This window comes from Saccopteryx bilineata, chromosome 4 (genome assembly GCF_036850765.1).
Source record: "Saccopteryx bilineata isolate mSacBil1 chromosome 4, mSacBil1_pri_phased_curated, whole genome shotgun sequence".
In the NCBI taxonomy this organism is placed as follows: Eukaryota; Metazoa; Chordata; class Mammalia; order Chiroptera; family Emballonuridae; genus Saccopteryx; species Saccopteryx bilineata.
The window spans coordinates 2,018,351-2,086,427 of NC_089493.1; the positions used below are offsets into that span (position 1 = coordinate 2,018,351).

At 58.2% G+C, this 68,077-nt stretch overlaps 3 protein-coding genes and 1 long non-coding RNA gene across 7 annotated transcripts; 3 read left to right on the plus strand and 1 right to left on the minus strand.

The window, feature by feature from the left end:
• Positions 1-6,369: 6,369 nt before the first annotated feature.
• GPR132 (G protein-coupled receptor 132) lies at positions 6,370-13,471 on the plus strand. Of its 2 annotated transcripts, none has more exons than XM_066274266.1 (3): positions 6,370-6,953; positions 9,757-9,862; positions 11,050-13,471. In XM_066274266.1, exons 2-3 carry the CDS (start codon positions 9,856-9,858, stop codon positions 12,216-12,218), a joined length of 1,176 nt encoding a protein of 391 aa, XP_066130363.1. In that variant the 5' UTR covers positions 6,370-6,953; positions 9,757-9,855; the 3' UTR covers positions 12,219-13,471. The 2 variants fall into 2 exon arrangements, with proteins under 2 accessions (XP_066130363.1, XP_066130364.1); XM_066274267.1 differs by lacking the exon at positions 6,370-6,953 and adding an exon at positions 8,810-8,857.
• A 10,649-nt stretch (positions 13,472-24,120) lies between these two features.
• Positions 24,121-34,874, plus strand: CDCA4 (cell division cycle associated 4). The gene is made up of 2 exons (XM_066276897.1): positions 24,121-24,201; positions 33,005-34,874. The coding sequence occupies exons 1-2, from the start codon at positions 24,172-24,174 to the stop codon at positions 33,719-33,721; spliced, it is 747 nt and encodes a 248-aa protein (XP_066132994.1). The 5' UTR covers positions 24,121-24,171; the 3' UTR covers positions 33,722-34,874.
• Positions 34,875-36,933: 2,059 nt separating this feature from the next.
• Positions 36,934-45,671, minus strand: CLBA1 (clathrin binding box of aftiphilin containing 1). 3 transcript variants are annotated; one of them, XM_066277011.1, is made up of 5 exons: positions 44,540-45,671; positions 43,248-43,393; positions 41,055-41,181; positions 39,536-39,649; positions 36,934-38,377 (listed from the first exon to the last, which is right to left on the minus strand). In XM_066277011.1, exons 1-5 carry the CDS (start codon positions 45,011-45,013, stop codon positions 38,375-38,377), a joined length of 864 nt encoding a protein of 287 aa, XP_066133108.1. In that variant the 5' UTR covers positions 45,014-45,671; the 3' UTR covers positions 36,934-38,374. The 3 variants fall into 3 exon arrangements, with proteins under 3 accessions (XP_066133108.1, XP_066133107.1, XP_066133106.1); XM_066277010.1 differs by having other exon boundaries at positions 36,935-38,466; XM_066277009.1 differs by having other exon boundaries at positions 36,935-38,526.
• A 100-nt stretch (positions 45,672-45,771) lies between these two features.
• On the plus strand, positions 45,772-47,248 carry LOC136335067 (uncharacterized). Its single transcript, XR_010731259.1, has 2 exons — positions 45,772-46,187; positions 46,364-47,248. It is a non-coding gene; the product is annotated as an uncharacterized lncRNA (long non-coding RNA).
• Positions 47,249-68,077: the final 20,829 nt, after the last annotated feature.

Below are 68,077 nucleotides of genomic sequence, written 5' to 3' on the forward strand. Positions count from 1 at the left end.
GGGGCAGGAAGTGGGGACAGCTCTTCTGCTGTGACCTGGATTTTCTGTGAGGTGGGAGCCCCTCAGACTGAGTGGGTAGAGAGGGCTTCACAAACATATGTGCAGCCCTGACTGGTTTGCTCAGTGGTAGAGCGTCGGCCCGGTGTGTGGAAGTCCTGGGTTTGATTCCCGGTTACTGCACACAGGAGAAGTACCCATCTGTTTCTTTACCCCTCTGCCTCTCCTCTCTCTCTCTCTCTCTGTCTCCCTTCTGCAGCCATGGCTCAATTGGAGCAAATTGGCCCTGGGTGCTGAGGTGGCTCCATGGCCTCCACCTCAGGTGCTAAGAAGAGCTCAGTTGCTGAGCAACAGAGCAGCCCCAGATGGGCAGAGCATTGCCTCTAGTGAGCTTGCCAGGTGGATCCTGGTCGGGGCACATGTAGGAGTCTGCCTCTGCCTCCCCTCCTCTCACTGAATTAAAATAAAAAAACAAGCACATGCACACCCCCACACCCCCACTGTGCATGCACATATGCCCCTTCCCTGTGTCCCCCCAGCTTCCCTCTCTGCACCCTGAGCAGAACCTCTAAGTTCACCTCCCACCTCACCGGGCAGGTGACTGGGTGATGCCAGCTTTGCTTGGCCTCGAGGCCCTGGCACCACCAGAGTCTCCTGTAGGCACCCTCTCTGTGCCCTCTGCCCCCCACTGGGGCCTGTCCTTCCACTTAGTAGTGTCTAGATCCCCTGCACCTCCTCTCCCCCACATCTCCTTTGGGTCCCAGCCCCTGACCCCCTTTATTTTGCCTGTCTTGGCCCTGGACACTGCCCAGGCTTCCCCACTTTCTCACGTCTGGCCTCTGACTTCACCTGACACCTGCAGAGTAGCAGGCGACCCTGTCAGTCTGGAAGACAAGCTGCAAAGTTCTACCCCCTCCCTGCGGGCCGCTCTGCCCCTCTGCTGACCCTTCTGTCCCAGGAAGCCCCTCTGAGCCTCAGCTCACTCAACTCGGGCCCCGGGTCCCACTGCAATGAATGCTCTGAATGACCACACTCCAGGACTGTGGCCCCACTCCCAGGGTGCCTGCTGACATGAGGGGCCCCCTCCTTGGGCTGTGGGCCTCTGGCAGGGAGACCCCCCCCTCCAGAAGCTGCCCAGGGTGGTGCACAGAGCAGGTGCTCAGTCAATGTGTGGTTGAGGTTGACCCAGGATGCTGGGAGCTGGGGTGCGACAGCCTGCCCCCCCGCTGAGGAAACCAGGTTGTTCCGGTGTGAGCCGTGGGCCAGACGTCAGCAGGCGTGTTTCCACGTGGGGGGCTGTCTGCTGCCCGGGAGGTGACATGGGGAGTGGGTTGGGGGAAGGGAGCATCAGGGTACCACCCTCGATGGCCCCACCCCTGGCGGTTCCCCTTCCCAGGTCACTTCTGCATTTTAAGTAGCAGCAGGATCACAGTTCCGAAAGCCACCGAGAGTGCCACACTCCTGGGAGGAGCTGGGACGATGGCCTAGGAGAGCAGCGGGGCTGAGGAGGGGCAGGGGGCGCCTTCCCGGGGGGCGGGGAGGATATTTATCCCTGCTCTGGGCTGTAGCTCCCAGCAGGCACTTAACAAAACAGCTGTTGACCAAGCAAACGGTGGCCTCCTCCTGTGGCCCTGTGGCCCCATGCCATCCCAAAAAGAGGTTGGTTCTGCCTGGTTGCTTTCTGAGTCCTGAACAGGGTGAATTCCGGGATAGCTCTTAAAGGGGAGGGCCCACCTGGAATGCAGGTGTGAGGGCTGGAGTTCAAGGTGCCATTCCGGACCATGAGAAGGCACTCAGTTTCCCACGGCCTTGGAAGCTGCCAGGCCAGCCCGAGGGGGAGAAGAGCCCCGTGTGTTCAAGCAAGGTTATCTGGGGGTTCTGGGGTGACGGGCGCCCAGCCCATGCCTGAACTGGAACACGCTACGACTCTGTTGAAACCGCTACTCCTGGTTCACACGCAAGGTGTGCCCCAGTCAGAGGAACATGGGCTGACAGGGAGGGTTTCAGAATCGCCCGGCTCTCAGGGTGATGCGTCTCAGAAGTCCCCTTCCGCCCCCCAGGCCCTGCTCTCTAAGGCTGGCTTTTGGGAACTGTCCTGAAAACCCCTTCCCTGCCAATGCTTGGGAAATGCCTGCTGTTGTGAGGACAGCTGAGTCCCAGGGGAACCCCCGGGAGACCCCTGTCTCGCCCTGTCCGGGCCCCTGATCCAGCATCCCTAAGGCCCCAGAATGGGAGGGGCAGGTCCCCAGCCCTGCGCCAGGAAAGGCAGAGGGAGCAAACCGTGACCCCCTGGAGGACAGGCTCAGGCGTCCCGTGGTCAGACCGACACAGGACACAGAACGCAGTCTCATGCATGACACACGCATTGAGTAACAAATCTAAAGAGGCAGGGCGCACAGTCTGTCAACTGTGGGACAGCGTCTGTGGTTGACTGAAACCCGTTGAAGAAGATAAAAAAAATCCCTGAGGTCTGCACGTCTACGCTCACAGCTGCCTTACCCACAGTCAGAGGGAACAGCAGCCCGGGCTCCACCACGGGGGGGTGGATGAACAAGATGTGGTCCGTCCACGACAGGGAACGTTAGCCTTACAAAGGACAAACATGCAGACACCTGCTAGGACACGGATAGACCTGGAGGGTGTCATGCTGAGTGAAACGAGCCAGTCACAGAAGGACCAACACTATGTGATCCCGCCAATTCGAGGTCCCTGGAGGAGTCAGACCCATGGAGACAGAGAGGGAGTTTGTGTGTCAGGGGTCCGAGGTTCAGTTTGGGAAGGTAAGAAAGTTCTCGAGGAAATGGTGGCAGTGATGGCACTGTCATGTGCATCTATCTAACGAAGCTGCACACTTAAAAGTGGTTACAATGAAAATTTTATGTTCTGTAAAATTTACCACAATAAAAAGACCTATGAGTCCTGAATGACACTCAGAGAGAGCCCAAGTCATTGGCTGGGGCCAGAAGACACCGCTGATCCCGGTGATGTTGGGGGGACGCTCTTTCTTGACAGACCGCCAGCCGGTCCCCAAGGAACATCCATACCAGGAGCCACTGCTTGGCCACAAACAGCATGGTGACTTGGTGGGACTGTGCAGCACCCAGGCCGTGGCCAGGTGTGGGAGTGATGTCCACGTGTACCTCGCCCCCACGATCATCTGCATGTTGTCACGCGCACTACAGAGGACCTGTCACTAGAAACGCTTCCCCCAAACCAAAGGGCTTTTGGGCCAACTTCCAGATAGGGGAAACCCCGGTGAGGGTGACACATTGAATGACACCAGGTCAGTCAAGGAAAACCCGAAATGTGTGACCCTTTACGAGACAACCACTGGACCGGGCCACTTCAAAAAGTCAGCGTCGTGGGCTACAGGACAAGGGTGGGGGGTGAGGTCACTGCTTCCCAGGGAAAGGGACCTGCAGCCAAAACAGCAGCAGTCCTTGTGAGGCGGTGAAACCCACAGGGGCCGCGGGAGCAGCTGGGGGGCGGCCCGTGCTTCGGTAAGAGGGGAGGGCGTCTGGGGTCACGCAGGGCACGTTCTCGGTTCCAGAGGTGGTGGTGAAGCATGCGGCCGTGGGGTGCTGAGTCTTGAGGATTGCGTTCACAGACGCACGCCCCGTTTCCTGAGGTCGCCCTTCTAAGAACATGGGCGTGGGTTGACTCCAGGTGGTGGTTCCGCAGGGTTCACACTCTCCTGTTTTTCTTCACAAAACCTTTACCCCCCCCCCCAGGAGGGTGGTCACGTGGGGCTGGGCGGGTGTCAGAAGCAGGATGCCCCGCCCTCCCCCTTGAATCTTCTGAAATGTGGATCTGTATTCAGATGACCTATTTATAGTGGTGAATAATTTTCCCCAGCATGAAATGATGAAAAGGACACTGCCCATTACAGACAGGAGATGTGAGGAAGCCCTTCCAGGTTCACGGGCACCTGCCCAGCGGAAGTCGGGGCGGGGCCTCTTTCTGGGGGGCCTGGGGGTGTGGTCCCGGGAGGTTGCAGACCACCTTCCCCTGTCTGGAAGATACTCAGTCCTCAGGAGAAGCACCCAGAACCCTGCTTCTCCCCACTTCTGTCCCACAAGTGCCCCTTAGCCCTCTCCTCCTCCCAGAATCCTTCTCTAGCACCCCTCCTGCCCGGGTCAGGAATTTGTGCTTGGGGAGGGGCAATACGGATCCTGGGGGTGGCGGTGGATACGGCTGCCACTCTGGCGCACCCCTCAGCTCCTGTCCCCCAGACCTCGCTGGGGAACCAAGGGGAGAGAACTTGGCTGACATTATGCAAACTGACCGATCAGCATGGCGTGGGGGTTGTATCTGTGCTTCCCACCAACTGGGGTGCAGGGAGCCCCTAAGTGGGGGTGCAGAAGGGAGCAGGTCCCCACACGAAATGATAACTGCTTTGCCATCCCTAGGGATGCCTGGCCGCGTTGGCCAGGCGAGGTCTCCGCCCCGGGTGAGGTTTAATTTCCCCTGGATCCGGGGCCTCTCGAGGCTGCTGCCGAGGGACAGGAGGTCTGGGCGCCCAGAGCCGCAGCCCCACCTGCCCGTGTGGGAAGGGCTGCCCCTGGGCCTCCGCCCCTGGGAGGTGGGTGACACTCTTGGGCAGTGGCCCATGACACCACAGCCCCTTGGGCGAGTGTTTCAGAAGGCTGAGGTGAACCCTGTGCTCAGACCCGCACACACTCCAGGCTCAGCTCTCTAGGTACCAGGGCGGTCGTGACCGGCATGTCCCTGCAGGAGAGCGCAGCGTGGGGGTGCCCTCCTGGGGCTCCCGGGCCCCTGGGACACGCAGGGCTGTGGCTGCTGTGCGTGCACCACCAGGTACTTGTCCTGCTGCTGTGCTGGTCACAGAGGCCCAGGAACGGTGGTGGCCTGACCCTACCTGAGTCAGGGAAAGGGATCGCACGGCCCTTCCCACCCCGAAACCTGGAAGCAGCCCAGCAGGCCGGGGCCGAGGGTGGTTGGGGGAGGGCACTGGGCTGCCTGCAGCTTGTGGTATTTCCGAGGGGACTGGGCCATGCGCTTGGAAGTAGGCTGTATAGCCTGGTGTCCTGGGCGCCGGGACGAGCAGTGCCTCAGAGAAGGATGCTGGGTCTGGGAGACCCCACCCGAAGAGGCCACTGGGTCCGGCTGGGATTGTCGCTGGGGGCAGGGGGGGGCATCAGAGCCAAGGGTGGTATGTACGGGCCCTTGGCCTCCAGCAGGAATCTCTCCAGGATAGGATTGGGAGGGAGGGCATGGTGTCAATAGCTGGGCCTATGCTGAGGTGGTGGGGGTGGCCAGGTGCAGGGTGTCAGAAGCTGTCCTGGGGTCACTCGTGACCAGTGACAGATGGCTGCGAGGTCCTCCCAGAGCCCACGGTGTTCCTGGGAGGGTGAGGCTTCCTGGAGGCCGGCCCCACTGGTGCTCAGCCTGCCCTGGAGGCACACCAGGTCAGGAGGGGGAGTCCGCCTCCTGAGGGTCCCACCCCATGTGTCCCGCCGTGTCAGGCGAGCTGGCCCTCGGTCCTCCTGAGCCAGCGGAGAAGGTCTTGCGTGAACTCTGATGTGCTTCCCGCCTTCGTCTCTGGGGTAGTCAGAGGGGAAGTAGCTCTGGGCTCATTTCCTGCTGTCTGTCCCCGGGACAGTGACAGGCCACGGAGCCGCAACCAGAGAGCGGGCTTCCCACTCGGTGGGCCAGCCCCGGCCCTCTGTGGTCGAGAGTTTTAGAGAGAGCTGGTCAGTACCCCTGCTGCTCTTGGAAAGCCCCCCCCCCCCCCACTGGGCCTGCAGAGAGGGCCCAGACACCAGGACAGGCCTGAGTGTCCACATGCTGGGATGGGGGGACAGGTGAGGTGTGTGTGTGTGGGGGGGGCCTGACAGCAAAGGTGATTTGTTGGCATAAAGGTGGGCTTGTTGGTGGGGAAGTCTTAGCCTGGGGTCAGTCCTCTACCAGGGAACCCAGGGCCCCAGTGCCCACAGCTCTGTGTCGGCAGCAGGCTCCTTCAGAGCCTCTCTACCCTGTGACTGTCTCCTGCAAGTTCTCACCTGGCCACTGGTCCCGGTGAGTCAGCGGCTCGGGGCAGGTCCCTGCCTGGAGCGTCTCCTGGTGCCTGCCAGGCCCTCAGGAACCTCCCGGGTGCCCGGTGCTCGTCCTGGGTTCTCTGGGCGCTGGGAGGGTATAAAGCAGCCAGCTCCCTTGTCTGCAGGGGCCGCCTGGGCCAAAAGGCTTGACAAGGGTCACTCCGCCAGGGGCCACCTCAGGGAAGATGGACTAAAAATTAGAAAGACCTTGATCTGGGTGTGTGTGTGTGTGTATGTGTGTGTGTGTGTGTGTGTGTGTGTGTGTGTGTGTGTCGGCAGGGAGGGGGCTCAACCTTATCAGGGATCAAGGAAATGTAAAAAGCATTTTTTTTAAAGCCATGTTTTTAAAAGCTGCGTTCAAAATCTATGAACAGGGGAAGAGCACTTTTTTTAAAACGGTGTTTTTTAATAGCTGCATCCAAAGTCTATGACCGGGTGAAACAGAAAGTGGGTCCCCATGCTGGGGGTGGGTGGTGAGGCAGAGGCCAGCTCGGCCCCGCCCGTGGGCGATGTGCGGCGGGGGCTGGGAGCCCAGACACGCAGACAGAGCGAGGCGAGGTCCGCGTGCGCACGTAGAGAGGGTGGGGCGGGCCTGGGGTGTCCGGGGGAAAGCACAGTGAGTCCGACAGGACGCAGCCGCAGGCGCCGGGGCTCACCACGGTGTGATGTGGGAGAGAAGGTGACAGCATCAGCGTCTGTCTAAGAAGTTCCTAGTTTTAAAAAAACCACACGTGTTTAAAAAGACTACGGGGACACAGACACAGGACGCTGCACCCAGGGGCAGGCGGGCGAGGCCGCTCCTATCCTGCCGCGGGAGTCCTCACTCCACCGACTGGACCATTCTCAGCCAGAAACGGGCTCAGGATCACTGCGCAGGGATCTGGCAGAGTAGCGCAGGTGAGCGCCCTGGGGGTACGGGGCGGGGGGGATGTGGCAGAGGGCTGGGGCTGGGTGGGGGGTGGATTTCATGGGCCCTTGCTGGACACTGAGGCCCTCCGCAGTGCCTAGGGCCAGTGGAGGTGGGGACAGAGAGGTGGCTGAAGCCCCGGGGCAGGTGTGAAGCAGCTTTGAGCTGACCGGCCACTCATCCACAGACAGGTGGCTGTCACAGTTCCCCAGCACGCGAGCCCAGGCTGACGTGTCCCTTCCGCGAGGTCCAGGACTGGGGGCAGCCTCCCACTGAGTCAGGGCCATCCCATGGGGGTCTATCACTCTATAGCCAAGACCCACCTCCATGGGTCCCTAAAGGCAGCTGGGACACAGGGTGACAGGAGGAAAGAGTGGGCTACGTGTGCCGCCAGGGAGGGTAGCTCCTGCGTGAGAGAATGCAGGGGCCACGCCTGCCAGACCTTGTCCTCCCACTCAACACCCAACTGGAGAGGGGCCAGGGCAGGCCCCGGGCCCAGTGGGGAGCCTGGGCCTGAAGTGGGCGGCCCCAGCCACCCACCAGGATGGGCCACGCGCACTCTGGGACTGGCAGGGTAGGGATGCTAGGAGGGAGCCATTCGCTGCCACCCTGGCCGCTGCCTGGTGTCCCAGTGGCTAGCTCAGGAGAACGCCAGGGCCCATTGAGGGCGGGCAGGCATGAGGGGCTGGAGGGAGGGGACCCTCGGGGAGCAGGGGCTTGAGAGGGAGCAGAGAGTGGAGGGGTGACAGGGGGAGCAGGAGGTGCCAGGAACGTGGTCACTCGATCCAGGAAGTCGCCTGAACACGCAGACCTGGAGCCATGTGTCCCGAGGACAGGGACAAGCTCTGAGGAGCATTGGTCAGGGACTGGGCAGGCCACCAGCTATGAGGGGCAGGACCTGGGCGCTGGCGTTGGCATCCTGGGGGCTAGCGTCCACCCTCAGGCTGCCCTGGCACCCTGCTGCTCCGTCCTGGACCTGGTGCCAGTGGGCTGGGGGGGGGGGGTTGCTGGTTCTCTCAATGTGGTCCCTTTCTGCTTCCCTGCGTGTCCAGCCAGACTGCTGGGGCCTGATGGGCAGGGATGTGGCCCCACATCTGGGTATCATTGCCTGGCACGACACAGGCCATGTGAGCAGACCTTCCCAGGACCCCTGCCTCCCCAGCCTGCGCCCTCAGAGAGGCGGCGCTGTGGGCGGCTCGAGGGAGGGGCCTTGTCCGTTGGGTCACCACTTCCTCTGGCGTTTGCAGAAGTAGTTCCTAGAAACGCCCCCCCCCCTCCTGTGTGCCACTGGGAAGGGACAGCAAGGCAGTGAGGCCAGGCCGGGACAGCCCTCCCTGAGCCCCTTTCCTTCCCTTCTGGGAGCCCCCCCCATGTGAGCCCCCCCCCAGCAGCTCACCAGGAGGTGGAGTGAGCTGGTGGTGCCCCCATGCTCCAGAGCCCAGAGCATCTGGCTGGCTCCCACGTGGGCAGCTGCTCCCCTGGGGGCCAAGTCCCCATAGTTACCCTCCCTCCCTCACCCCTGAGCCAGCTGGGTCTCTGTGTTAGAGGCTGCATCTCTCACGGGGCTCTGGGGCCCCCTGGGCCTCGAACCATCGCCTCCTTAGAGGGCAGGGTCTGGCAGGTGGTCCTCAGCTACAGCAAGTCCCCGGGGGGGGGCATGTGCAGCTGGCAGGGGTCTGACCCACACCTGACCCAGGGGTGGGGGCAGAATGGGCAAGGCCCTGCGACCCCCCTGGCCTGTGATGGGGTGGCGGTGGTGGGGGAACGTCAGTCTCAAAAGCTGTCACTTGGAGGTGGCATTTCTGGGTTGTTGTTTTGTCTCAGCATCTACCTCTGCATGCACTTCCGGGTCATACTGAAAACGTCTTAGTCAGGGAACTTGCTGTGGTTTCAGGTAAATACCTGGGCTTCCTGTTGTTTTTGGCTGATAGAAATACCTGTGAAAAGGAGGGCTGGGAGGCTGGTCTGGAGTGTGGCTGGGGGCCCTGCGGTCGAGCTGCCACAGCACCAGGTGCGCGGGCTGGGGATTAGAGCCAGTGGTCACCCCTCCCGGCCCACCCTCTGTGGCTCTGGCTGCATGACCGAGAGACAGGGGGCCTGCCCCACAGACCAGAGAGGAACCCGGTGCTCCTTAGGGCTCGGGGTCACCTGAGGAGTGAGGAGTGCTTCCCATCCCCCAGCCCCTGTCTGACGCCTCAGTCTGACTAATCACGATGGAGCCTGCATGGGGCACCTGTGGTTAGGGAAGGAGGCCAGGGGAAGGCTGAGGGGTCATGGGTGTTCTCCGGGGGGGTCTGGGCTCCTTGCACAGGGGGATGTGCTGGGTGGGACATGCTTCCAGGTCACATGTGCTGTGCATCTTGGGTAGCCGAAGAGTTTTGGAAACACGCTGCCACGTTGTGCCAGTTCATGCTGACAATGGCACAGTGAAGGTGTCACTGCCTCCCACTCTCTCCGTCATCAAAAATTAAAGTTCATTCTTTAGAAGCAAAAAAAAAAAAAAAAGACTACTCTTTGAAAAGTTTGTTCCTATTTCTTTAATTGTACGTTGAGCATTTTTTATTTCTAGGAGCTATGTTTGTTTCTTCTGTGAATTATCTGCCCATTAGCTTTGACATTTCTTGTTGTTGATTTGTGAGAGCTCTCTATATATTAAGGACAGGCTGTTGAATCCACAGGATAAATACAGAACTTGGCTCTTAATGACTGCTGGCTAACCAATTGTTGAATGACGTCATCTGAGATAAAATCTGATTTCCCTAAAGTGACTTCAACCTGTTTTTTTTTCTCCAGGTCATTTTAAACTCTGCATGACCTTCTCAGCAGGACCAACAAGACTTGACGTGCATTAGAAAGCTGTTTAGAGCCACCCTGACACTAGAACCAGCAAATATGCCAGGTGAGAAACCCCCATGCTTCCTCTGACTTTAAACATTTAGGAGGGAACTTGTAAAAATGTCTCCACAAAGCACCTTTTCTCAGAACAGGGGTAATTGTGTCAAACAATGAGCACACAAAGAGATTCAGCCTAGCTCAGAAATGATAATGCTAGAGATGTTTGGAAGGAGCCCACTTCCTGTCCTTGGGAAGAATTAGAAAAATCAGCACCAGGTGTCAGGGGACAACGGAGGCACCAGGTCTGTTTGGGCCTCACACGGTGCCCATTTCCTGTGACAGACCCGCTGCTGAGCCACAGAGCTGTCACGAGGTCCCAGAGGAGGCTCCCACCTGTTCTCTGGGGGCTCGTCTGTCCCTACCCAGAAAAACTCTTTTCCCAGGAGGTCACTTGTGGAAGGAGTGAGCGGGCAGGCTCTCACCCACACACCCAGGGCGGGTCACCAGATTGGGCACAGAGAAGGGACTTGGCGTGGGACAGTGAAGACCGGAGGTTCAAGTGGCTGGCCATGTGTGGCCCCAAGCTGGTGTCATGGGACTGAACTGCACCGAGTCCAGTGGCCACTCCAGAGGTGGGCAGTGCTTGTAGGGCCGTGGGGAGCAGAGCGGGGACCAGGCTGTTCCCAGAGGTGGATGGCTGAGCCTGCATCTGGGTTTTGGATTCTCTCCCTGCTCCTGCTCTGCCCCCGGTGAGATGTGTGAGTACCCCGCAGCTGGTGAGATGGGCAGCGGAGGATGGAGACAGGGCTGTGCAGGGGAGGCTGGGCCCAGGCTCCAAGGAAGCCTGGCATGGCAGGGGTGGGAGCTTTGGGAGAGCCGTGCGCAGGTGGGGATAGCTCGGGCAGAGACAGGTGTCCCCTCTCTCACCTACTACAAGCCCCCACGGAGATTGTGCTTAGCGGAGGGCTCTGTCAGCAATTAGAGAACAATTTTCTTTTCCATACAAACAACCCTTCTGAAAGGTAACCCGGGTGAGCGGCAGGCCTTGGCCTGGCACAGCCGGCGACCTCTGCCCACGATCTCCTCGGGGTGCGCATCGAGGGCCTCAGTGTCACTTGGAGAAGAACCCCATTTGGAAATAAGAAGCTCCCAGTGTGTCTAGTGTGCAGTTACCACACACCTGGCCGCTTCTGAGTGCCTCGGGGACCCGTGTCCCTCTCACCCGTCCTCACGACCGTCTCTGTCCCGCAGGAAACGCCGCTCCTGCGGCCAACGCCCCCCTGGTGGCGCTGCTCCCCCCTGGCGGTGCGGCCGCGGCCCCCTGCAACGCGTCGCTGGCCTGCAGCGTGGCCAACTGCAGCGCGTCCTACGAGGCGAGCCGGGTGCTGGTGGTGGTGGTCTACAGCGCCGTGTGCGTGCTGGGGCTGCCGGCCAACTGCCTGACGGCCTGGCTGACGCTGCTGCAGGCGCTGCAGGGCAGCGTGCTGGCCGTCTACCTGTTCTGCCTGGCGCTCTGCGAGCTGCTCTACGCCAGCACCCTGCCGCTGTGGGTCCTCTACGTGCAGAACCAGCACCGCTGGGCCCTGGGGCCGTGGGCCTGCAAGGTGACCGGCTACGTCTTCTTCTGCAACCTGTACGTCAGCATCCTCTTCCTGTGCTGCGTCTCCTGCGACCGCTTCGTGGCCGTGGTCTACGCCCTGGAGAGCCGGGGGCGCCGGCGCCGGAGCACGGCCGTCCTCATCTCCCTGTCCGTCTTCCTGCTGGTCGGGCTGGTCCACTCCCCGGTCTTCGAGATGGAGGACGAGGGCACCTGCTTCGAGAAGGTGCCCCTGGACGACAGGACCGCCCGCTACTACTACGCGCGGTTCACCGTGGGGTTCGCCCTCCCGCTGTCCGTCATCGCCTTCACCAACCACCGCATCTTCCAGAGCATCAAGCGCAGCGAGGGCCTGAGCGCGGCCCAGAAGGCCCGGGTCCGGCACACGGCCATCGCGGTTGTGGTCATCTTCCTGGCTTGCTTCGCCCCCTACCACCTGGTGCTGCTCACCAAGGCCGCCGCCTTCTCCTACTACAGCGGCCACAGCGGCTCCACCTGCGCCTTCGAGGTCAGCCTGTGCACGGTCTCCGTGGTGTTCCTCTGCCTGACCACCGTGAACAGCGTGGCCGACCCCATCATCTACGTCTTGGCCACGGACCATTCGCGGCAGGAGGTGTCCAGAATCCGTGGGAAGTGGAAGAGCTGGTCCACCAAGACGGAGATGGTCAAACTCACGTGGTCGAAGGACTCGGAGGAGGTGCGGCCGCCCGCGTCCCTTACGGACAGCTGCGCGTTTCCCAGGCCCGTCCAGCCCCCCGGGTCACAGCCGGGCACGTGGACCCCGCTGGGCACTCTGGAGAGGCTGAGCCAGGAGCCCTGCTGAGCCCAGTGGCCTGCAGGGCAGGTCAGCTAGCGCAGGAGTCCAGGGCCAGCTGCGTGGTATCCCCATCCACTGAGCCCACCAGCCAGTGTCCACGGCACAGGCCTTGAAGCCCCCTCTGGAAGACATGCCACCCACTTCTTATTCCTGGAGCCATGCCCTCCACAGGCCTCTGCCCCCCAGGCTTTCCCGCTGGGCAGGTGAAGGTATGCCCGGGGTCAGGGCGACGGTCCCAGGCACGAGAGCCCAGACAGCATGTGGCAGGCAGGAGGGCCTCTTCATCCACGGCTTGTTCCGGCTGGCTCGCTCGGCTGTTAGCAAACAGCAGGGCTGTTGGCAGAGGCTACGTGCCTGCCCGGTGCTGCTGGCAGCTGGCACGTGCCCAGCACAGAGCAGGTGCCCAGTCAGCATCCGCCGTGATGCCTTTATTTCTGTTTCCTGTGGGCATTGCTTGCATGACCGTGATAGTATCTGTCGGCCATGCCAAGTGAGCGCCTTCTCACAGTGCCTGGTCACTGTGGGGCACCGGGGGCCCTCGGCTGGCACTGGCTCTGTGCCGAGCAGGTCTGATGCAGAAGGCTGACGCGGCCCCTCCACAGAGCTGGGGGCGGGTGCCAACCATCCCCTGTAGGGAGCCCCAGGTGCTCGTGTCGGCTGGAAAGGCCGGTGGCCCCCAGGAACAGTGGCGACTGTGCCAGCGAGGCTCAGACACGGTTGGAATTCCTTCACTCTGAGACTTCCCTGGATTCATCGCCGGGGGAGAAGCCAGGACAGGGACGAATCAGGAGCAAGCAGGTGACGGCCCTTGGCCTCCAGCCCCTCCGCAAGGCACAGACGGAGCACGGGTCCAGATTCGCCGTGTGGCCGAGAGAGAGTGAGCTCCCGGGACAACGCACAGCTCAGTGTCAGATCCAGGCCCGGCCCCAGCAAGCCTCTGCTGGGTCAGGTTACGCCGCTGCCTCAGTTTCCCCATCTGCAAGAGGGCCGGCGACAGCTGCCTCATCGGGTCAGCAAAGGGAGCTGACCCACTCCCTCTGCCCCAGGGACTCACACACGCTCGCAGTGCAAAGACAGAAGCGGCAGCAGCCAGGAATGAGTCCGGGCTCCCCAGGTTCCTTCTAGGGGTTCGTTTCCCAGGAGGCTAGGCGGCCTGTGTAGCTCAGTCACGCTCTCGTTTCCCTAAGGCAGCGGGCGGGGCATCCGTCTGCGCCGTGAGAGGCGTGGAGAAGACACATATAAAAAATACGTGTAGAAATAAAAACGCAACACATGCATGCCCGTCCCAACTTCCTCTTTAAATGAAAATGATGTCATTTTGCCTTTTCCGGCAAACATTTCCCCCTAGGGCTCTCTTGGGGCGGGGTGGGGGTGCGATAGAACTGTCTGGGGGAGAGTCATGGCAGCGCGGGGCCCACGGGATGCTCTGAGGGTGGATTGTGGGTGAGTTTCCTGAGGCAGCTCCAATGAATCACCTGTGGCTTCTCCTCCCGGAGTTCTGGGGCAGGAAGCCCAAGATCGAGGTGCTGTAGGGCTGGTGCCTCCTGGAGGTTCAGGGGGAGCCTGTGCCAGGCCTCTGCCCGCTCCAGGGCTGCCGGCCAGCCGTGGCCTCCTGGCTCCCAGCTCTGCCTCCGTCCTCACGTGGCCTCCTCCTCTGTGCGCCCGTCTCTTCTGTTCCTTCACCTGTTTATTTAAGTTTTCGGGGGTGACACTGGTTAATAAGATGATAAGTTTCAAGTGCACAGTTCCCTAAGACAGGGTCTGCGTATCTCCGTGATGTGCACACCACGCCCCTGCCCACACCGCCCACGGTGAGCAATGATGACCTTTTCGTGACTGTATCACAGCCACTGACCACAAATCTTTTGCCTTTTCAACTGACTGACATTGCTTATGGAAACTTGGCAGGCGGCGTTCCCAGGTGAGAGCCCCCTGGACGGCCCACCTATGAGATCTTCCCTCCCTGTCTCCCTCCCTCCCTGCCTCCCTTTCTCCCTCACTCCTTCACACACACACTCTCTCTCTCCCTTTCTCTCTCATAGCCATATTCGTTTATTTACTCTCTCACTCACTGGCTCCCTAGTCCACTCCCTCCTCCGTCTGATGTCTGTTGTCTCCCCATGGTGCCTGGAGGTGGTAAGGAGGTCGGCACTGTGAGCTCCACCCTCGCAGCTGTGAGGTCTGTGCAGGGAGGTGGGAACCAATGAGGGAGCCCTGAGAACCTCCAGGTGGCCCCAGCACCGGAGCACGCTACCTGGCTCTTCCCACAGGGTCCCCAAGGGTCCCCTGGGGTGCAGAACATCTGCGATTTGTTCACTGAGTGGCCCCTTGATGTTCCCCAGGTCACGATATGGGGGCAGATGGTGCCAGCTTGAGACCCACCCAGGCTCCCATGATGTTTTTATCATTCACACACGTCCCCACATTTAATAAGCTGTCAGCCAACTAGGGAACTCTCAACCAGATGCGCCCCAGCTCCCTACCTGCAGAGGACACCTGCACATCTGGGGTGGTGCGGCACCCCCCCTCCACCTGGCACTGCAGGTGGGCTGGGGACCACAGGTCACACACCTGGGGGACCCCCGGGGGTGAGGGACAGAGGCAGCCCACCCAGGGAAGTGGGCTCGAAATGGTTTGCTGGGGGATTCTGGGTTCCCATCATCTGGGTTGGTCTCCAGGGGTGGCCTGGCCCAGCAGCGGAAGGGGCATGCCAGGGAAGGGGCCCTGGGTTCTGCCCATGCCAGGCGCCCTGGGGTGCTGAGCACACTGGTGGGTGGCTGTGCGTCCACGGGGTGTGGAAGCCAGTGGCAGCGCTCAGTCCAAGCGGGGAAGAAACCAGCTAGCTGCCTGCTGTTACTCCCACACCGCCCTAGGACAGGACCCCGTGCACATCTCACCCCTCCGTGGTTTAGTTTCTTTGCCTGTAATTTGGGAATGGCTGCTGCACCTGCCCGCAGGGCTGTGTGTGTGGGAGGCACTAATTCAGATCATGCGTGTCCTGAGCTTACGCCCTGTGGGACACAGAGAGATGCCCTCAAGTGAAGTCAGACCCTTGTTCAGCTTCCCCCGCGTGGTTTTGCCCGGGGTCCCAGTACTGTCACTTCAAAGGCCGTGTGTCCCAGTGGCAGCCCCTAGAGGGCGCCACGCGGTTGGGAGAACCCATAAGTGTCGGGTGCGGCCGCCAGGGGGCAGCATGCCCCCCTACCCCCAGAGCGCTGGCCCCGGGCCGGCACAATGAGCCACGTCTGAGAATATGAGAACCCTGAGCTCCTGGTGACAGAACCAGCCGGAGCCTAGCTTCAGTGCCAACTCGCAGGACCCGCGCGCGGGGCAGGGTGGGCATCGGGACCGGGTTGAGGGCGTAAGCTCGGGGAGGGAGCCAGGAGCCCAGAGTCCTCTGCTGGGCGGGATTGGAACCTGGGGGCAGGGGCAGCCCACCCTCCTAGGGGAGTACGGAGCTCACACCGGCTACCCGCCACCCATCACCCAGGCACCCCGGTGCTTCTCACGGGACCCTCTGCCTCTGCACCCGCTCGGATGGCCAAAGTCAGAAATTCAGACACTGTGACCCCTGGGCCACCACGTAGTGGAGACGGAAGGTTTGGCAGCTGCTGTGGAAAGCGGTCCAAGGCTCCCCAAATGATCACACGTGGCCCATGACCCAGCGGTCCCCCTCCTGGGACCCACCCAGGAGGGGGGAAGCACCAGCCCACACAGACACAGTGCCCATACTCACAGCAGCCCAGAAGGGGAGACCGCCTGCATGCCAACCCACCTGTGAATGCATCAACAGCACAGAGACCCCACGATGTGGATCGTCCCCCCAAAACGCCATGCTACGTGACAGACCCTGGACACAAGAGGCCGCATCACTGTGATGCGTCCTTTATAAGATGTCTGGCAGAGGGAAGTCTATAGAGACACAAAGTGATTTGTGGTTGCCGGGGGCTGGGAGTGGAGGGGCACAGGGCTCTTTCTGGGGTGACCTGTACACTTGAAAGGAGGAGTTGTATGGTGTGTGACTACATCTCAGTGCAGCTGTTTAAAAAAACAAAAACAAGGCACATCAGACCCCTCTGTCCAGACTGCAGCCCCAGAGCCCTGCAGGGGCTGTCCATTGTCCTGTTTGGGGGGCATCTGGGTTGATTTCAGTTTGGGACTATAATGGATGGCCCTGCTGTAGACCTTCCTGTCCAGATCTTTTGGAAATGTATCATTTGTAGACACTGGTATGGGCACCTCCCTGGGAGCAGAATCGCTGAGTCACAGGCTGTGAGCTCCTGCCACCCTGGTCTCCAGAGCTCCCCCAACAATGTCAGGCTTTGCTGACCTTCTTCAAGACCGTCTTGACTCTTTGTATTTCCATATCAATTTTATTTTACTTTATTATTAATGAGAGAGAGAGAGACAGAGAGACAGGAAGGAAGAGAGCTGAGAAGCATCAACTCATGGTTGTGGCACTTTTAGTTGTTCATTGAATGCTTCTCATAGGTGCCTTGATAGGGTGAGGCAGGGGCTCCAGCCAAGCCAATGACCCCTTGCTCAAGCCAGCAACCTTGGGCTTTAAGCCAGCGACCATGGGGTCATGTCTATGATCTCACGCTTCAGCGAGCAACCCTGCCATCAAGCTGGTGAGCTAGTGCTCAAGCCGGTCACCTTGAGGCTTGAATCTGGGATCTCAGCATCCCAGGTCAACACCTTATCCATTTGTGCCACCACCGGTCAGGCATGAATTTCCATATAAATTTTAGAATCAACTAGTTGATTTCCACACAAACAGACTGGAGTTTTGATGGGGATTGTGTTGACTCTAAAGATAAGTGTGAAGAGAACTGACACCTTTACCATGGGGAGTCTTCTGATCTGAGGACCTGGAATACTCCTCCTATGTAGAGAGTCATTAATTTCTCTCGGCACTGACTTGCACTTTTCCAGGTTCAGGTCTTTCTTGCATATTTGCTGTTAGATTTATCCCTGGGTGCTGACGTTTTTGATGCTTTGCAAACAGTCTCGTGGAAAACTCTCTACTGCCCTGGCCAGGTAGCTCAGTTGGTTAGAGCATCGTACCGATACGCCAAGGTTGCAGGCTGTGCTTCTGTCAGGGCACATACACGAATCAATCAGTGAATGAATAAATAAGTGGAACAACAAATTGATGTTTTTCTCTGTCCCTTCCTCTCTCTCTCTCTCTCTCTCTCTAAAAATTTTTAAAAATTTTTATTCATTTTAGAGAGGAGAAGGAGAGAGAGAGAGAGAGAGAGAGAGAGAGAAGGGGAGGAGGAGCAGGAAGCATCAACTCCCATATGTGCCTTGACCAAGGAAGCCCAGGGTTTCGAACCGGCGACCTCAGCGTTCCAGGTCGACAGTTTATCCACTGCACCACCACAGGGCAGGCTCTTGCTCTTGCTCTAAAATAAAAAAATAAAAAAATAAAAAATATATTTTTAAAAAACTTTAAAAATAAAAAATGGTTAATTATTTATATAAATATAATTAATTTTATTTTTTTAATTTTTATTTATTGATTTTAGTGAGAGAGGAAGGAAGAGAGAGAGAGAGAGAGAGAGAAACATAGATCTGTTCTTGTATGTGCCCTGACCAGGGATCAAACCAGCAATCGCTATGCTTCAGGACGATGCTCTAACCAACTGGGCTATCCGGCCAGGGCTATGATTGATTTTTCTGTATTAACTGGTTATCTGATAGGTCATGGTTATCTGGAGATGTGCTATGTACTGAGCTGGGCCCCACCCAAAGTCATGTTGAAGCCCTAGCCTCCAATGTGACTATTTTTTTTTTTTTTGTATTTTTCTGAAGCTGGAAACGGGGAGAGAGTCAGACTCCCACATGTGCCTGACCGGGATCCACCCGGCACACCCACCAGGGGGCGATGCTCTGCCCCTCCGGGGCATCACTCTGCCACGACCAGAGCCACTCTAGAGCCTGGGGCAGAGGCCAAGGAGCCATCCCCAGCGCCCGGGCCATCTTTGCTCCAATGGAGCCTTGGCTGCGGGAGGGGAAGAGAGAGACAGAGAGGAAGGAGGGGGGAGTGGAGAAGCAAATGGGCGCTTCTCCTATGTGCCCTGGCCAGGAATCGAACCTGGGTCCCCCACACGCCAGGCCGATGCTCTACTGCTGAGCCAACCGGCCAGGGCCCAGTGTGACTATTTTTGAGGCCAGAGCTTTTAGGAGGTAGTTAAGTTCAAATGAGGCTATAAGGGTGGGATGCTAATCTGATAGGACTAGTACCGTTATAAGAAGAGGAAGAGCAGCCCTGGCTGGGTGACCCAGTGGATAAAGCATCATCATCCTACCACACCAAGGTCATGGGTTCGACCCCCAGTCAGGGCACATACGAGAAGCAAGCAATGAGTGCACAACTAAATGGAACAACCAAGTGGAACAGTGAGTTGATGCTCCACCCCCAACCCCCCACCCCCCCGCCTGCAATCAATGAAAAAATTTTTTAAAAAAAGAAGAAGAAGAAGAGGAATCGCTATCTGTCTGCAACCCTGGAAGAGAGCTCTCAGCAGAGCCCAGCCTTCTCAGAAGTCCGAACATAGGCAGAACCGTGAGAGGTAGATGTCCCTGGCTTCTAGTGCTCTCTGTGGTATTCTGCTACGGCGCCTGAGCCGGCTGAGACAAGATTCCTTGCATTTCTACGCTGGAAACCTTCTCTCTGGGAAGAATGATTTTAGTTCTTATTCAAGTCCTTTGCCTGTTAACTCTTTCTCTCGCCTCCTGGCCCACGCTAGGCCCTCTAGCGCCTGCTCGGCAGGGCGTGGTGGAGCGAACACCTTGCCCTCGAGTTCCCGATCACAGGACGAAGCCCTCACACTCCCACTTCACTGTGCACTTGTCCACGTAAGAGACATCCACGCCTGCGAGAATTTTTCTAAGTTTATTTGAGCCAAACTGATGACAATAGCCAGGAAGCAAAGTCTAAAACAAACTGAGAAAATGCTCCAGAGAGTGACAGTTTTGCAGCCTGTACATCAGAATCAAAGCTGGAGACGGTAAGGGGGTGACACGAATTCTGCTGGTGGTCAACCAGCGAGGTGGACACACACAGAGCGGGGGGATCTCTGGGGTTGGGAGAGGAGGAGAACGGAGAGACACATAACTTCTTTTACGTCGGTGGGGGCTGGACGGTGGACATCTACGGCACACGGAGATGGTGCTGGGGGGACAAGACGACAATGGGGGCTCTGTGGCCTCTGCTCTGGTGGGAGGGTGCGCCCTGAGGGGTCTGGAGAGGATCGCTCTGACATTTCAAAAGTTATGTTATCTCAGATGCACAAAGACCACAGGCAGGCTCACTGAAAGGTAAGCTTGACCTTTGTCTAGGAAGCCACTGGCCTAGGACAGGACCGCCTGCCGTGGCCCACGTGGAGTTAGGAATTTTTGTGTTCAGACCATCCCATGTGGTTACTTTGGTCTCTTGAGTTTGTGAGGCCTGCTATGCTAGCACACTCCTGAGCTTGTCAGGTTCGGTATGTGGCCTTTTCATCCACACATTCTAGGATTTCCTGCAAGCCTTTTGTAAATACACTTTACTCAAGCGAATGGAGTTCCCCTGTTGAGCAGTAAAGAAGCAATCCCCGCCAAGGACAGGTCTGCTCTTTGCCCTTGGGGTCTTGGGAGTTGATCTCAAAACCCTTGGGACATCCTGCCTGCTAGGAGTGTCTGTTTGCCGGCAGACTGGGGCCACACCACACAGCCTAAGATGTGGTTTCGAGTGAGAGCCTCAGACCTTCCAGTATGGAAGCCCCGTGCATGGAACGCTCCGGGGTGCTGCCCCATGCGCCTCTTCCCCTTGCTGACTTTAATCTCTGTACTTTCGTGGGAATGAACCATAACAGTGTGTGCGTCGGTTTTCTGTAAGTTTTGTGAGTCCTTCTAGGGAATTATGGACGCTGACAGGGGTTTTGGTGACTCTGCCCCTTGCAGCGAGTGTCAGAAGAGAGAGTGCGGCCCTGGCCGGTTGGCTCGATGGTAGAGCGTCGGCCTGGTGTGCGGAAGTCCCAGGTTCGATTCCCGGTCAGGGCACACAGGAGAAGCACCCATCTGCTTCTCCACCCCTCCCCCTCTCCTTCCTCTCTGTCTCTCTCTTCCCCTCCCGGGCGCTGAGGATGGCTCTGTGGCCTCTGCCTCAGGTGCTAGAATGGCTCTGGTTGCAACAGAGCGACGCCCCAGATGGGCAGAGCATCGCCCCCTGGTGGGCATGCCGGGTGGATCCCGGTGGGGCGCATGCAGGAGTCTGTCTGCCTCCCCGTTTCCAACTTCAGAAAAATACAAAAAAAAAAGAAAAAAAAAAGAAGTGAGAGTGCTTTGTGGACTGGTCCTCACTTTGCACCTGTGCATTCAGTTTCCTAACTTTTATCACGAATGTGTGTTGAATTTTATCAGATGATTCTTCTCCACCTACTGAGATTTTCCATTTATTTTCTACCTCATTTGATTATTATAGTGAATTACATTTGTTGGTTGAAATATTAAACCAACCTCCCGTTCCTGGAATAAACTTAACTTTGTGTGAGGTGTTTTCTTTTTTTATATATCTCTGAGTTTGATTTGCTATGATTTTGTTTGAAAATTTTTTAATTAAATTTATTTTAGAGCGAGAGAGACAGAGGAAGGAAGGAAGAGAGAGAGAGAGCATGAGAGAAATATTGATTTGTTGTTCCACTTACTTATGCATTCACTAGCTAAATATTGTATATGTCCTGAGCAGGGATTGAACCCTCAACCTTGTTGTATCTGGATGATGCTTTAACCAACTAAGCTAATGGGTAATGCTGTTTGTCCCATTCTGATCTTTTAAACAAATTCCAGTTCTCCTTGTTGTTAACTTTCTTGATCAATGGTTACTGTTTCTAAAAAACTTCTAACTCAAATATCAGGGCCACTTCTAAGTCTATTTCTATTTGTGTTTTTTTCCCCCCTTGGCTTTTTTTGGGGGGGATTTTTGTTCTTGTGTCCTGGCATGCTTGTTAATCCTTTTTTTTTTTTTTTTTTTTTTTACGCTGGATATCACGGATGAAAAAGAATAGTGGCTCTGAAAGGTATCACCTTACCTGAGACAGCATTGTTGGTGTTGCCAGTCTGATACTGTAAGCCCTCCTCCAGGGTAGTTCTAACCTGCTTTGCTCTTTTCTTTAATTATTAATTATTTTATTTATTTAGTGACGGGGGGCAGATAGGGAGAGATGAGAAGCATCAATTCTTCTTTGTGGCACCTTAGTTGTTCATTGATTGCTTTTTTATATGTGCCTTGACCAGGGGGGCTACAGCAAAACGAGTGACCCCTTGCTCAAGCCAGCGACCTTGGGCTCAAGCTGGTGAGTCTGGTTCAAACCAGATGAACCTGCGCTCAAGCTGGCGAGCCCGGGGTCTCGAACCTGGGTCCTCCGCATCCCAGTCCCACACTCTATCCACTGTGCAACCACCAGGTCAGGCCTGCTCTGCTCTTATATGGAGGCCAGACACCTTCCTATCAGCTCAAGGGCATTTTCTTCTTTGCTCTGAACTGTGTGTTACTATCCTTTGCTCACCCTCTACTGGTTCATTGATCTTGTTTTCATTTACAGAATATCTGTGTACTAAGGAATTTAATCTTTTGTATGGCATATGGTTAGGAAAAAAAATTCTCCCTCATGTTTCCACACATGCGCATCTCTTTTTATTATTTATTTATTTATCTTGTCTTCTGTATTTTCTTTGCATTTCTCAATAGTTGCTTGACCCAACCTCTTTCTGTCTGCTCTGTGCAATGAAAATACAAACTAAGGGAGATCAGAATTAAAGCATTAAGTCGTACAAACTACAAATCCGTTCAAAAATACATTTACATCCAATAAAATACGCATTTCAGTAAGAGATTTTCAGTGAATGAATGGCTGCATTCTGGGAAGCTCACAACACGGGGGGGTGGGGGGGTGGGGGTGGTCCCCGCCGGCTCGTGGGAGGAGCTAAGCGGCTGCGCATCCAATCACCGTTTAGAGCGCCTCCGCCTCCCACCTGCCAGTCACACCGGCACGTGATTAGCATCCTTGCCAGGACGTGATTTGCAGGCACAGGAAGCAGCAAGCTCTCTTTCGATCCCGAGTTCATTATAAAGTCTCGAGAATCTCCTCGGCCTATACAGAACCGTCTCAAAACAGTACGCAAGTTACGGCGAGCAGACATAACTCTACAGAGCCCAAACGTCTTCTTGCTATATTTATGTGGAAGTCTCCATCTACAATGGGCAGTCGTGAAGAGGTCCCTCCGCAGGACAGGTCACAAGCACCCGGCAGGGCCAGTGGGGCTGTGGGAGCAGCGGAAGACTGAGGTGGAGGCCCCGGGGGGCGGGGAGTGGGAGATGGCCCTCTAGCACAGTCTGCGATCGCCATCTCCCTCCTATCATCTGGCGTACCGCTTAATGTAGCCCTCCCCCCTTTTTCGGGAAGTCCTCCTTGTCCCTCAAGTGATGTTCTTGCAGCTTCAATATCCAGTGGGTCATCAAAATTCAAAATATCAGTGAACAAAGAGTTTCATTCCAAACCACATCGTTGCATGCTCCTCGTGGGAGTCCAACCAGGGCCGTGCGCAGTCAACTCAGATGTATATAGTTTGCCCACTTCAAGTTCTGCAGACACCCTCCAAGTGCAGTTGCAGCTGTGGTTACCGTCCGGACCCTGTGAGACCGTCATCCCGCTTCGGTTTGCTGGCCAGGACCAGCATCCCTGCTACCTTTCCTCGGGCACCCCGGGGTAGAGGAGGCGGTCCGCGGGACCGCGACACGCGCACCTTTTAAATTCGAGTATTGTCACAGTTTAGCCTTTCACTCCAGGACTGCGATCTCGTTGGACTTTCCACCGGGCCCCCCAACCCCTACAATCTATTCTCAACAGTGATTCTTTTCAAGCCCAACTCAGGACTGGCCCCTCTTCTGAGCAGCGCTGTCGGGCTCAGCCGCACCTGGAGGAAAGCTCTGACCCCTCACCCCGCTGAAACTGCACCAGTCTCGGTCCTGCCTCACCTGTCCCAGCCGTCCTTCTGCCTGGAATTCTCTCCCTCCCCTCCCGTGGGGGTCTTCTCGATGCCTCCTCATCCCGGAGGTCCGTGTTTCCTGCACGGTCAGGTCCTCAGCCCCCAGCACAGAACACAGGGCAATCTGCACCTTCCCCTGGACTCAGAAATGTTACTTGGATTAACGCCTTCAGGATTTTTTTCTTTCTTTTTAAAAATTTTCTATTGATTTGAGAAACAGGGAGAGAGAGAGAGAGGCATCAAGTCATTGTTCCACTTAGTTGTTCCATTTCATTGTGTACTCACTGGTTGCTCCTGGTACCTGCCCTGACCTGGATGACGCTCTATCTACTGAACAACCCGGCCAGGGCCGCATTTATGATTTTCTATTCTATTTAAGGCTTTAAACAATAAGGAAAAAACCCCCACAAAAACCTCCCCTTCTTTCCACTTTTATGGTTTCATACGTTACATGTAAACTTGGAAGCCCCTGTAGTGACCCCGGCTGTCCAGGGAGCTGCTCCCCTGCCCCGCCCCGCCCCCCGCGCCTCCTCCCTCTTTTCCGGTCTCCTTCCCTTCCTTCCCTTCCTTCTCGCCACACCTCGCCCCTCCTTCTGCTCCTCCCTTTCCCTAACGCCCCGCCCCTAGCTCGCTTCCGCTCTCCCCCTCCCAGTCCTCTTCCACCCACATCCTTTTCCCCGCCCCCAGGTGGTTTGCGCAAGCGCACTAGGGCCGCGCGCGGAGACCTGGGAACCGGCGGGGGCGGGGCAGCGAAGGCGTGGGCCCAACGGCCAACGCGGCCGCGCGGGAACACTAGCGGCAGGCCCCACCCCCGGTTTGAATCAGAGGCCCCGCCCCTGATCTCAGCCAATCAGCGGGAGGGGAACCCGGCGCCGGGCGACCCCTTTGTGGGCGTTGAGTGGCCCCGCCCCTCGCTCGGCGGCGGATGGCGGCGGCGAGGACGGCGGACGGCCAGGTGAGCGTTCGTTCTCGGCTCCCGGTTCCTCCGCCTCGGCGGCCCCCGGAGGGCGCGTTGGCACTCGCGGGCGGCCCTCGCCGCCCGGGGAGCGGCGGGGCGCGGGGGCGGTGGGTCTCCCGGGTCGGGGGCAGCGGGGAGGAAATACGGGGGGCCCGCCGGGGGTCCGGGGGTGGCGGGGGTTCGGAGGAGCAGGCGCGACCCTGTTAACCGTGGCCCCCCCGTCCCCCGCCCGGCCCGTCGAGTCGTCAGCCGCCTGGGATTCCCTCTGGTGCGGCCACAGCCTCAACCTTCGCTGCCCTGCCCCATTTGAACCCCAAAAGAACAACAACTTCGTGGCTGGAACCAAATTGGGAGCTCTTTTTTGATAGGAGAAGCGCTTAAAATGGTTTACTGGGCTGCTTGTGACCTGATGGTGTCCGTAGGGAAGCCCCCACCCTTCTTCCGCGTGACTTGGAAAAGGTCAGGGCAGGCTCCTCCTCCTCCTGACCCCAGGGACCCTCCTTGAAGACCTGGGGAGACTCTGGGCAGCCTCTTAACCCTCTGTGTTCAATTTACATCTCTGACCAGAGCGCCCCGTGGCTGCCCCTCTCTCTCATCCACTCGGCCACCCACCTACCCAGCAACCCATCCGTCTACGTACCCACCCACGCATCCACCCATCCGTCTACGTACCCACCCACGCATCCACCCACCAGTCTACGTACTCACCCACGCATCCACTCATTCGTCTACGTACTCACCCACGCATCCACCCATCCGTCTACGTACTCACCCACCCACCCATCCACCAACTCACCCATTCATTCTTCCATCCTCTCTCCTACCCTCCCTCCCATCCACCCAGGCAGCCACGTAGTCAGTCACCCGTACATCCTTCCTGTTGTCCATCCACCTGCCCTGCCCCACACCCATTGTGATCTATCATGGCGGTGACTCTAGGTTTCCTTCTTAATCTCCGGGCTTTGTAAAACGAGGAGTGGGTGGTGGGTATTAGCAATGGAACACGTGAATTTCATCTTAGGTCCTTGTAGCAAAACGCAATTTGCAGACCGCATAATGCCTTCCAAGACGACCCAGTCAGGGGCACATTTCTCTGGAGCCCTAAAGGGTAGGGTGGCCTCCCGTAGTGTTCGATTTGAGAGGCTTTCCACTTTGTCTCTGGGTTTTAGTTGCTTTGTCAAGGGATGCTAAGGATATTTTGCAATGGTTTCCCTGCTCGACTTTGCTCTTACCGGTCGGTGAGGGCCGGCGAGGATGATGCCGTCCTCAGAGCTGGCGCTCTGCCTGGCTTCTGGTACAGTCTCGTTTAAGCTTCCCAGTCCAGTGGAGACCGACGGGGAGGGGAGTGGGCAGGAGGCGACACCACAGTCCCAGACCCCGGCTGGCACGAGAACTGTCTGCGGTGGGCTCCTGGTGCCTGCCCCGCCGCACTGCACAGTCAGCCTGGGAGGCGACACGCTGTGACTCGGAAAAGTACCAGGAACTCGCTTCCACATCTTGGAGGCCAGCTTAGCTTTACATTTTCAAAAGCTCATTGTCCCCAAAATGGGATTACCAGGAAAGGAGGCCCCCAGGTAACAATTTGCAGGGAGAGCTGTGGTCAAATAGAGGGTTTCCCTGCTGGGTTTCCTTTGCTGAGTTGGCAGCCTGTGTGCTGCAAGGTCAGGACGTGGGACCCAGTTCACTGTTCTTTCTAAAAGAGCCAAGGGTCCTGGCCACATGGCTGTTTGGTTAGAACTTTTTCCTCCCATACTGAAGTTGTGGGTTGGATCCCTGGTCAAGGCACATACAAGAATCAGTCAGTGACAGCATGAATAAGTGGAGCAACAAACCGATGTTTTTCTTCTCTCTTTCTCCCTCTCTCTCTGTGTCTTTTTCTTTTTTTCTTTTTCTTTTTTCATTTTAAGCTGGAAATGGGGAGAGACAGTCAGACAGACTTCCGCATGCGCCCGACCGGGATCCACCTGGCATGCCCACCAGGGGCGATGCTCTGCCCCTCTGGGGCATCGCTCTGCAGCGACCAGAGCCACTCTAGCGCCCGGGGCAGAGACCAAGGAGCCATCCCCAGCGCCCGGGCCATCTTTGCTTCAGTGGAGCCTTGGCTGCGGGAGAGGAAGAGAGAGACAGAGAGGAAGGAGGGGGGGGGTGGAGAAGCAAATGGGCGCCTCTCCTATGTGCTCTGGCCGGGAATCGAACCCGGGTCCTCCGCACGCCAGGCCGACACTCTACCGCTGAGCCAACCGGCCAGGGCCTGTGTGTCTTTTTCTAAAAATAAATTAAAACAAGACAAGAATAATATATATAATATATATTTTTTTTTTAGGTGAGAGGAGGAGAGATACTGTGGTAGACTCCTGCATGCGCCCTGACCGGGATCTACCAAGCAACCCCATCTAGGGTCAATGCTGGAGTACCAAGCTATTTTTAGCACCTGAGGTTGACATGCTTGGACCAATCAAGCTATCCTCAGCATCCAGGGACACACTGAAACCAATCAAGACACTGGCTATGGGAGGGGTAGAGAGAGACAAGGGGAGAGAAGCAGATGGTTGCTACTCCTGTGTACCCTGACTAGGAATCAAACCCAGGATGTTCATACACTGGGTTTACAGTCTATCCACTGAGCCACCAGCCATGGCCAAAAATAATATACTGCCCACAAAAATTAGGGGATATTTCAAAATGAATATGAAGCAATAAAATATCCCCTATTTTTTGTGAGCAGTATATTAAGTTTAATATCAACTTCATACAACTGCTTTATGTTCAGGGTTTTTTTTTTCTTTTTTTTCCCCCTGTACCCTTCCAAAGCTGGAAACGGGGAGAGACAGTCAGACAGACTCCCGCATGCACCCGACCAGGATCCACCCGGCACACCCACCAGGGGCGAAGCTCTGCCCCTCTGGGGCGTCGCTCCACCGCGACCAGAGCCACTCCAGCGCCTGGGGCAGAGGCCAAGGAGTCATCCCCAGCGCCCGGGCCATCCCTGCTCCAATGGAGCCTTGGCCGCGGGAGGGGAAGAGAGAGACAGAGATGGGGGGGAGTGGAGAAGCAAATGGGTGCCTCTCCTATGTGCCCTGGCCGGGAACCGAACCCGGGTCCCCCGCATGCCAGGCCGACGCTCTACTGCTGAGCCAACCGGCCAGGGCCTGTGTTCAGGTTTTGCCATGTTTTATTTTTACCCTTTTTAGAGAGAGAGAAACATAAATTTATAGTTTGACCTATCCATGCACTTACTGTACATGCCCTGAGCAGGGATTAAACCTGCAACCTTAGCAGATCAGGACGACACTCTAACCAACTGTGTTACCTGACCAGGGCCAGCCATGTTTTATAATTAAAGTTGAAATTCATAATAAAATGTCAGTTATTGCCTGACCAGGCTGTGGCGCAATGGATAGAGCGTCAGACTAGGATGCTGAGGACCCAGGTTCGAGACCCCGAGGTCATCTGGTTTGAGCGCGGGCTCATCTGGTTTGAGCAAAACGCCTACCAGCTTGAACCCAAGGTCACGGGCTCCAGCAAGGGGTTACTCGGTCTGCTGAAGGCCCACGGTCAAGGCACATATGAGAAAGTAATCAATGAACAACTAAGGTGTTGCAACGCGCAATGAAAAACTAATGATTGATGCTTCTCATCTCTCTTTGTTCCTGTCTGTCCTTGTCTGGCCCTCTCTCTGACTCTCTCACTGTAAAAAAGATAAAATAAAATGTCGGTTATGGCCTTTGCAGGTTTTAGCTGGAAGAGAGGGCAGGGAAGTTCCCTAAATTTGCTACTGGAACATGTTTCCAATCAAAGAAAGTGTGTGTTTTATTCCAGGTAACAAGTGCCTGAAATTCACTTTATAGCAACAGCTGGTGAGAAATGTCAGACCCACAGCGTGGGGTACTGGCCTCATACCCAGACTTGGACACCACTGGTCTCAAGACAGACCGGGCTGGCTGCGTCTCCCTGTTTTTTCTCTGATGCAGTGTCTCGCAGCAGAGCTGGTCCTGTGACAGACTGAGAGTGTTGAGTTGCCTTAAAAACCCGAGGCATGGGCCTGACCTGTGGTGGCGCAGTGGATAAAGTGTCAACCTGGAAATGCTGAGGTCGCCGGTTCAAAACCCTGGGCTTGCCTGGTCAAGTCACATATGGGAGTTGATGCTTCCTGCTCCTCCCCCTTCTCTCTCTCTCTTCCCTCTCTAAAAATCAATAAATAAAATATTAAAAAAACAACAACAACCCGAGGCACGCCTGGCTGTGGCTGACAGTCATAGCGACTGGTTGGGTCAGAGCCGAGCCTGTCCCAGCCCTCCTATTAGAATCTGGGGGTCTGTATTTCTTCCAGCCTCTTGGGATATTGGCCTCACTGTGTGAGATGGGTGTGGTGGGCCTGGGTCCCCCTTTGCCTTGGAGATTCTCTGGGTGGCTCCACCCCCTGTTAGAACTCAATTTGTCTGTTCCTTCTTTTTGTCTGTCTGGTCAGTATTTAGTCTGCAGGAGACCTAAGGGTAGAGCGCAGTGATATGGGCAGGTTTTGAGTGGGACTTTGGCATTTACACATCCTGCAAGACCTGGCCGATTGCAGAGGTAATGAAGGTGGGTAAAGGTAATAATGTGTTGTTCATAACTTAGTGGAGAGTCGGTCAAGGCAGTTAGTATGCCCTTGGAGTGTGGGAGATTCCGTCCCCCTCTTAGAAAGGATAAGAGCCCTCAGGTGAGGACTTTGCAGAGCTTTATGCTGGGCCAGGCCCGCCTGGGGGGTCTGCGTCCCCACCTCTGCCCCAGCACCTCTCAGGGTCCCTACAGAGCCATACTGTGCTGACTCTGTCACAAACACAAGTGTCTGAAGGTGGTCCTCACAGGCTACCTTCTGGGCTCAGCCTGACCCCTTTCCCTGAACCCGGGCTCTGGGTGACCGCCTGCACTGGTGGGGTTGGACCGGCCGCCCGTGATAATGAGTGAGTCTGCAGGCACTTTGCTGCTGAGGGGTTTGGAGTGTGGGGGAGTGATTTAGAAAGACTGAACAACCTCGGCAGTCCACTGGCTGGGGTCACAGCTCTGAGACACGTGGGGCCGGGTCTGGATGCTTTAGCCTGAGGTGAATAGTGGGTTCACCCACTATTGTCTGTCTTGATTGTCATCAGGTGTCATTAGGACGGGTACGGAACGGATGCTTGTGCAGGTTGAGGAGCGCCCGTGCTGTTAGGTGTGTTTTTGTTCCAGCCAGCTCTGGTCCGCTCTGCCGCTCTGCAGCCTGTCAGCTTGCTGCTCTGCGGGCCGTGCAAGTGGGCTCCCATGGGGCCTGCTCTTGTCCTTGCTTTTTGATTCAGCGTGTTTTGAGTTCATTTGCCTGTATTGTGGTGTGGCTGCCGAGTCGTGTTCCATTGTCAAATATGGCATCGTGTGCCCATGGCTTCTGCTGGGCAACAGGCTGGTGGTGGAGGCCTGTGGAGCACAGTGGGCTTGTGGGAAAGGGGGCACGGGTAGTGCTGGGATGGTCCTAAAGGGCAGGCCAGTGCAGAAGAACCTGGGGAAGGTCACCGTGTGCCCGAGATGCCCCCTTGTCCTGGAAGAGGCCCAAGGGATCTCTGGCTGGGACTGTCAACGCAGCCTGAGCAAGAGCCCGTGTCACCAAAACTAGGGAGATGGCGAGCGGTGTGAGGGCCGTGCCGTGCGTGGGGTCACGACAGTGTTTGTGCGTTGGGGTAAACGTGCACTGTCAGAGTGACCGGGGACATGTACCTGATGTGCGCAGCGTGGTCAGCAGGAAAGCAGAACCTGTGGTGAGCTCAACTCCACAGACCAGGAAGTGCTTAGAGAGAGCCCGGGAGCCAGCCTGGTGACAAGGGCCCCCAGGCAGGGGGCTTGCCCCATTGGTCACAGTGAGGGCGGGAGTAAGGGGACGTCACCACAGGCATAGAGGCCACCCTGCCCACCCCCACTTCTGTGGCATCCTGACCTTCTGGGGACCCTGGCTCCTAATAGGGAACGAGGATCCAATTACGCTATTTCCGTTGAGTGCGGTTTGGACCCTAAATTCAATCAGTCATCAGGCAACATAGTTTTAGGTTTTGTTGAAAATACTTTTTTATTTTTATTTATTTTTTCATTTCTTTAAAATCATTTTTTTAAAGCTTTTATTTATTCATTTTAGAGAGAGGAGAGAGAAGGGAGGGAGGAGCAGAAAGCATCAACTTCCATATGTGCCTTGACCAGGGAAGCCCAGGGTTTTGAACCAGCGACCTCAGTGTTCCAGGTTGATGCTTTTACCCACTGCGCCACCACAGGTCAGGCTAAATTTTTAAATTTTTTTTATTTTTTTACAGGGACAGAGAGAGAGTCAGATAGAGGGATAGATAGGGACAGACAGGAACAGAGAGAGATGAGAAGCATCAGTTGCGACACCTTAGTTGTTCATTGATTGCTTTCTCATATGTGCCTTGACTGTGGGCCTTCAGCAGACTGAGTAACCCCTTGCTTGAGTGTTGAAAATACTAAAAGCCAAAGAGGTGATGTGACTTGCCACAGAAGAACCCTTGAAACTTCATCTTTTTCCTTATTAGCACAGGCTGTCTTTTTATAGTTTTACATAATTTTTTTATTTTAGTGAGAGGAGGGAAGGCAGAGAAACAGACTCCCACATGCATCCTGACCGGATCCACCCTGGGAGGAGAAAAGAGAAACAGAGAAGGGGGAGGGGTGGAGAAGCAGATGGGCGCTTCTCCTGTGTGCCCTGGCTGGGGATCGAACCCGGGACTTCCACATGCTGGGCCAACACTCTACCACTGCGCCAACCGGCGAGGGCCAGTTTGACATAATCTCACATTCTCAGTATAGTACTTAGCGATTTTAAGCTAGTGACTTTTATTTTTTTTATTTTTTTTTATTTTTTTGTATTTTTCTGAAGCTGGAAACGGGGAGGCAGACAGACTCCCGCATGCCCCCGACCGGGATCCACCTGGCACGCCCACCAGAGGGCGATGCTCTGTCGCGACCAGAGCCACTCTTAAGCTAGTGACTTTTAAATGAGTGATGGGGATGGGATGTGACAGTTGAATTTGCTGCTAAGACAGAAAACTTGAATCCTTATTTCCAGAAGTAATTGGGATATTTTTTGTCTCGGTGGTGAACTTTGGTGTATGTACGAATAGTCCGTGCGCTGGTGTGTGAGGTGTTGGACAGAGGGCTGGGAGGTGTCAGGCTGTGCTGGTGGGGTAGACCTGCTTGCTCTTCCGGGGAACTTGGTCTTGTAGGGAGAAGCAGCTGTGGTCACTTAGTTTTAAAGTTTTTTACTTAGAAATAATTATGAATTCACAGGAAGTTGCAAAGAATTGTCCCCAGTGTCATCCCCCCAGGTGGCTACAGAGCTCAATCGGGTGGGTGGGTGTGTGCGTGGCCACGCCCACTCCATTTCCTTGCCCTGTTCAGAATGTCACAGTGGTGAGGTGGCTTTCTCACACAGCAGTTCCTGTGAGGTCCGTGCAGGTGCCATTATGTCACTGGCCGGTCTCCTGCTGCTGAGTGCGGGGTGGGCACAGCACCTCAGCCTCGTGGCTGCGGGCTTGCTTCCAGTGTGTGGCTGTGACTGCTGTGAACATGCTTGTACATGTTTTTGCTGGAATGTTGGTTTCCGTTCCTCGGGGATACATGCCCAGGGACACTTAGTGTTTTACAGTGTGAAGTACACAGGAGGTGAGATCTACAGTGTTGAAATCAGAGAACGGGGGCTGTTTTCTGTCTAAGGGCAGGGCTGGCCCGGTGAGCCTTGAGAGGTGCTGGGGGGCACTGCAGCCAGGTCCCCTTCTGTGCAGAAGCCCCATCCTTGTGGCTGTCCTGTGCCCCCCGTTCCAGCACTCCCACAGGGAGCTGCAGGACTGGTGATTTTAAAAAAGGAAGTCCAAAAATTTACATCGTAAAAAGCTTCTTATCCTCCTTAAGAATAACTGGAATGAATCATTTGAAATAAAAACGCTTAGCTACATAACAAACCTGAGAAGAGAAACTTAACGTTGCAGTGTAACTTGTTCTAGAGAGGGTGGTCCTGGGTGGGGGGAGGTGCTTGCCTTGTAACCCCAACACCTCTCAGCTGAGAGTCACTCGGGAACAGGTCTTTGTGCTTCTGCTTCTCACCGCCAGCAATGCCACCCTGAGCATCCACAACCTGCAGCCAGTCTATCTGGGAGCCTAGGGGCCCAGGGAGGGCCTGGCAGAGCGTCAGGACCCACAGGCGGAGGCAGGTGGCTGAGCCCCTGGTCGCCTGGAAGGTGGTGAACATCGTCCAGGGACTTGGGCCCCACAGGGGACTCTGAGGGGACATGCGGCATTGTCCTCTGCACTGGGTCTCTAGCTCCTCACAGGACGGGCGCGGGGGCGTGGCGCAGACCCCTGTGCGCAGCACTGGCTGGGTCAGGACCCGCTGTAACTCGGTGTCCGTGGCGGGCGTGCTGTCAGAGGGGCGGGTGTGTTCTGCCTGGCACCCTGTCCTGGCGGCCCGCCCTTGCTCTCTGGGCTGGAGGGTCATTTCGCTTCCCTCCTCCTCCCTCCAGCACCAGAACTTGGAGTTGAGTTGAAGGTTTTCAGCCCCAGCTCCTTAAACATATTCCTCCCATATTTAACCTATTTGTTTTTGCCAGTGAAGACAGGGGTTTGGTTTAGAGGGGTGTGGTTCGTGCACACAGTCACAGCTTCCGAGTGGCTTGAGTGAAAGGCTGCGCAGAGGAATGGCACCACGCTTGGTGCCCCTCTCCCAGGGCCCTCGGCGGTGTCTGCAAGGGGCTCTGACACGTGCTAAGGGGCTCTCCCTCACTTTCCGCAGGACATGATGTTTGCACGAGGGCTGAAGAGAAAGTGCCCTGACGGCGAGGAGGTGGAGGGCACCCTGGCCGTGCCCTCCTACAGCCTGCAGCGGCAGTCACTGCTGGACATGTCCCTGGTCAAGCTACAGCTGTGCCACATGCTGGTCGAGCCCAACCTCTGCCGCTCAGTCCTCATAGCCAACACGGTCCGGCAGATCCAGGAAGAGATGACCCAGGATGGGACGTGGCGGGTGCCAGCGCCCCAGACTGCAGGGCGGGGGCCTCTGGACCGGCTCGTCTCCACGGACATCCTGTGTCGTGCAGCCTGGGAGCAGCAGGGGGTGTGTCCTGCTCCTGACGCAGCTGGCAGCTCCGCGCCGGACCTGGTATCGGAACTGCCCACGGCCCCCTGTGCGCAGGCGCTGAGGGGTGCACAGAGCTGTGTTTGGGAAGCGGACAGCCCTCGGGAAAACAGAGGAAGCTTTCAGAAGTCTCTGGATCAAATATTCGAAACACTTGAGAGCAAAGCCCCCAGCTCGGTGGAAGGGCTGTTTGCGGAGGTGGACAGCCCTTACTATGACCTGGACGCTGTGCTGACAGGCATGGTGGGCAGCAAGGCCAGTGCTGGCGATGGGCTGGAGGCCTTGGCCTCTGTGGGCGCCCCGCCCCCTGGCTCCAGCTGCAAGCGGGACCTGGGCGAGCTGGACCACGTGGTGGAGATCCTGGTGGAGACTTGAGCCTGCCCTGTAGTGAGCTGTCAGGCCACAGACAGCCCGGAGCAGCAGCTGACCGCAGGGTCAGCCCTGGTTTCTGTCATAATCACAAGAACGTCTCAGAACTGTGCCCAGTCTGCCGGCCGCTCTCCCTGACCAGGCACTGGGCCGTTTCCTGCAGGCTGGCCACCCTGCGCCTGCCCTGGGCCTGTCCACTCGGAACTCTGAGCCCCCCCCACAGCTCCACAGAGGATGTGGGCAGCGGCCAGCTGCATCTGCCTTGTTTAACTTTAGATAGGTGAATGTTTTAAAATTAAGTTTTGTATGTTTGGGGCAATATTTTGGCTTAAGATATATTTTTTTAACTTTTTATACTTTTCTCTTTAGATTTTTTCAGCTATTTTCTTAAAAGTATATTTTTTCTATAAACATCCTCTGCTGCTAATTAGAAACTTTTATAACCTGAACACTTGCAGTTGGTGTGTTTGGTTTTTTAAGCTTTGTTCATGTGATGTTCAGTCCCCGAGTCAGTCAGCAGTGTGTATCTCGACTCTCACTGGGGCCTGCGTGGAACCATGTCCATGGGCTGTCACAGTCGGGCCTCTGATGGGAGGGCCACCTTTTGTGCCTGAGTCAGGACCAGAGCTGCTGAGGGAGCCTAGCCGACCTCTGATCTTTGTAGCACCAAGTGTAGATTTTGCAGGGTTTAATTTATGACTATTTATATGTAAATGTCATCGGGGTGGAGGGGAGATCCTTGTCTGGGTCTCGGGTGCCCTCAGAGGCCCCAGCACAGGCGTGTGTGCGAGCACGTGTGCTTGGCATGTGCGGGCTCAGACCGTGCTCACGCCTGCTCTAGTAAACTGGTGCGGGGACCCAGTGTTAAGATTAAGTTTAGAATTAAAGAAATATGGACACATGTCATTTCTGACCCCTCAGTCTTGAGGGCAGTTGACGGTGGAGTGGGTGGGGTGGAGCCGGTCCAGGGGACCCTGCGTGGATCCCAGACCGCTCATGCCTTCTCTTCAGCGGACAGGGGAGACTGCTCTCCTCACACGCTGCCTGCCTCTCATGCCTCTTCCTTCCCGGCCCTTGGCCAGAAGGTTTGTTTTATTTTGGCCATATGGCCATTCTTTGTTGTCTATGATGAACACCTCACTTTATTAAAAATTATTCAACAAAATGGGGATGAGTGTTAATTGTCTATGGCTCTCCTTGAATGGACCTTTTTCCTGGTTCATTTAGGGTTGAGGAAGGAATTTCACCTGGACGTGTTAAGTGGGCAATGGGACCAAGGAAGAGGGGCGAGGCTAGGAGCAGGGGTGCCCCTGGAGTTGCCCCCCTCCCTGTCATCTCCCCCCAGAGGAGCCAGTTGCAGGCTGGATGGTTGGGCCTGGCTGGGCGCAGGAAGTGACTACCTGGGACGGGCAGGGTGGGTGTGTGGCCCTTAGCAACCATGATTGCTTCTTTCAGATTTTGAAATACTCTCTTCTGGTGGAAGATAGTTTAAAGCCGTGGTTTTCAGCCGCTGGTCTGCCAGAAATTGTGCCAGTCTGCAAAGGCGTTACCGCTGATGTGTGAAGGCTACAGATCCAGTGACCTCAGTCAAGTTCGCTCACGCTCTGGGTGATTTGGATTAGCAGGCCCCGAAGTCTATTTTCACCAGTCCCCACGTGTAAGCTGGTTAAGACCACTGGTTTAAAGTGTGTCTTAGAAGCAGTAAACTTAAGTCAGTGTTGTGTCTTTTTTTTTTTTTTTTTGTATTTTTCCGAAGAAACGGGGAGAGATAGACAGACTCCCGCATGTGCCCAACCAGGATCCACCCGGCATGCCCACCAGGGGGCGATGCTCTGCCCCTCCGGGGCGTCGCTCTGTTGCAACCAGAGCCACTCTAGCGCCTGGGGCAGAGGCCAAGGAGCCATCCCCAGCGCCCGGGCCATCTTTGCTCCAATGGAGCCTCGGCTGCGGGAGGGGAAGAGAGAGACAGAGAGGAAGGAGAGGGGGGAGGGGTGGAGAAGCAGATGGGCGCTTCTCCTGTGTGCCCTGGCCGGGAATCGAACCCGGGACTTCTGCACGCCAGGCCGACGCTCTACCACTGAGCCAACCGGCCAGGGCCCGGTGTTGTGTCTTTTATAGAATTTATATCTTTAAAATATATTTGTCCAGTTTTGGAGTAGCTGTGGGAAGCTCCCTGCCAGCTTTCTCAGGGAGGGTCCCACCTTGCTGCTGGCCTCCCCACCCTGCAGCGACCTCTCCAGTCCAACTTCTGGTTCTTTCCCAGCCTCCCCCTCATTCTGCAGCCCCCTGGGGTGCTGGTCCTGGTTAATGGGTCTCTAGGGAGGAACAGGCTGGTGCCAGGTGCTGAGGACAGGTTAGAACTACCGTAAGCCAGGACTGGCCCTCCGAGACCCTGTGAGCACATGGTTGTGGGTTCTGAACTGCAAGGGGACATGTGTTGGGCACAGCTGCTGCCCACCCACCGCCTCTCCAGTCCCCTGGCCTGGTTTGCGGGCCCAGCTCTGCAGTGCCCGGTGGGGGAGGGGTGGTTGGACCCTAGCACTGCAGGTCACCTTTCTGTCAGCTTCCCAGCATGGCTAAATTACAGCCAGTTCTAGGCCAGGAGGACTTGGGTGTGCCTGCCCCCCCCCCCAAAAGGCTGGGCACCATGCTGGGAGCCAGGAGGGTGGGAGGGGGATTAGAGAAAAGGAGATTCAGAGGGTTCCCTGGTCACAACAGTCACACCGCCTGGCCTTCTGACCATCAGTAATAAACACTCCAGGCTCTTTCCGGACAGTCGGTGAGACTGACATTTCTGTTGTGTGAGAAGGTGATTGAAACGATCTCAGTCAAGAAACATAGGAAACAGTATGGAGATGAGTCAGGAAGTAATTCAAGTCCTTTTATTTGCGTGGAGTTTGTGCTACTCATTACTGTTACCTTGTATGCAATTCTTTGTTTTTTCTCTTCTTCTAACTCAACCTTTGATTTTGTGCTTGTAGTTTTATATACTCTTGGGGAAAAACCCCCTGCGGTCAGCCCTTGGAAGCAGGGGCGAGCAGAATGCAGATTTGAACCTTCCAAGTGGGCAGGTTAGGCGGGCACAGGGCAGTGCCAGGCCCACCTGTGAAGGGGGCCCACCTGCTCAGGATTCCAACCAGACCAGCATGGGCGCTGTGCCCTCTGCCTGGGGCCCGGACACCGGGGGTCGCCTGCAGCTGCCCCTCCTGGCTGCCTCGGCCTTCTGCACCAAGCAGGGCCGGAGGGCAGTCCACGCACGGCCACACGGCGTGCCCCTCGGCCATTGCCGCCTTCACTGCGGGGTTTCCCACGTGGCTCTCCATGGTTCTACACCCTGACTGTGGCTGACAGGACTTGATCTGGTCAGGGGGAGGAAGATGGCTTCTCATGACATGCATCTGAATCAGGTGACCAGTGGGCACTCACTGTCCAGGTCCCTCCCAGGTCAGAAGCTCCCCCTTATCAGACTGGCTGGACATCGGGACACAGCCAGACTCAGCTCTGCTTGGGCGGGAGTGAGGGGCATGTGGTGGCTCCCGGCCTAGGGGCCTCGGGGGTGGCAGGAGCATTTGCTGAAGAGACCTTGGAGGGGTGTTGCTGGGGGATGTGGTGGAGTTCGGAGCTGGAGCTGCTGCTGGGCTGAGTTAGGGGGAGGTGATTTACTACGAGGAGGTAGGGAGGAGCTGCAGGGACAGATCAAGTGCCAGCATCCCAGTGTGGTGCTTGGGTGGCAGGGCTGGGGGAGGCAGGACACAGCGGGCCCTGGAGGCCCCGGGGTGGTGTGGAGCAGAGTGGTAGAGAAGCAGCCCCCCAATTCCCACCTCTTTCTGGCTGAAAATGGAAATTCATGTACCTTTCCCAAACGTGTGGCAAGGAAACATCTGAGTCATCCCTTAACCTAGGACCCCAAAACACTTGCAGCCTGGCAGGGTGGCCTGGGGTGAGTGACAGGTGACAGCTGCCGGTCCCTGTGGCCCCTGCTGGGCCACCATTTGGGTCTGATACCTGGGTACAAGGTGCTGACATCTGAGGCCGGCCCCTGCACGTGGTCTCCTGGCCGCAAGTCTGGCCTTGGTGGGACCGTGATGGCCAGGGTCACAGCACGCGTGCTGAGCGCCCTGCCGGCCTCAGACCCCAGGCCTCCCGGGGGATGGGAAGGGGCTGCTGGTGGAGTCTCTGGCACCAGTCCCCACACAGCAGATGAACTCACAAGAACCTGGGCTTCCCCGGGCAGTTTTATTCAGTAAATTTACAGAAGTCTGTGCTGACTGCTGGCTCTGGGAAGGCGGTTCCCCAGCTGAGAACCAGGGACAGCGTGTCATCTGGGTATGAGAGGCCCTGGGTGGGTCCCCGGGGTGCACCAGGCAGCCCCCACAGGCAGTCCGGCCTGGGCTCCTCATAGGACACCCCCAGGGCCAGAAGCACCTATTTGGGGCAGCTCCTGAGTCCCGGGTGCCCCTCTGGTGAAGGCTGGCTCTGCCAAAGGCCCCTCCATCTAAACGGATGCAGTGGGCCCGAGACAGGTCTCCGTGGAGGATCCATGCCTGACCTGAGGTTTGAGAAACCCCCACAAAATAGCTCTGGGCTCCACTACCAACAAAACAGGAACAGAATGTGACCTTCCTCATGGAGATGACCATCACTCTGACTCAGGCGACGTCACTAGGAAACAATGTCATTTTCAGGTCACGTGGATGGAAAGCCTTTCTCTGTGGCGCGGGGACGCACCGCCCGTTCCTGGGGGAGGAGGTCTGCAGAGACAGGCTGCATGTGATCAGGTGCCCCTGCCTGCCGCCCGGTGTCCCTGAGAGCTGATGTGAGACAGGACAGTCAGGGTCAGTCAGGCACAGGTGACAGAAGTGCTGTGGCCTGTCCCCCTCCCCTGCCACATGCCCTCAGGGCCGGGGCTGCTGGCATTTCTCCTGCATTGCCAGAAAATTCACCCCACAGCGTGACCAGAGGTGCCCAGGACACAGCATGCAGCTGGTGACCTGTGTCCCCAGGGGTCGCACAACCCCAGTGCTGTCTCTGGCCTCCATGGAGGACACCACTACCCTCCTGCTCTTGCTCCTCAGGGTCCACTGGACAGCCACTGTGGACAGGTGTATCGTGCTTTAAGATGGCCTCTGCCCTGTACTTCTAGAAGTTTCTACCTCCTGTCCTGAGGTGCTTTCCTAGAGCAGATGGACTGGCATTCAGGGTACCCTGCAGGGGGCTCTCCTGCATGCCCTGTGGCCCCTGCCACCTGCCTGCTGGGCAGCACCTCCTCACACCCAACTTGTTCTCACTGAGCCCTCTGTGCCTGTCCCCACTGCCACTGCCCCTTCCTACAGCCTCTCCACGTCCACTGTCACGGCACAGCCCTGCGGTGCACCCTCACCACCTGTCACCCCCACCCTCTCAGAGTGAACCCCACTGTGCTCTGGGGCCCCAGGCAGCACGTGCTCCTGGCAGGGGCAGGGGCCCCTCTGGCCGCAGCTGGTGGCCAGTCGTGGTGCTCCTCCTCACTGCCCGCTCCAGGGCAGGCGGAGACCCCAACAAGAGGAATTCTGCAAGAAGCCTCTCCTGCCCCTCCTTCCTGCCGCGAGCCCCCGTGACAGGTGACAGCAGCTGCGGCAGGAACGTCAGCCCGTGGAGAGAAGTGGTGGCAGCCCTGGGTCCTGCCGGCCCGGGAGCCCCGCCCTGTGGGCCTGTGCGGGTGACCCCGGGTGACCCGCTTGTACCTCAGGGGCAGTGACGCTCCTGTCTGCCCTCAGAGGTGGCAGCGTACATCCTAGCAAAGGGGAAAGGAAGCGCTCAGACGCGGAGACGGCGGCTCACCTTGGTCTGGATCAGGGCTCTGCAGCCGTGCAGGCGGAGGCCGTGCACCCCCGTGTCTTCCAGCTCTTTGAGCTCGGAACCTTCCAAAGCATGACCCTGGCTCCCGGAAAGGTTCTGAGGACACAAAGCACCGTGAGTCAGACGCAGGACGGAGGACAGGGTCGTCTTGGCTCCAGTTCCCTCCACCCTGGCCCTGCCGCACCTGCAGGGAAAGAGCAGCCTGCTCTGGACTCAGAGATGCTTGGGCTGTGCCCTGCTAGTGCTGCTCACTCCCTGCAGGACTCAGGGTCCCTGCACCACCTTACCACTGCCACGCCAGAGCTGCCCGCTCAGCCCCACCCCCGCCAGGCCAGAGCTGCCCCGCTCAGTCCCCCCTCCAGCCAGGCCAGAGCTGCCCTGCTCAGTCCACCCCCCCCCCTGCCAGGCCAGAGCTGCGCCGCTCAGCCCCACCCCCGGCCAGGCCAGAGCTGCCCTCAGCGCCCCCCCTCCCCTCCCCCGGCCAGGCCAGAGCTGCCCCGCTCAGCCCCCCCCCCCCCCGGCCAGGCCAGAGCTGCCCCGCTCAGTCCCCCCCCCCGCCAGGCCAGAGCTGCCCTCAGCCCCCCCGCCCCCGCCAGGCCAGAGTTGCCCCGCTCAGCACCCCCCCCGCCAGGCCAGAGCTGCCCCGCTCAGTCCCCCCCGCCGGCCAGGCCAGAGCTGCCCCGCTCAGCCCCCCCCCCCGCCAGGCCAGAGCTGCCCCGCTCAGCCCCCCCCCCCCCCGGCCAGGCCAGAGCTGCCCCGCTCAGCCCCCCCGCCCCCACCAGGCCAGAGCTGCCCCGCTCAGCCCCCCCCCCCCCCCCCCCCGGCCAGGCCAGAGCTGCCCCGCTCAGCCCCCCCCCCCCCGCCAGGCCAGAGCTGCCCCGCTCAGCCCCCAGTCAGGCCTCTTCTCCCTCCTTCCCTCTTGCTGTCCTGTTTTCTAAGAGGAAAGACACAGCCATGTGGCTCTCGCTGGGGCCTCTCAGCTCCTAGCAGCTCAGTGTGTCCCCTTGCCACCATGGCAACCATTCCTGTGCCCCATCTTCACCAGCTGATTGCCCCATTTGTGTCCTCCATGTGTGGGGATTTCTGTAACACTCATGTGGAAACAGGCCTCTGCCCACTCGCTTGCTGAGAGCCAGCCCTCAGCACAGCCTGCGTGTGCCAGACTGCCGTCAGCCTGGGTCCCCCCACACCCCACCCTCCCGCCCTCCCCCGCAGGCGCTGCTTCCGCCGGCCACCTCCTTCCTTCACTAGCACCCAGGGCCACAGGGGACAGGTGCCCACTGCCACCGCCCCACCCTGTCCCCTCCGTGTCCACCTGGCCTCCTCATCCACCCTTCCGAGGGAGCAGCGGCTTCAGCACCTGGGGCAGGCGTGCCCTCTGCAGGCCGGCCGCTGCGTCTCAGCGGATGGCTCTCGGAGGTGGCCGTGGCCACAGGGTGGCTGGCGCCGCTGCTGTGTGTCCACCCGCACCCCCAGGGGCCCGTCACTCAGACCACTTCACCTGAGCAGCATTGACTCTGAGAACTCGGAAGAAGGCTTCCCGGCAGCGGGACCTGCTCCAGAGGCATCGGGAAGTGGACATGCCGTCTGCATTCTGAAGAGCGTTCCAGAGTTTTCTGGATTCAGAACTAGAAAGAGTGCGTGAATTAACAGGCGACCTCTAACACCTTCAGAGTAGAAGCAGAGCTGGGTGCTGGCCTTGCAGAATTCTGCAAATGGGTTTCCCTTCCAGTGGGGCCCGGCTGTCTCACTGATTTGTCCCCTTACTCCAACCACACCCACTCTCCTGCAGACCCTGGGCACGTCCTCCTCCTCCCCTCTCCGTTCTCTCCACAGAGCACGTCCCTGGCACCAAGTGGCTTATTTTCACAATTGAGTGTCCCCTCCAAGGGGCAAAAGGGTCACATAGCCAGCTATTTCCCCGGTCTTGTTCCCTGATGGTCCCAGGTGCTTAGACCCACACTGGGGCCGCTGAGAGGGCAAGAACTAGAGCGGGACAAATGTCTGGTGGACTGGACAGATACTGGAATGTCTGTGTGCCGTCCCTCTTCACCAGGCCGCCCCTGGAAGGGGCAGGGAGACGCACTACTACAAGAGGGGACAGAGCGCTAAGTGTTCAATCACTTTCCAGTCACGCTGGTGTTAGTGCCCCAAAGGAACACCAACCTGTCTTACCACACTGTCCGGCCTGCCCAGTCCCAACACCCAGGACCGCCCATGCCTCTGGTGTCCCAGGGTCGTACTGCCAGCCAAAAAGACCCCTCTGGCCACCTGCGAGCCTGGGCCACACCCTGGGGAAGCACCTCATCCATCGGGGCCATGCCGGCCACAGGCTCCTAGGCTCCAGGCCTCCGCTGGGGTCCCCTGGGTTGGGAGCTGGCTTGGACCCAGAGTGCTCTCACAAAGTCTCGGCCTGGCCGGACTGGCAGTGCTGCAGTGGGTAGAGCTGGCCTGGGCAAGGGTCACTGACTCAGCTGGAGCCCCCCAGTCAAGGCACGTCTGAGAAGCAATCAATGAACAACTAAAGTGATGCAGCTACGAGTTGATGCTTCTCATTTCTCTCCCTCCCTGGCTCTCTGTCTCCCTCCCTCTCCTTTATCTCCCTCTGGGGGGGGGGGGTTCTCAGCCTGCTCAGCAGAGCGCAGAGGGACCAGGGCCATCGGCTCACACTGACCAGTGGCGTGGCAAACATAACTGGCGCCCAGGGCACGACACTTTATTGGCTCCCCCCCCCTCCATAGTAGAAACTACGCTTCTATGCTTTTCTTGTTTGTCTTGGAGACCATTTGGCGCCCCTCTGCGAGTGGCACCCCAGGCATGATAGACCCCCTCGCCCCCCCTCGCTACTACACCACTGACACTGAGCTACACCTCCTCCCTCTGGGGCCTTGATCTGCAGCTCCTTGACCACGGTCACCTACCCCACTGTCAGTGCCCAGGGAATGGCTGTCTTAGGAAATGGCCATCTGCACACAGGCGGGTTTGTGATTTCCCCTAGGGACCTGGCCCCGGAACCTCAGCCTTGCAGGCAGCACCAGGAGCACACAGGCGGGTTTGTGATTTCCCCTAGGTACCTGGCCCCAGAACCTCAGCCTTGCACCAGGAGCACACAGGCGGGTTTGTGATTTCCCCTAGGTACCTGGCCCCGGAACCTCAGCCTTGCAGGCAGCACCAGGAGCACACAGCCGGGTTTGTGATTTCCCCTAGGTACCTGGCCCCGGAACCTCAGCCTTGCAGGTAGCACCAGGAGCACACAGGCGGGTTTGTGATTTCCCCTAGGTACCTGGCCCCGGAACCTCAGCTTTGCAGGCAGCACCAGGAGCACACAGGCAGGTTGATCCTGTGGGCTGAGAATATTCCTCCAGGGCATTGAGGGATTTTCTCTGTCCCAGGATCACTTGGCCAAGTCCCCTAGGCGGCCCCTCTGCCCAGCACCCAGGCCCGCGAGCCCCTCCCACACTCCCCGCACTCCCACTGAGACCTGAGCTGGCACCACCCAGCCCACTTTGCTCCTGGTGAGCTTCCCGCAGGGGGAGGCTGAATGTGGCTCTGAGAGGCTTCATGGCCAGGGCATCAACCGTGCCACTTGGTCCTCTTTAAAATAAAAAATAAAAATGGCCGATGTGTCCATTTTGTCAACCAAGAGTATAAGTGGGGAGCTGTTGTAAAAATAGCTCCAACTTCAGCTCATTACCACCATTCGTGTGCAGATCCAAGGCCTGGCTTTTCTTCGGGGCTCATCTGTAGGAAGTGGTCTAAGGCAAAGACACCTTCAGTTGCCTGCGGGGCTGGTGCTTCTTGAAAAGCAGACCTAAAAATACTCTCATAGCTGAGAAGGGGCTGAAAAAGAAAAACATACTACCCTTAGGAGAAGTACACACGGCATGTCATCATATCCTAAATTCATCATTCTGGTACAAAAGGAAGTTGTAAATGATTGTATGGTCACTGCGACTGTCACATGACCTGTTTTTCTTCATCCCTAAAAATCACTGTGCTATGCAACATCACCGATGAAAACCATAGAGTGTATGGGGAAAAGCAGGATTAGGATTAGTGACAAGTGAGAAAAAAAAAAAGGCTGCAATAAAAATGTAAGTAAGCACTGTTTCCCATGGTTAACTGATTGTGAAATCCATCCATACAGAGAATGAGCACTTCTCAGCAAAAGACCTGAAGTCTGCAGGTGGGCTGACTTAGTGTGAGGTGGGGGCAGGTGTGGGAACCGAGGAGGCTGGGAGAAGAGACGTGCGCCTGGCGCAGCGGATGTGTAACTTCACCTGCTATTCCTTGCAAAGTCTGTTATGCTCAAATTGCTCAACACACCAGTCAAGCTGGAAGACAAGTCCTGTTTTCAACACCAGCCTGGGAGCAGAGCTGGCCGTGTGGAGAGCGTATCTCGTCAGAGGTCCAGGGAAACACTGACTGGTTTAGGAAACACAGGCCATCCTTAGAACCAGCCAAACTTTTTCTCTCCTCCCTTCTTTTTGCTTCTTTGGTTCTTACGTGTTTGGGGTAAAATATTTGGGAAGAGATGACAGAGAATGAGGGGCAGTGGAAGAAGGAGGAAGACAAGAAGGGTCAGAGGCAGTCACAAAACGGGTTAAACATGAGTGGTCAGGTCGGAATGGCAGAGCGAGGGGTGGAGATGAGGCCTGGGCCCTTGGGGAGAGAGCTCCAGTACCACGTGGCTGCACATGGACTGAAGTGGGACTCTTGCTGAGGCTTTCTAAATAAGTTGACACGATTCCCAACGTGCCCCGAATGGGGGCTGGGAAAGCACAGCCTGGTAGATGAGAGTGGGACGGGAAGGTGGAGACTCATGTGGCCAGAGCCAGGCAGAGAGGGCACGGAGGACGGCCAGCCAGCCACGTGGCCAGGGACAGAGGCCAGAGAGAAGCAGACCCCTTCCCTGGCCAGCCCACCATAGCCTGAGGTCTGCAGCCTTCCAGTGTATAAAACACTGCCTGAGCACTTGAGAAATACCTCAGCAGGTGAGATGCCAGGGATTCCTGTTACCCAAGGTCCACCCTGGTGAGGTTGGTGGGAGCCACACTCCTGGGCAGAAGCAGTTCTTGGCAGCTGAGGTGCTGTGGGCCTCTCTGGGAGTTCAAAGGGCTGACAGAACTGTTCAGACTTGGCTGAAGATTCCTGAAAGCCTTCAAACTCCCCCCAGGTACCGCTGTGCTCCCCTGGGCCCAGACCACCAGCGGTGCAGGTGGGAAAACCCTCACTGAGCCCGGAGATCCAGGCTTCCCTATCTGACGAAGGAAGGTGGGAACGGGTTGTCACCCACTGCACACGGGCACCACTCTGTCTCCCAGGTGCCTCGCTTGCACCGCCGTCTTCAGAAGCCTGGTGGAGGGAGACCTTGCTTGCTTCCTCTGTAAGGTCACTCGGAGACCCACTTGGAGGGGGCACCCGGCCAGGCTCTTGCTCCAGCTCCCATGGGCCTTGCATGTTGGTGTCGCCAGCCCGCACAAATGGAAAGACGCTCAGGAGACATACGCACAGCTGTGCTAGGACGGCCCAGAGCTGGGCAGGGCCTGGGGGCCGCTGTTTGCCCACTACCCAGTAGCTGCTAGTGGCTTCCTCAGGGGGGCGGATGGCCTGGCGGGGGTCCAGTGTCGTTGTGGAACGGACACAAACCACATACACAGCTTGGTCGCCCAAGGAATGTGACTGAGTCGCTGCCCAGCTTCCTCCTTCACGCGGCTGGCGACCGTCGGGCACAGGGGCGTGTCTTAGAGACAACTAGGTGCTCTGGGGATGGCCCGGGCCCAGTGAGCAGGGGTCAGCGAGGCCCAGTCCGGCCACAGCGGGAATGGGGCAGGGAGAGTCCGGGAGCTCGGCGCGCAGTCCCCCAGAGTGGCGTCAGGGCTCGGGGTGGTCCCCTGGCTGAGCAGAGCAGGCCGGAAGGCAGCCGGAGATCGGGGTCGCCCACTAAGGTCCCCGCGGGGGCACGGTGTGTGACACCCGAGAGGCCGGCTCGGGCGCGTTCGGGTCCAGGTGTCCAGCCTCGGCCGACACCTTGGCCGCGTCGCCGCTGGGTCCGTGAGCACAGCCAGCAGTTCGCAGTCTTCTCACCCGGCTCGGGCCAGTTGCCCAGCAACGACGCGCCAGCAGCCTCGCTTCCGGCGCCGCCGCAATAACGTCAGCGATCGGCGCCGCGAGGGGGCGTGGCAGCTCCAGGCCCCGCCCCCTCACAACCACGGAGCTCCGCATCTCGGTCCCCCCAGACGCTGAGGGCAGAGAATCTCCTGTCTTCTCTAAGGAGCTGCCGCATCCCCACGGGGCTGCACGCGGGCTGTCAGTGTAGCTGTGTGATGGCGTCTTCGCAGGCTCCGGGAGGACGGCGGCCGTCTGTCTTACCGACTCCCCGACTTAGTCCTTCCTCGCGTGAGGGCGGATGAGCGTCCGCTGCTTGCGGGCGGGCGGACGAAGGGGCGCCGCCCCCTGCCCCTCGAGTCCCCTGTATTGCCCTGATTCCACCAGGTCACCAGCTCCTCCTGCTGCCGCCATCCCAGGGCAAGGGACACCAGCAGGCCAGCCTCACCCTCTTGCCAGCTCTCCTCCCGGGCAATCCAGACTTTTCCCCCGCAGCCCCTACCCCAGTCTCCCGAAATCCACCTTGGTGAGTGAGCTTGGCCCCAGCCTCCCAGGACGCAGCCATTATTAGGCCCTGAGATCCACACCCAGCCCCAAGTCTACCTTTGTGCTCACATTCCCCACCTGTGACCTCCTTGGGCCCTTCCTGAACCCTGTCCTGTTTGCATGAACCAACCTCCCTTTCTCCATGGTCCTTTTCAGCCAAGCTACTGAAAACATCAATCTAAAAGAAGTACCAGATGAGATCATTCTCTAAACCCTGGGCCGCAGCCTCCTGCTCCCTCCTCTGCTTCCTGAGGGGCATCGCAGCCAGCTTCCCAACGTCTGAGCAATGCAGTCGGACTGCCCAGCCCTGGGCAGACACCAGGGTGTGACCCTGCAGGATGGGAACCAGACACTGTGTCTCTCCTGCCTTGATGTCACCAGGGGGACATAGCATTAGCACCAGGTGGTCTTGCTTTCTACTCACTGCTGGGACCCCTCGTCCACTGTCCTTGCGGTCTTCATGCAAGGAAGCTGGAATGGGCAGGAGGAGTGCTGTCCTCATGTGCAGGTCGGGAAGCGGAGGCCCAGGCCCAAAGGCCTGAGAAGTGTGGCTGGAGCTGGCACCAGCAATTCTGAGGTCCCACAGGCCCGGTCTGGGCCTCAGTGGAGAGTGAGGGCAGCACACTGTGACCCTCAGGGTGCAGGATGGAATGACCCAGGCACATGGCATTACCTGGTGTCCCACACAACTCCACACTTCGATCCTCAGAACCTATGAATATGGGACCTTACAAGGTGAAAGAGACTTCACAGATGTGATTCAGTTAAGGCTCTTGAGATGGGGAGATGGTCCTGCGTTATGCTGTTGTGCTCTGTAATCATGAGGGTCCTCACAACGGGGAGGCAGGGGGAAAGGAGTGGGGAGAGATGAAAGAAGGTATGCGGGGATAAACGGTGATGGAAAGACTTGGCTTGGGGTACTGAACACACAATACAACATAGAAATGATGCAGTATAGAACTGTACATCTGAAACCTACATAGTTTTATTAGCCAAGGTCACCCCCGTAAATTCAATTTAAAATAAAAATAATAAGCCCTGGCCGGTTGGCTCAGTGATAGAGCGTCAGCCTGGCATGCAGGAGCCCTCTGGGTTCGATTCCTGTCCAGGGCACACAGGAGAAGCGCCCATCTGCTTCTCCACCCCTCCCCCTCTCTTTCCTCTCTGTCTCTCTCTTCCCCTCCCGCAGCCAAGGCTCCATTGGAGCAAAGATGGCCCGGGCGCTGAGGATGGCTCCATGGCCTCTGCTTCAGGCGCTAGAATGGCTCTGGTTGCAACAGAGCGGTGCCCCAGATGGGCAGAGCATTGCCCGCTGGTGGGCGTGCTGGGTGGATCCCGGTTGGACGCATGCGGGAGTCTGTCTGACTGCCTCCCCATTTCCTGCTTCGGAAAAATGCAAAAAAATAAAATAAATAAATAAAAAATAAAAATAATAAAAGAAAAAAGAAACAAGGAGGAAGGCAGGAGGGTTCAAGTCTGAGAGAGGATGGGGGGATGGAAGCAGAGGCTGGAGTGATGTGGGGCTGAGGAATGCAGGAGCCGCGAGAAGTCGAAAAGGCAGAGATTGATGTCTGAAACTCCCAGAAAGAGGACAGCCCCCCCCCTCCCCGCACCTGGAACTGTAAGAGAATGTGTGTCGGGTTTAGCCACTCCCTGTCACAGCAGGACACTCATACACCTGGCAACCGTGCTTTGGAGGCGTTCTGTGAGGGAGCCAAGACTCAGGGGAGGCAGCAGAGGTGACCCCGACGTGGGGTGCTCAGTTCCCGGTTGGCTGCAGGAAGGGGTGGGGGCAGCCCAGGTAGATGATAGGTGGCCCCTGGCTCCACAGGTCACCCACCGGACAGACAGCCTGGACATGACATGGAGTACCAGGTGAAAGGCCAGGCCTTCATGGGGGTGGGCAGGGCAGGCAGCAGTTCAAGGGTAAAAGGTTCACCCACTGGGTGACACTGGCCAGAGAGGCAGGTCTCTATTAAAGTGGGGGTACAGGGACACAAGGCACAACTACCCGGGGGGAGCTGTAAAGGGGGTGGGTGCAATGTGGTCAGAAGGAGCCCATGTGGTCCTCCCAGGCCCCTCTCAGAGGGATACCTTGATCCGTCCCTGGACCCCAGCCCTCTGAATGGTGTTGGGGGCAGCTGTGGAATCAAGCCTTCTGCATCTCAGCCTCAGGAGGAAGGGGCCGACCTCCACTCCACCTGGAGGAGCCCTACAGCATCCTGGAGCCTCCCTGCACCCCTGATGAGAGATGGGGAGGTGTCCCTCGCCCTAGGAAGCACTAGGTGTCCTGCTCCTCAGACCCCAGTCCTTGGGATGAGTCAAGGAGGGCACCTGTCCCCAGGCAGAGAGTGGGCACACAGCATAGGGAAGCGTGTTGCCATTCGAGGCCAGTGGCCAGCAGTCCTGGAGCCTTCCCCCACCCTCTCCATGTGGAACAACTGGGTGAGAGGAAGGACGGAGAGCTGAGGAGGTCCAGGTGCCCCAGCCGCCCCCTTGTGCCCCTCCGGCTGGGCTGGGCTGGGCTAGGGCAGGGACAATAGCAGGAGCTATTTTTGCTTATGCTGCCGTGGCTTCACAAGGAAACATCAATCATTGATGCTCTGGACGTCCCTGCTGCCAGAGAAGCAGAGAGCCCATCGGGTGCGTGGGGGGCAGGGCAAGGGCTCGCCTAAAAGCCCAGGGCCTGCAGAGATGTGGCCGGCAGTCCCAGCTCCTCGCCCTGGCCCCAACAGTGCGCTGCGCCCCAGTACTGGCACTCAAGCACCCAACCTTGGGAGGCTGCATACGGGCAAGCCTGGGACCCCTGACCAGCGGGCCAGGGCCGGGTGTGGTTCCAGGGAGGAGGCTGAGCCTGTGTTTGTCCGTTGGAGAGAGCACTGCAGAGCCACCACAGCCTGCCAGCCTGTGGAGTAGTGGTACCCAGCGGTGGTGTAGGGCCTCGTGTGTGTGCCGGGGTGCCTCTGAATTAGGCCCTTGTCTCTGTGCCTCAGGGGGACAGCAATTCCTGAGCCATGCCCAGATGCTGTGGCCTTCTGAAGTAGGGCATCTGTCCCCAGAGGGGGGACATCAGGACAGGGCTGGAGCTGGGCGTGGTGACAGCAGCTCCTGGCAGTACGGGGCACTGCAGCGGGCACATGGCCAGGCTTTGGTTGGGGGTCGGGACAGGCAAGGGTGGCATAGATGGGCTCTTTAGGCCCCACCCAGGTAGCTTTCTCCTGTCAAGCCCTGTGATCCTGGGGCCAGGCTGGGGCTTTCAGGGCCCTGTAGGGGGGAGGAAGGGTGGGGAGGGCGGAGGGGTCCAGCAGGAAGAGGCAGGGCCCTGTCTGGCTGGCCTGAGGGGTGAGAGCCTGCTATGGGCAGTCAGTCTCCCTCTGCATACTGTGGAGTATACTCCCTGTGGGGTCAGAGCCCCCCGGAGATAAAATGGGGTGCACAGGGCTCCAGAGGGTGCATGGTACACTGGGGATGAGATGGTGCAAGCTTTTGCCTCAGAGCAGGAGGAGAGGAAAAGAGGCAATCTCTGCGGTGGGGGTCCCTGCCCACCCCCAACCTGAATCTGGGGCCTCGGCCAGTGCTGAGTCAACTCCCGAGCTGCAGGGTGAGCAAGGCCCCCAGCAGGACCGTGTGAGCCCACCCAGCCCTTGCCAAGGCCAGGGGCTGAAGTGGCGGCAGGGAGGGTCCCTGCTCCAGCCTCCCCAACCAGGGCTCCATCCTCCCCTTTCCCCACAGAGCTGATGCGAGCCACCACAGCCCTGTGTGCATCATGCTCCGCAATCAGGATATGCCACTTTGTCACCTGGAGTGAGGCCACTTCATTTGGATGGGGCCCCAGGGTCCCCACAACTTCTCCAAGGTCACACACGCCTAATAGGGAAGGGGACACAGAGCTGTACCCAAGGTCTCATAAGTCTTCCCCGTGTGCCCAGACCCTCACAGCCAGTTGAGGAGACTGAGACCCCTGAGAGAGCCACAGTGACGCCGGACTTGACTCAGGGATGGGCGGAGCAAGGCGGGTCTCCAGGGAGAGAGGGGAAAGCAGGGTCTGCAGGGCAGGAGGGGTAAGACCCATGCCCGTGTTCCCACCTGAAGGACAGGGCGGTGCCCCACTGTGCCACGGGCCTGAGACACAGGAGGCTGCAGGGCCTCTTCCCAGCAGTGATGTGTGTCTGTCTGACCTGCTGCTGGAAGGCTGCCCGGCTGCAGCCCAGCTAACGGGAACTGCCGAGCATGAGTCATCCAGCAGCGGGCTCACCTGGGCCCTGCCGGCTGTGTGCATCCCAGCGAGCCCAGGATGGTCTCTGTGTGTGCATGTGTGCACGTACGTGTCTGTGTCCTGTTATGCAAGTACAGGCCCAGAGGTGGAGGGGGGCGGGGCAGCGTGGAGTGCTGCAAGTGTGTGAGTGTGTGTGCCTGTCTCTGAGTGCATGGGGACGTGTCCAAGTAGATCTGTGTCTGTGTATTGGGGTGTGTGTGTGTGTGTGTGTGTCCATCGGCCCATCCCCACCCCATTCCCAGGCAGCCCCCAGGAATGGTTCTAGGTCTTGGTGGTGGCTGTGCTCTCCTGGGTCAGCTCTGGCTCAGGCACTCCACCCCCATCCCCAGCAGGACGGGTACCTCTCAGGTGCCCATACACCTGCCTGAAACTCAGGTAACTCACTCCCTACTTCCACTGACACAGAACTCTCCTGCGCCTCCCCACTTCCTCACCCACTTCCTCAGACATGCCTCCCTCTGCACAGCCCGGGAACCCAGAGTGGCCCCCAACTGTCCTGCTCCACCTCTCACCAAGAACATCCTTCCTCCCATGGCCGCTCTGGTCCAGCCCCACCCGTTGCCCCTGGGTGCTCTTTCCTCAGCCCCACGCTGCCCCCAGCTCCGCTGGGCCTTTCAGTGGGTGAACCGGCCTCAGCTTGCTCATTCCTGTCCTCTGCACACACACTACTCTGTTGCCTCTGTCCAGAACACTGTTCCTGCTCTCCTGAGGTTGTAACTAGACTGTCTGCCCTTAGTCTGCCGGGGGGCCTTCGAGGACCCCTCCCCACCCACCCCAAAACGCACCTCCAGACCAGGAACCCCCAGGGCAGGGGTCAGATCACAAGTCACAGCCTCCTTCGCTACTGCATCCTACTTAGGGCGCCCCGCACTCAGTTTAGGACGCAAATGTCCGTCTCTAGACTGGGAGGTAAGACTGAGGCACGCGGGTCGAGTCCTAAAGCCTCAGCAAGGTGTCTGGAGACCCTCTCCCTGGCGGGAGTCCAAAGTCAACTCTCTGGACCCCGGAATACCGGTTGGCGGCGCGGGGCGGGGCGGGGCTGCCCGCAGCGGGGACTGGGGCGGGGGTCCTACTGGAGGTGGGGCGTGGGCGGGGCGGGAGCGAGGCCTGGGGACTAGACCGGAGAGGCGTGGTCTAGGTCCGGCCGGGCCCTCCCCGGTAGAGGCGAGTATTGGGCGGGGCTTGGCCGGCCTGGGGGCGGGGTTTTCAGCGCAGCAACTAATGGGCTGAATGAGGCTGGCGGCGCCGCACGCGCTCGCTCCGCAGTGGGCGCGGGCTGGGCGGGCCGGGGCGGGGCCCAGGCGGTGTCAGGGTCTCCGGGCGCGGGCTCGGTCCGCAGTCCGAGGCCGGCGCTCAGCGGAGACGCAGGGCTGCAGAGGCTGGGCGTGGCGCCCGCCCGACCCCGGGCTGTCCGCGCTCCGGAGCAGAACCAGCGACTGGACGCAACGGGCCGCCGCGGGCCCGCACCGCCCGGCCGCCGCGATGTGTGACTGCTTCCACATGGTGCTGCCCACCTGGCCCGGAGCCCCCAGCAGCGGTGCGCCTACTCCCCGCCTGCAGCCCGCTCCCCTGGGTCGGGTGGGCTCCGCACGGGGGCGCGCGCCGGGCTGCAGTGCCGGCCGGGGTGAGGGCGCCTCGGGGACCGGCCCGCGGTGTGGCGCGCGTCTGTGCGCCTAGCGGGGCTGCGCGGGTCTCTGCCTCCCTCCTCCTGCGTCCCGCCTTTTACTTGTCCCTGTCTCTCAGCCTCCCACCCCCTCACTTTTGTCTCTCTGGGTCGCTCATTCATCTCTAACTCTGACTCCGTGTCGCTCCCTGTCTCTCTTTTGTCACTCTCAGTCCATGTCTGTCTCTCTCCTTCTGTCACTGTCGCCCTGCTGTGACCCTCTGGGAAGTTGTCTTGTCCCTAGAGGTGGCCACCTGGGGAGGGCCGTATGCGTGACCGGGCATAAGGGTCGTGGGTCGCCAGCGCTGCCATTTGATATGCTTTGGGGATGTGCAGGAGTTAGAGCTATTGGTCTTGGTCCGGGACTGCCATGCTAGGCTGGGCTGGGTCCATGGTGTGGCTACTGTGTGGCTGGGTCACTGGGTAGGTAGGTGGTGGCTGTGGCAGGAATGGACCTGAGGTCTGAGGCTTGGTGAGGGAACCGAGAGGGGTCAGAGCTCAGGCCACAGTGCTAGACAAGCAAAGGAGGCTGTGTTGCCTAAGGGGCAGTACACCTCCTTCTGTGCCTCTGGCCATGAAATGAGAATCAGGTGCTCTCAGTTGTTTGTCTGGCGCGAGGCCTGATTCCAGGGCCTGGGTATCTCAGCATCTTGGAGGGCAGGGTGCGGCAGGGGCAATCCTTCCAGCCACAGGTCGTTGATGCGGGTCAGCAATGCAGCAGCTTGGCCACACCCAGGACACCTGGCCAGCTGCCTGCTAGGGGGCTGGGGCCCAGCTGCATTGGCACAGGCTGGACCCCACTCCTTGGGGGAAAACAGATCAATGATCATAATGGTGCTGCAGAGACAGAGGGGGCGGGGTACCCCTCGGCCTGGGCACGCCCTCCAGCTGCAGCAGGAGCTACGATGGCCCCTCCTGTTCCCCATTTGTCTGGTGAGCACTGAGGTCTAGCTGACCTCCTGCCCAGGCCTTTCTCACCCAGATGGAAGCCTAGGGCACGCTGATTTGCCCTGGACAACTGACGGGAGAATGATGTCCGCTGTAGGTCGGTGGGCCCCCTGCGCCCTCCTCTGACCATGGCTAAAGGACGCTATGCTGTTGCTCTGCCTCCGCCCAGCGACAGCCCTGCCCCCGGTTGCAGGACCCAAGGTCCCTCTCACTCACCCTTCTGCCTCTCAGAGGCCTGTGCTGGGCGCCGCTCCCCATTAGGCCCTTTATTCTGTGCTTGGCTTGTGGTGGGTCCCTGACCTCCTGGTGTCCGGCCTACAAAACCATCTGCTCTTAGGGACCCAGGTCAGTGGCTCTCATGGGGCAGGTAGGCGACCTGCTGCATCAGGGCAGGGTTTGTCCAGTATACAGATTCCCAGCCCTGTCACAGGTGCAATGTGCTGGCCTGATCAGAACCCCTGGGGATTCAGTCCCGGCCTTCTTCTCCAGCTGAAATTCCTTCCTAGACTGCCAGGGGGCACCGCACGCCCTCATCTCTTTGCCCAGTCCAAGCCTGCCCTCTGTGCCAACCATGCAGGTTCCTCTAAGGCCCCACCAAGAGCCTGTCTGCATCCCTACCCAAGGCGCGGGTGAAGGGAGCGGTGTCCGGTGCAGCCTGCGCGCGGAGACTGCCCCCTGGTGGCTCTGTAGGGAGCGCATTCACACAGGGATCCGCCCTGCCTCACTGCACCTGGCTAGCTCCAGCTCCCCTCCCTCCACCCCGGAACCGTTCTTCCCAGGTGATCCCTCCCTATGTCAGGGAAGGGGGCTCCAACTGGGTGCACCACCCCCATGCAGAGCACCAACTACCTCACCCCGTGATGGGCTCAGCTGTCACATCCCTTCCTATCCTAGGGGCCGCTGGTTCCTTCCAGAGGCACAGCTGTGACCTGGACAGCTAGACTGATAGGGAGCTAGCTCCCTGACCTCCAGGCTGGCTGCCTGCCTTATACCTGCAAGCCCCCAGCTGGGCCTGAGACCACTCCCCTCCCCCACCCTGAGAAGTCCCCACTGGGACCACGGAGGCCCCAGGGAAAGCGCTGCCCCGTGAGGGACCCAGGGTGGCTAGGGGAGTGCTGAGGCCTTTCCCAGGAGCAGCACAGTGCGGGCCATCCCTGTGGGGTCCCCCCTCCTCAGTCAGGTGGTGGCCTCTGCACAGCCCTAGGCTTGGGGCTGTGCGGAGCTGTGGGCTGGAGCTCGCCTCTTCCCAAGAGTGACCATAGCTGACCCCAGCTGAGGTCGGGCGAAGAGGCAGAGCTGTACAGCCAGGAAGGCCAAGCTCTGCACCGGTGAGCCAGTCTCTGGGCCATCCACACTGGTAGAGGGCTATGTCCCCATTTTGCAGACAGGGACACTGAGTCTAGGAGCAGCGTGGTGTCTCTCTGGCCTCTGCGAGACCCAGACTGGCCATGACACATGCTTTCTGCAGTGATGTCTGACAGGCTCTGGCTCTGTCCCACTCCACAGGGCAGGAGGGCCCACAGGCAAGGGTGGCCTCGAGTGTCCCTCTCCAGCCCGGAAGTGTCCATGGCAGGGGTGGGCACCAAGGAGGTAGCAGAAGTCATCCTGGCCCAGACCAACCCCCTCCCGACACCTTAATGAGGAGGATTCCCAAAGCCACTGCTAGTGATGGCATCTGTCTCCCTGACAGCACCCCCCCAGGGCTTTCCCTGGTGGGGAAACTGAGGCTAGACAGCCTGACTCCTGCTCCAAGTCTTGGGGGAAGGGGGTGGGTGGCAGGTCCAGGGCCCAAGGCCCCGCCTCCCCTGTGCACTGAAGCAGTGTGTGCTCACTCCACCGGGGCCCGCTGTGGGTGGGCGGGCCTGCGGCAGGAATGCCCTCGTGGCCTTGTCTCCCTCTGTCCAAGCTCTTCTGTCCTGGGCTCAGTTAGGAGCTGCCTCTTCCAGGAAGCCATCTGATTGCTGGGCCCACCCCAGCTCTCCTTTGGGCTCTGACCCTCTCTGTCTCCTCCTGGGTCTGCCCTTGTACTTCTGAAGGTTTTAGGGTTCGCCTGGGGGTGGGGAACTGCCAGGGAAGAGGATCCCATGCAGGTGGGGTGAGGTTCTCTGGTCATCTGGGGGGGCCCTCTGCATCCACTGCAGAGGTAAAAAGCCCAGAACTTCCCAGATTGGTTCTCTGCCTGGGAGGAGGCAGACCCTGTGCTCAGAGCTAATGTGAGGGGGGTGCCTGGCCACCTATCCATTTGTCTGTGCGTTCTGAGGGAGATCGCGTATCAGGCGGGCACGGGTTCACCATTGCCGAGTCAGCGAGGGGAGTCAAGCTCAGCTTCAGTGGTCAGCTGCAGCCTTGGGTGCATGGGGGGGGGGAGTCAGGAGGGCTCCCTAGAGGACAGGCTGCCTGATGAGGACAGCTGCCCACAGGACACCTGGAGGGAGTGTCTGCTGTGGCACAGCAAGTGGCTTAGCAGGTGAGTCTGAGGGTGGGCTGGGGGCTCAGGGTAGAGAGGATGGGGGGGCAGATGGTCAGGAGGGAGGGCCGTTTGAGGTCCCCAGGAAGCTCCAGAGGGTTTCAGGGCAGGTCCTGTGGGAAGGGGTGAGGCTAGACGAGAAGATGGAGGGCTGAGGGCTGAGAGTGGGGAGCCGGGTGTGGATGCGGCCAGGGCTGGCCGCGCCCCCCTGACCTGCCCCATCCCCACTTCAGGGCAGGGGTCTGGTTAGAGCCTTCAGGGATATGTCTGCCAGCCCCCCACCCCGCCTCCTGCCTGTACCTCCAGGCTTTCTTTTGTTTTTCTTTTTTTGGAAGCCACAGGGGCAAGGAGCCAAAGGTCTGCCTCGCCGGGATGAATATTTAATAGTCAGAGCACTTTATAAAATGGAAAAATGGATCTGGGCCCAGGAGCTGGAAGGCAGGGCAGGGCGGAAGGTGGTCCCACCCCTTGTGCCCACACTCCTCATGTGGTGGCTGGTCCCTGCCCTTGGGGAGCCAGAGGGGACCCTGCTGGTCAGCCCAGTGTGTGTGTGTGTGTGAGGGGCCAGCCTTGGGCAGGCACACCCCCCAGGGATGGTGCTGGACCCATGGCAGAGCTGCCCAGTTCTGTCCAGTGTGTGTGTGTGTGTGTGTGTGTGTGTGTGTGTGTGTGTGAGAGGGGCCAGCCTTGGGCAGGCACCCCCCCCCCCGGGATGGTACTGGACCCATGGCAGAGCTGCCCAGTTCTGGGAAGGGTCCTCAGATGTGGACATGGTGCCAGATGTGGGTGTCTACTGCTGAGAGGACAGCTGAGGCCCAGGAAGGACTGAGCCGAGGCCAGAACACCTGATGGGGCCTCCTCCGGGCCTGGCCTACCCGTGGCTCAGTGTGTAGCCGGGCTGGCTCAGGTCCGCTGTCTGCTGGGAGAGACCTGCACAGAGCAGGGCAGACCACAGGCTCTGGGTACGCTGCCCCTCAGTCTTGCCAGTACCCTTGTTTCCCAAGAGCTGCCAGGCTTGCTGGGCCTTGAGGTGGGGGGAGGGTGGCTTTCTTCAGGGCCTGGCTGCAGGACCCTCAAAGGCGGCCCCCTTCCCAGTAGGCCTTGCTGCTGGGTGGCGCCAGCACCCGAGGGCTCCTCGTGACACATCCCCCGAGAATGCCATGCTCAGGCCTGGCTCTCCTGCCAGCTGATTCACTATCAGCTGCCCCTGGCCCTGCCCTCCCCTGCTGGCTGCTGAGTTCCTATGGTGACTCCGTGCAGGAAGGAGCCCCGGGGCCAGGCAGCGCTGAGCTACAGCTGCCTGTGACGTGGGCACTGTGGGCACAGGTTGGATATCCGGGTACTCGGGACCCATGTTCGCCAGGGCTTGGGCAGGTGGTGTCCCTGGGAGCTGAGACAGGTGAGCAGGGCCTGGCTTGGTGCTCTTCCCTGCTGGGGGGAGCCGGGGTATGCCCCTGGAGGGCTAGGACCAGCTCAGGGGCTGGTGCTGACCCTGAGTCCTGTGCTTCCAGCCTGACCCTCCCTCCCTGCCCAGTGTTGCTACCACCCATTTCCAGCTCGGGCGCCCTAGGGACATAGCACCGGCCAGGGCTGCTGGTGCCGGCCACCTGCGGAGTGAGTCCAGGGTCCCAGCTGGGAGGGCTGCTGGTGCTGGCCACCTGCGGAGTGAGTCCAGGCTCCGAGCTGGGAGGGCTGCTGGTGCCGGCCACCTGCGGAGTGAGTCCAGGGTCCCAGCGGCCAGGGCTGCTGGTGCTGGCCACCTGCGGAGTGAGTCCAGGCTCTGAGCTGGGAGGGCTGCTGGTGCCGGCCACCTGCGGAGTGAGTCCAGGGTCCGAGCTGGGAGGGCTTCTGGTGCCGGCCACCTGCGGAGTGAGTCCAGGCTCCGAGCTGGGAGGGCGCTCTGGGCAGAGCCGGTGGCAGGTGCACATGTCTGAGGCAGGAGAGGGCCTGTCATCCGGACGGGGGTGGGGGTGTTGGGCAGAAGCCCCAGCTCTCAGGCCACAGAGCAGCAGGGATGGAGGTGGGCCTGCCCTGGCTTCCTGAGGCAGGGGTCCCCGACTGAGGCTATCCCAATGGTGCAGCGCTCTTGGTCACGAAGGTGGTGGAGTTCAGGTGACGGGGGTGGGGGGTTGGGGGGGATCATGGCTTAGATCTGTGTGGGGTGCCCAGCCTCTGGGAGAAGCCCCGCCCCCTCCTAGCCAGGCCCAGCCTCTGGTGCCTGCTGAGTCAGCCAGCCAGCAGGCCCTGCACCCTCCCCCCGCCCCCGGGAGGTGATCGTCTGGTGGGGTGTCCGGCTATAAACAAAGTTCCCAGGTGAGAACTGTCTGGGCTGTGGGAGTAGGTGAGGTCACTCACCAACAGGCCTGGCCGGCTTTCCTGTCTCACTACATAAAGCGGCTTGTGGCCGTTAGGTTTTTAGGGGTGAGGGCTGCCAGGAGGGGTCTGGTAGCATGCCCCAGGGCCTCTGACTCCTCTGCCCAACTCGCACTCCCTGCCCTGGGGCCGGAGCTTCCACTGGGAGTCCTTCCTTGCCTGTCACCCCCTTGCCTGCTGCCCCTGGCTTCTGATGTGTGGGCAGGGCACCTTTATGGTGCCTGCTGACTTCAGCTGCCCCGGGAGGCCCCCGTCCTGCAGCCACCACTGCCGACCCGGATCTGGTTCGGCAGGCAAAGGTGTGGGTCCGGTAGGCCCATCACTGCTTTCTTCGCAGGGGGCTGGGCCTGACCCCCTTACTGCCCTCAAACCCTGGCTGAGCCTCTCAGCTGTGCCAACCTGCTCCGACCTGCTTGCTTGTGGGGTGCAGGTGGCACAGCCAGCGGGGCCCCACCCCCAGGGCCAGTGGGGGGGGCAGGGCGGGGCCGCAGATGTGCAGAGAGTGTCGGTGTCTTCCTGCCTTCCTGCCTGGGCCTGCTGGACCTGCCGGGCCCCTGGAGCTGGGAGGGGCCTGCGTGCCTGGGAAGGGGGGGTCCGAGTCCCAGGGTGGCAGGGGGAGGGGACAGGAAGTGGCAGGCCAGGCGGTCTGTCTGAACTCTGGGGACTTGGGGTCTTCAGACGTGGGGGGGTATTCCTCACCCACCGTGAGTATTGCAGATGACTGGGCGGGGCTGGTTAAAATGCTCGTTCCAGGGCCTCAGCCACAGCAGCTCATCGGGTGCCCTGGCGCTGTGAGTGGTAGGGGCTGCTGCGTTTGGGCTGAGAGGGCTGGACCGGGCAGGCTGGACAGGCCAGCAGGAGGTGGCCAAGGCGACCTCCCCAGGGTCCCATGGGTGGGCTGGGTCCGGCCCTACTCTGGCCGTGGTGGCCTTGGCTGTGGCAGGGGCTGGCTGTGCCCTGGGCAGGGGTCTAAGTCAAGAGAGCCTGAGGGCCCTACATCCCTGAGCAGGAATGCATGCCCGTCTGAGGTCCCTCCAGGAAGGGTAGCTATAGGGAAACTGAGGCATAGGGCCTGTGTGCAGCCTGCCTGGAGGGTCCTGTCTGACATCTGAGTCTGTCCATGCAGCAGGACTGGACTGGACCGGACCGGACCAGACTAGGCAGAACCGGACTGGGCTGGGTGGTGGTGACTCAGACATCCCCATGCTCGGGGGTGTTTCCTTCCCCCAGTCAGCTGCTCAGGGAGGGGGGGGCCCTCTGGGGGAGGGGCGAGTCCCAGCTCTTAGAAGCTGTGGGGGTGGGGCCCAGCCCAGCCCCTGCCTGTAAGGGGGAGGCCTACTCTCTGATGGGGCTCTGGGCCAGCCTGGGTGGAGGCTTCAGGGCGGGGCCCTGGAGGGAGGGACCCTGGAAGACAGCTGGGTGAGCCACCAGCCTGGGATCTTCACTGCTGGGCAAGTTGGGAGGACACTGGCCTTGGTAAGCTGTCTTCTGCATCCACCCCTGCCCCCAGCCCCCAGCCCCCAGCCCCCAGCCCCCTTCCTGAGCTCAGTCCTGGGCAACTGCGGGCCTGTGGGGGCTGGGAGGCACCTTCCCTGCCCCTCTGCCGTGCCCCCCCACCCACTGTTGGAGGGGCGGGTGTCCCAGCTTGGCAGCACAGGGCAGGTGTCCCCAAGGTTGGACCCTGTCACCTGGAGGGGTCCTCAGTGATAGCTGCTGTTCTTGTTTGGTTTGCTGGGAACTCTGGGGGCGGGGATGGGGGCGGAGGGCCGCTCAGCAAGCCCAGGCCTGTTTACTTGGCAGGTGCCGGGGTGGGGGGGTGGGAGGGCGACCCTGGGGCTTGACATGTCAGCCACCTCATCGGGGGTCACGCAGTGCCAGGCATCGAGGGTGCTGGCCTCTTATCCCAGAGAGAAAACCAGACTTGAGCCTGCGGGTCCCGTTGGGTGGACAGGAATGTGGGGCCGCTCCTTCCGGCTTCTGGGCCCCTTGGACCTGGGGGGCTGGCACGCCTGCCCCGCATCTCAGTCCCTCCAGGTGCTGCAGGAGATGCGCCAGGCCCACCGTCTGCCCCCTCAGGCTGGGCAGACTACCCCTTGTTCCAGGAGAGCTGCCCTCCCTCCCGTCCTCTGCCCATCTCTACTCCCTGCTCTGGCAGGCATTTATTATGCACTGACCAACCGTGTGCCAGGCTCTGAGGGACGGGTCTGTGAGGTGTTCTGGGGACTGGGGAAGTGCAGAGGTGGTGGGGAGAGCCTGGGCCTGGAGCTGCACCAGGCAGGCGCGGGGGGCGCAGGCAGCCACCTGCAATGAGGGCCCCCCATGTTGCCGGCTCAGGCTTGGAGAGGCTCTGAGCCATGATGCCCCACGGGCGGGTGGCAGCAGGGAGCTTTGGAGGGGTGCTAAGAGAGGGTGCTGGGAGAGCCTCCGAACCAGCAGGCCAGGGCGGCGGAGGGCTGCGGGTGGGTGAGGAGCCTGCGCCCCACAGATCTAGGGGTTCCCAGCTGTTCCCAGCCCTCCTGGAGCCCTGGAGGCACAGCAGGAGTCCACCAGCCTCCCTGTGCCCCATGATCGTGAGAAACATCGAGACAGCGGGAGGGGTGGGCAGGCCTGTGAAGGTCTCGTGACCAGTCAGCCCAGCCCGGCACTTTCCTCGTCAAGTTCCAGGATGAGGTGAGGCCCGAGCACCGGGCTGCTAGCCTCACAGGGACACAGGGCCGTGTCCCTGGGAGGGGTGAGCCTGCCTCAGGGGCTCCCCTCTCACCACTGCCTGGCCCACTTGGCCATGGAGCTGGAGGGAGGGATCCAGGCCCTGACACTTCTTGTCCACACACCCTACCCCCCACAGACCTCTCAGGTCACCATCTGGGACCCCCACCCCCCTCGGACGGCTCTCCTGGCCAGTCTCAGGGTCTCCAGTTCCACCGTTGCCCTGGTGACATGCAAACGTGCCCACTCTACCCGGCAGCACCACCTGGACGCTGGTGCTGGGCTCCAGGGCGGGCTGTTTTTATGCAAACTTGCATTTTGTTTAAGCAAAATGGCCCCACCCACAGAACTCCCACTTGGCCGGTGCAGCCGGGAGGGTCCCCAACGTGGTCTGCAGCCCCCCGAATGGGAGAGTCTTCCTGGGCTGGTCCCCTGGCTGCACCCCCTCCCCCTGGTCCCACATGCCTTCACTCTGCCCCCTCCCCTGACACTTCCTGGAACCACCCCCTCACCTCCCCCAGAAGGCTCCAATTCCCGGGAAAGCCCGCTTTCCACTCGCCCCGAGTCTGTCCGCTCCTCCCCCCCAGAGGGTCTAAGGCCTGACCAGGTGGTGCTGGAGGTCACAGAAGGGCTGGGTTGGGGCTGGGCCCTGGACCACGAGGAGGAGGGGAGACGCATGTCACCTCCACCAATTAAAAGATTAATTGGTGACCTTATTAATCACTTGAGGTGACGGCTGGGGCTGTGGGCCATGGGCGGGGTGGGGGGCTGGGCCAGGCTATGGAGGCTGAGAGGACGCCCCCCTGCACTGCGGACGGGGGGGGCCCTCTCAGGACAGGGGACTGATGTTCTCAGGGTCCTGGGGCTCCTCTTTGTCCCTCCCCAGGGGCCAGGTTAGAGCTGGCACTGCAGCCTCGCCCCGGGCAGGCAGGGTTCTCTCCTTGTTTGTGTACCCCTGGGCCAGGCCGGGGTTCTCCTTAAGGGGCGCAGAGGGACCCAGAGCTCAAGACGACAGCCTGGCCACTTCCCCACACTGTAGCCTCCCCAGCCCCCCTCCCCACACACCCTGCTCTGCATCCCCACCCAGCCGAGGGGGTGGTGGTGAGTGAGGCTGGACCAGTCCTGTATGGGTGGGCTGGATCTCTCCACCTCAGGCTGCCCGCCAGGGTGTGCCACTGCCTCCCAGCTGTCAACACTGCCCTCACCCGGCCCTTGTCGCCCACGAGACTCCCTGGGGCAGAGCTGGGGTGCAGCCTGTCAGGGACTGGGGCCCCTGCCCGATGTGGGGGCTCTTCCACTGCCGTGCCCCCAGCACACAGCACCCTGGCACACGGTGCCCAGCCTACAGCCCCGCTGACTGGCCCGGCCATCCCCACCTGGGGTCCCAGAGCCTTTCCCAGGTCGGTGCAGCCGGACGCCGCCCCCTCTGGGACGCGCTTGCTTGCCCGCCCAAGGGGGCGGTCACTGGCCCTTGTTTGTCTGACTCAGAGACTGGCTGTGAGCTGTGGAGGCTGAGGGAGGGGACGCTGGGTTTCTGGGCGGCCTGGAGCTTCCGGACCGCCCACCCCTAGGCTGGGGTGGCCTGCGCCTCTTTGCCTCAGGCTGGCAAGGACCCCCTGCTGCCCTGGCCCAGCCTGGCTCCAGCCCTGCAGTCCTGGCCACCTGGGCAGGTAGCTTCCCTTCTCCCAGCCTCAGTTTCCTCATCGCCCACCCACAGCCTCACCCACTTCTGGGTGAGGGTCTGGGCAGAACTGGAAGGTGAAACCAGGCTGGAGAAAGTGGAGTCTGCTGCTGGGAGGTGGGGACAGGGTCCTCAGGAGTGGGCTGCAGTCTGCACCTCTGCTTCCCACAGGAGGAATCAGGACCCTGGACTCACTGGTCCGACTGCTGGAGCCGCAACCCCCCCCGGCCGCTCCTTCTGTGCCCCCGCAACTCCCCTGCGCACCCCCCCCCCCCGGACTCTTCTGGGTGGGCAGAGCGTCTCTCGGACATCTGTGGGAAAACCAAGGCTCAGAGAGGGGACAGTTATGTTCAGGGTCACACAGCAAATTGGCCAGAGAGCCACCGCCAGACCTATACTCCAGCCGGGACTAGCCTTCCGCATCCACGGGGACAGGGGACACGCCCCGCCCGCGCCCAGTGCTCACCCCAGGGCTGGTGCGAGCTCAGCGCCGTTCCTTCTGATATTTAGTACAATTCCAGGGCAGGGGTTCGCCTGGAGTGTGGAAGGTTTCAGATAAGGGGTTGGACGACTGACTCATCACAGAACTATGTAGATTGTTTCTCCTGCAGGGATGACAGGGTGTTTCTCTAGGACTCTGTCCAATGCGTCTAAATTTCCAGACTTATTGGCATAACGTTCATCATTTCCTCACTTCAGTTTGAGGTAGAATTGAAATTTCCTCCCTGAAAAAGTGGACACAAACCCTAAGCGTGCAGTGTTTTCCCAAAGCGGACACGCGGGTGTAACCAGCACCTGGGTTGACAAGTAGACCCTGATCACCAGGCCACCCCCTCAATCCTCACCCCCACTGGCCCTGCCCGCCCCCCAAACCACTTCTGACAGGCGGGGCTGTCCAGACTGTGTACCGGGCACAGCGCGGCCGGCTGAGCCTCTGGGGATCTCAACCCCGTTTCGGTGAAATTCATCCGCGCCTCCGTGGAAACGGTGGACTCGCTCGCCTAACCCTGTGCTATCCCAGGGGACAGGGACGCACCGCAGCATTGTTTGCATTCTCCTGTTGAGATGGACACATTTGAGCCCTTCTGGTTTCTGGGCGCTGAAATCGTGCCAGATGGGCAGTTCATGCCTGTCTGCTGGGCAAAGCCGGTGGGGCCGCGGTCAAGGGCGGAGTCGCGGTGCCCACACCTGGGGGGAGTGCGGCGGCCCCTCCTGCGCTGGGATGGGTGTCGTCCTGGTGACCAAGGATGCTGAGCGCCTCTCCTGGCCTCCACTGACTAGTTGGATATTTTCTGTGTCTGCTTTCCCAATGTTTTCTCACCCATTTTTTTTTTTTTCCTGTTGGGTTCTCGGTCTTTTCCTGTTTTGTGTGTGCACACTCCGGGGAGGAGGTCCTGTTTGGTGAGTGGGTTGCATCTCTTCCTTGGTCCAGTCCATGGCTTGACTTTTTTTTTTTTTTTAACTTTTCACCCCCTCAGAGGTGTCCTGGGTTGAGGGCACTTGGTTCCTTTTGGCTGCTCTTCGTGTCCTGGTTAAGAATCGTTTCCCTTCGCCCCTGAGTCATTTCCATTTATCTTCCGGAAGCTTGATTGTTAAGGCATCGACGTGGGCTCTACCATCCCAGGAAACGCACACTTTCTGTGGCTGATGCCGAGGATGGGGTGGGGGTGGGGGGGTCCACACGCATGTTCTTCCATTCGGAGACCCAGGGGACCCAGCACCAGTGACCGGAAGGCTCTTTCGTCGCCCACGGCTTGCGGGCAGTCTGAGTTTGTTTCTGGGACTTTTGTTCTGTCCACTTGGTTTTCATTTGCATTTTCCTGATGACTTAAAGGCACCTGATGACCATCTCCTCTTGTGCTGCTTACTGGGGCACCTTTTGGGATGTGTCTGTTCAAATCTTTTGCCCATTTATGATTGGGCTGTTTTGTCTTTTTCTATTGAGTTGTAGTTCTGGGTGTCTCTCTGTCCTTTCTCAGCTACCTGTGTTACCTTTTCATTGCCTTGAAAACGCCTGTCCAAACTGGAGGTATTTATTTAATGAGGATAAAATATAACTTATCACATTTTCTTTTATGACTCACACCTTTTATATCTTAAGGAAACGTTGCCTCCCCCAAAATGGCAAAGAATTTCTCCCATGTTTTCTTCTCATTTTATAGTTTTAGGTTTTATGTGTGATGTGATCGAAGTGTCTGGGTTATTATTATTATTATTTTTTTTGTTAAATTAATTTTTAGAGAGATGAGGAAGGGAGAGCGAGAGAGACATTGATTTTTTTTTTTTTAGATTTTATTTATTAATTTTTAAAGAGAGGAGAGGAGAGAGAGAGAAAGAGAAAGAGAGAGAAGGGGAGAAGTGGAAAGAATCAACTCGTAGTAGTTGCTTTCTGTATGTGCCTTGACCTGGCAAGCCTAGCTAGGGTTTCGAACCAGCCAGCGACCTCAACATTCCAGGTCAATGCTTTATCCACTGGTCAGGGGACGTTGGTTTGTTGTTCTGCTCATTTCTGCATTCATTGGTTGATTCTTTTTTTTAAAAGTATTTTTTTTAAGTCTTTATTCATTTTTTAGAGAGGGGAGAGAGAAAGAGAGAGGGAGAGAGAGGGGGGAGGAGCAGGAAGCATCAACTCCCATATGTACCTTGACCAGGCAAGCCCAGGGTTTTGAACCGGCAACCTCAGCATTTCCAGGTCGACACTATCCACTGCACCACCACAGGCCAGGCCATTGGTTGATTCTTGTATGTGTCTTTCCTGGTTGTGTTGAACACAACCCTGGCATGTCAGGATGACGCTCTAACCAACTGAACTACAGGGTCAGGGCTGGTTCTGGTCGCCCACCCCTTCTACACACATACACACACACACACACACACACACACACACACAAGTAAACATCCAGTTGACCCAGCACCACTGTGGAAAAAAAAAAACTATTGTTTTTCTTTTGAAATAACCTGGCCGCTTTGTCAAAAGCCAGCTGTGGGAGACTGTTCCAGACTTTGATCTTTCTCTCTCTGCCATGCTATCTCCGTCCCGCCGGGCGTCAGAGAAAACACCTTGTACGATATAACCCATTTTACATTTATTGAGACATTTGTAGTGAGCCAGCGTATGGCCTGCTTGGTGACAGTCCCAGGTGCATGAGGAGGAATGTGTGTTCTGCCGTTGTCCGGTAGACCGGTCTCTGAGCGCCTCACTGATGGCGGGCCGAGCACTCTCACTTGTCCTAAGTATTTGGTCAGGCTGTGGCCACTGAGCAGGGCGGTACATCTCCTGCTGGAATTGTGGATTTGCCTGTTGGTCCTTTTGTCTTTCCCATCAGTGTTTCTGGACTCGGTGAGCAGGTGTACCCCGGCTAAGGGTTATGTTGGAGGAGGTCACCAAGAGGATGTGACTGCTGGCCAGCCCGAGCTGGACCCAGACCATCAGAGGTGCCTCACATGCTCCCCCGCCCCCATCCTTAGAACATCTGCTGTCCCCACCGGTCCCCTTACTAATTATACCCGACACCGACCAGCCTGGAGTGGTTCTCTGTCTCTGTGGTCTCTCCTTGTCCTCCCTGTACGGGATGGGCCTGTTTCATTTACACCTGGGGAAGTCCCAAGGTTACAAACTAACAGTTTGTTTGTTTATTTATTTATTTATTTATTGTTGAGGACTTATCCCCTATTTATCATGATGAAATACGATGTGTTATTGCATGACATATATTTTTTCCTTTTGGTTTCACTTTTAAACTGTCTACTGTCTAAATATTTCCAGTCCATTTTGTGCAGACAGCATATCACTAGGTCTTGGCTCCTTCATCTCATCTGACAATCTCTACCCTTTGTCTCACATTTTTTAACCCCTTTGTGATTAATGTAATTGTTAATATGATTGGTTTAAATCCTATCAGTTTGCTCATGGCTTTCTATTTTATCCCATCCGTTCTCTTTTCCTCTTTCCCTCTTTCCTTATTTTAGGATTACTTATGATATTTACATCTATAATCACGCAATAATATAGATACAGAGCATGTATACATGGTATATATTTATAAAAATAATGTATTTCCTACTCATCAAAGCACACCTTCAACATCACCGCTCTTCACCAGCAAGGTCAGAACTTTGCAACAGTCGCTCCGCTCCTCCAACCCCATTCTCCACACTGTGGTGATCACGTGCTTGACTTCCCCAGATGCCAGAGGATACATTGTTATCTTCGCTGTGCAGTTAGTCACCTGTGTCTTTTAAGCTCCCCTATGATAAAACCCACCCACCGTAAATGTACGAGTGTTGGCAGTAACTTCATGGAGTTGTCTGGTTCTAGACATCACCCCAAGTTCTCTGCAGCCTAGTTGTGGTCCATGACTGCTCCCATGCCTTGCTCCAGGCAACTGACTTCATTCTGGTAAAATACAGAAACTTGGGCCCAACACATTCTCTCTTCTGCTGTGACTGTCACATGCATTTATAATTCTACAGGGTATAACTCCAACGCGTGGAGTTGCAATGCTTGCCTTACGTGAGGGGCGGGCGGGTGTTGGCCTGTATGTTGTTTCGTAAAGAAGGTGTCATGGGAAGGCAGTCATGCTCCTTCTGTGTGTTGCCTGCAGCCACTACTCTGCTGCAGCTCTAGAGTTGCCATGGAAACCACACAGCCTACAAATCCTAAAGTGTTTGCTGTCTGGCCTTTTAATAAGAAAAGTTTGCCAAACCCCTGCTTTTGTAAATCTTGTGTCTCCTAAAGAAGTGAAGAGGTGTCCTGGCTGGTGGTACAGTGGATAGAACATTGTCCTGAAGCACCAAAGTCACCAGTTCAATCCTGGGGTTGCCAGCTTGATCCCAGGGTCACCGTCTGGATCCCGAAGGTGCCCAGTCAACCATGAGGTCCCAGGTTCGAGCCCCGGTCAGGGCACGTATGAGAAGCCATCAATGGATACACAACTATGTGGAACCACGAGTTGATGCTTCTTCTCTCTTTCTCCCTTCCTCTGTCTCAAATCAATGGGGGGGGGGAATTAAGAGATGGAATGAGGGAAAATATATTTCTGTAGGGTCTTATATTCCCACATATTTACCATTTTCGCCATTCTTAATTTTTGCTGTGGATTTGAGTTAGTATCTGGTGTCAGTACCTTTGCTTTGGCAAGTCTTGTAAGGTGGCTCTACAGCAGTGGTGGTCAACCTGGTCCCTACCGCCCACTAGTAGGCGTTCCAGCTTTCATGGTGGGCGGTAGCGGAGCAACCAAAGTATAAATAAAAAGATAGATTTAACTAGAGTAAGTTGTTTTATAAAGATTTATTGTGCCAAATAGCGAAAATCCGACATAAAGTACTTGGTAAGTAATTATTATATGCTTTAACTTGCTGTAACTCTGCTTTATAAATTTTCTAAAGTAAAGTTACTTCCCTACTTTATAAATCACCATTACTGTGGAACCGGTGGGTGGTTAGAAAATGTTACTACTAACAGAGATACAAAAGTGGGCAGTAGGTATAAAAAGGTTGACTGCCCCTGCTCTACAGCAATGAATTCTTCCGGAGTCACTGTAGTTGCGGACATCTTTAGTTTTGACCTGTACGTAGTTGTGAAGGATAGTTTGCTAGATACAGAATCCTCGGTTCACAGCGTGTTCTTATTGCTTTGCTTTGCTTTGAATAGTTTGAGTTTAAAATATTAACTCTATTCCTCTGCCACTTTCTGGCTCAAACATGTTCTGTCTCTGGGGCTCATCCGTGTTGATGTAAATAGCTGCATGTGCTTC

Coding starts and splice junctions, on each gene's coding strand:
- CDCA4 (XM_066276897.1), top strand. CDS start 24,172: ATGGCGGCGGCGAGGACGGCGGACGGCCAG. Junction 24,202..33,004: donor CGAGGACGGCGGACGGCCAG/GTGAGCGTTCGT, acceptor CACTTTCCGCAG/GACATGATGTTTGCACGAGG.
- CLBA1 (XM_066277009.1), bottom strand. CDS start 45,013: ATGCAAGGCCCATGGGAGCTGGAGCAAGAGCCTGGCCGGGTGCCCCCT. Junction 43,394..44,539: donor CTGGCATCTCACCTGCTGAG/GTATTTCTCAAG, acceptor TTTCTTTTTCAG/CCCCTTCTCAGCTATGAGAG. Junction 39,650..41,054: donor TCAGAGTCAATGCTGCTCAG/GTGAAGTGGTCT, acceptor TTGTGTCCTCAG/AACCTTTCCGGGAGCCAGGG.